The sequence below is a fragment of the Macaca mulatta genome, chromosome 3 (assembly GCF_049350105.2).
Source record: "Macaca mulatta isolate MMU2019108-1 chromosome 3, T2T-MMU8v2.0, whole genome shotgun sequence".
NCBI lineage: Eukaryota > Metazoa > Chordata > Mammalia > Primates > Cercopithecidae > Macaca > Macaca mulatta.
The window spans coordinates 43,374,116-43,435,063 of NC_133408.1; the positions used below are offsets into that span (position 1 = coordinate 43,374,116).

Consider the following 60,948-nt stretch of genomic DNA (forward strand, 5'->3'; position numbering starts at 1 on the left):
TCCCAGCTACTCAGGAGGCTGAGGCAGGAGAATCGTTTGAACCTGGGAGGTGGAAGTTGCGGTAAGCCGAGGTCACACCACTGTACTCCATCCTGGGCAACAAGAGTGAAACAACGTCTCAAAAAAAAAAAAAGAAAGAAAGAAAGAAAAGAAAGTATGAAAGTACATTGCCAGGGAGCAACGGATCGAATCGGCAGAAGAGGAGGTGACCATAAGGAAATGAAGGCTTGCTGGAGATTTTTTTTTTCTTTCTTTCTTTTATTTGAGACGGAGTCTCGCTCTGTCGCCCAGGCTAGAGTGCAGTAGCACGATCTCAGCTCGCTGCAACCTCCACCTCCAGAGTTCAAGTGATTCTCCTGCCTCAGCCTCCCGAGTAGTTGGGACTACAGGCACGTGCCACCATGCCCAGCTAATTTTTGTATTTTTAGTAGAGACGGGGTTTCACCATGTTGGCCAGGATGGTCTTGATCTCTTGACATTGTGATCCACCCGCCTCGGTCTCCCAAAGTGCTGGGATTACAGGCTTGAGCCACCACGCCCGGCCTGGCTGACTTTTTTCACTCAGTATTATGTCAGTGCGATTCATCCAGATCATGTATGTCCTTTCCATTGCTGTATTCTTTTGGATGAATAGACCATCATCTATTTACTTATTCCACTTGAGGTGGATGTTCGGTTATTTCTGGTTTTGAATTATTATGAATACAGTAGCTATGAACATTCTTATTTATGTCTTTTGGTGAAAATATGCACTAATTCTACCATATATGCACCTATAAATGCATATACAGTGCATTTGGCTGAGTCATAAGGTATATATATGTTTAATTTTAGTAGATAGGCCGTGCGCAGTGGTCTGAGGTCAGGAATTCGAGACCAGCCTGGCCAACAAGGTGAAACCCCGTCTCTACTAAAAATACCAAAATTAGCTGGGCGTGGTGGTGGGTGCCTATAATCCCAGCTACTCGGGCAGCTGAGACAGGAGAATCGCTGGAACCTGGGAGGTGGAGGCTGAGGTTGCAGTGAGCCGAGATCATGCCACTGCACCCCAGCCTGGGCGACAAGAGCAAAACTCTATTTAAAAAAAAAAAAAAAAAAAAAAAAAACCTTTAGTAGATAGTGCCCAAGTTTTCCAAAGCAGTTGAAACAATTTAGACTTTCATCTTGCAGTGAGCGGAGATCACGCCACTGCACTCCAGCCTGGGCAAGAGCGAGACGCCGTGTCAAATAAATAAATAAATAAATAGACATTCATCCCCAGTGTATGAGAGTTCCAATTGCACTCTATGGTCATCCACACTCGGGATTGTCAGTTGCTTTAATTTTAGCCAATTTGGTGGATGCTTAGTAATATCTCATTTGCTCTTAATTTGCATTTTCTTTTTCTTTCTTTTTTTTTTTTGAGATGGAGTCTCGCTCTGTCACCCAAGCTGGAGTGCAGTGGCACCATTGCGGCTAACTATAACCTCCACCTCCCAGGTTCAAGCAATTCTCCTGCCTCAGCCTCCCGAGTAGCTAGGACTACAGGTGCCCACCACCACACCCGGCTAATTTTTGCATTTTTAGTAGAGGCGGGGTTTCACCTTGTTGGCCAGGATAGTCTCGAACTCCTGACCTCAGGTGATCCACCCACCTCGGCCTCCCAAAGTGCTGGGATTACAAGCGTGAGCCACCACACCCAGGCTTAATTTGCATCTTCTTAATGAGTATTAATGATCACCACCTTTTCAGATGCTCATTAACCATTCTGATATCCTCTTTTGTGACGTGCCTGTGTTCAAGTATTCTACCTCGTTAAAAAAAAAAAAAAGAGAGAGAGCTCTCTATATGTTTCCTATTGATGTGCAGAAGTTCTAGGTGTAATTCCTTTGTCAAAAATATATATTGCAGGCTGGGCGTGGTGGCTCACGCCTGTAATCCCAGCACTTTGGGAGGCCGAGGCCGGCGGATCATGAGATTAGGAGATCGAGACCATCCTGACCAACATGGTGAAACTGTGTCTCTACTAAAATACAAAAAATTAGCCTGGTGTGGTGGCACATGCCTGTAGTCCCAGCTACCAGGGAGGCTGAGGCAGGGGAATTGCTTGAACCCAGGAGGTAGAGGTTGCAGTGAGCCAAGATTGTGCCACTGCACTCCAGCCTGGCGACAGAGCAAGACTCCGTCTCAAAAAAATATATATATATGTATATATATATGACAAATATATGTATCCCTAAGGCTTGCCTTTTCTTCCTCTCTTAATGGTCTCTTGAAAACAGCCCATTCTTCTCAATGTTGATGAAGGCCAATCACTCATTTTGTGATTACTACTACTTTTTTTTTTTTTTTGAGACAGTCTCGCTCTGTCACCCAGGCTGGAGTGCAGTGGCGCGATCTCAGCTCACTACAACCTTCACCTCCTGAGTTCATGCCATTCTCCTGCCTCAACCTCTCGAGTAGTTGGGACCACAGGCGCCTGCCACCACGCCCGGCTAATGTTTTGTATTTTTAGCAGAGACGGGGTTTCACGGTGTCAGCCAGGATGGTCTTGATCTCCTGACCTCGTGATCCGCCCGCCTCTGCCTCCCAGCATGCTGGGATTATAGGGGTGACCCACGGCGCCGGGCCTGTGGTTACTACTTTTTAAAGAACTTGTTTTGGTTTGAGACAGGATCTTGCTCTGTCACCTAGGCTGGAGTGTACTGGCGTGGTCATAGCTCACTGCGGGCTTAAACTCCCAGGCTCAAGCCATCCTCCTGCCTTAGCCTCTGAAGGAGCTGGGACTACACACACACACCACCACGCCCGGCTAATTTTTGTGTTTTTGTACAGACCAGGTTTCCCCACGTTGCCTAGTCTGGTTTCAAACTCCTGGACTCAAGCAATCTGCTTGCCTCAGCCTCCCAAACTGTTGGGATTAAAGGCATGAGCCAACACACCCGCCTTAAAGTACCTGTTTAGACCACTTTGTTTATCCCAAAATCATGAAGGCATTCTCTTGTTTCCTTCTAGAAATTCTATTGTTTTTACCTCTCACATCTGGGACTATAATCCATCTCAAATTAATTTTTGAATGTGGTGTGAGGTAGGGGTATTTATTCCCTTTATTGAAAAGACCGTCCTTTCCTCAATGATTTCCAATGCGTTCTTGACCCTATAATTAGAGTTAACTTCCGTAAGCACTCATTAGATCGTTGCATTTTCCTACCTGTCTTCAGCGGCAGACCATTGCTCTTATGGACAATAATCAGATAATGATCAGTTCCTTGCTTAACAATACCCAACTTGATCTGGTCACCTGCTGTCTCTCCTGCCAAATCTCGCCTTGTGTCTGCCTTTCCACTCTGAATATAGAGTTCTTTGGACAGGTCACACCCTCATCCCCAAGCCCTTCCCATATACAGCATTTTCATTCCCTTAGACTAGTTACTCAAACTTCAGGTCTCATCTCTTCCAGGAGCCTTCTCAATAGCACAGTCCCTGTCCCTTACATCCAGGTTGTGTGACTTACAGATATGCATTCACGGCCGGGCACAGTGGCTCATGCCTGTAATCCCAGCACTTTGGGAGGCCGAGGCAGGCGGATCACCTGAGGTCAGGAGTTCGAGACCAGACTGACCAACATGGAGAAACCCCGTCTCTACTAAAAATACAAAAATTAGCTGGGCGTGGTGGTGTACGCTTATAATCCCAGCTACTCAGGAGGCTGAGGCAGGAGAATCACTTGAACTCGGAAGGTGGAGCTTGCGCTGAGCCAAGATTGCGCCATCGCACTCTAGCCTGGGCAACAAGAGTGAAACTCCATCTCAAAAAGAAAAAAAAAAAAGAACATATATGCGTACCTTGTACCCCCGTTTCTTTCTCTTTTTTTTTTTTTTTAGACAGAGTCTTGCTCTGTCACCCAGGCTGGAGTGCAGTGGTATGATCTTGGCTCACTGCAAGCTCCGCCTCCCAGGTTCACACCATTTTCCTGCCTCAGCCTCCCTAGTAGCTGGGACTACTGGTGCCCACCACCACGCCCAGCTAATTTTTTGTCTTTTGTTTAGTAGAAATGGGGTTTCACGGTGTTGGCCAGAATGGTCTCAATCTCCACCCGCCTCGGCCTCCCAAAGTGCTGGGATTACAGGCATAAGCCACCGCGCCCGGCTGTACCCCCGTTTCTAATTACATTTTTTTATTTTATTTTTTGAGACAGAGTCTCACTCTGTTGCCCAGGCTGGAGTGTGGTGGTGCAGTCTCGGCTCACTGCAGCCCCCACCTCCCGGGTTCAAGCAATTCTTCCACCTCAGTCTCCTGAGTAGCTGGGATTACAGGGCTGCGCCACCACACCTGGCTAATTTTTACATTTTTCATACAGACAGGGTTTCACCATGTTGGGCAGGCTAGTCTCGAACTCACGAACTCTGGTAATCCACCTGTCTCAGCCTCCCAAAGTGCTGGGGTTACAGACGTGAGTCACCATGCCCAGCCTATTTTATTTTATTTTATTTTAGATGGAGTCTCACTCTTTCGTCCTTCTAGGCTGGAGTGCAGTGGTGCAGTCTTGGCTCACTGCAACCTCTACCTGTTGGACTCAAGCAATTCTCCCACCTCAGCCTCCCTAGTAGCTGAGATTACAGGTGCCCACCACCACACTCAGCTAATTTCTGTATTTTTAGTAGAGACAGGGTTTCACCATGTTGGCCAGGCTGGTCTGGAACTTCCGACCTCAAGTGATCCACCTGCCTCAGCCTTCCAAAGTGCTGGGATTACAGGTAAGAGCCATCGCACCCGGCCTTCTAATTATATTTAACTATCTCCCCATTATAACTTCTCTGAGGGAAAGGAGGAGGCCTATTTAGTTCACATGAGAGGTTCGTCCTAAATACTGTTGAATGAATGAATAAATTTAAGGGAAGATTCTGTCCCAGGAACCCAGACAGTATGGACCTCAGAGAAACAAGGACGTTTCCAGTCTCAGATCTAGTGCTTGGCAAATAATTATTTCTGAGCCTCAATTTTCAAATCTGTAAAATAAAGATGTACTATTCTCTACATAGGATTGTAATGGGCATCAAATAAGATAATGTGGCCGGGCACAGTGGCTCACATTTGTAATCCCAGGGCTTTGGTAAGCCAAGGTGGGAGCATCACTTGAGGCCAGGAATTCGAGACCAGCCTAGGCAACATAGTAAGACCCCCCCCCGCCCCTCCCCCTATCTCTACAAAAAATTTAAAAGTTATCAGGGTGTGGTGGCATGTGCTTGTGGTCCCAGCTACTTGGGAGGCTGAGGTGGGAGGCTCGCTTGAGCCTGTGAGTTTGAGGCTGCAGTGAGTTGTGATTGAGCCTCTGCACTCCAGGCTGGGCAACAGCGCGAGACCTTGTCTTTAAAAATAATAAAATGATAAGGTAATCCGCAGAAGCATTCAGCACAGTGATTGGCACATGGAGGGGCCATTGAGGTTTTTTTTTTTTTTTTTTAGAGACAGAGTCTCGCTGTATCGCCCAGGTTGGATGGAGTGCAGTGGCACGAACTCGGCTCACTGCAATCTCCGCCTCCTGGGTTCAAGCGATTATCTTTCCTCAGCCTCCCGAGTAGCTGGGATTACAGGCGTGCACCACCAAGCCCGGCTAATTTTTCTTGCATTTTTAGTAGAGACGGGGTTTCACCATTTTGGCCAGGCTGCTCTCGAACTTCTGATCTTAGGTGATCCGCCCGCCGCGGCCTCCCGAAATGCTGGGATTACAGGCGTGAGCCACCGTGCCAGGCCATTGAGTATTATTAAGAGGAGGGTACGAAGAAAACACTCCCGCCCGCTCTGCCCCATGCGCATGCGCGGCCGCGGCGCGCCCTCAGTCGGACCCCGCGGGCCCCAACGCGTCCCCACGCGTGCGTGATCCACCGGAACCCAAGCCTAGGCAGGAGGTGAGGGGGCGGGGCCTCCGCAGTGCGACTGCGCCGCGCGAGGCCGTGCGTCGCGGGGGCGGGGCGCGCAGGCGCAGCGGGCGCCCCGGCTCCGGAGCATAAACAAGAGCGGGGACGTGATGAGGCGGCGGTTGATCTTAGGGCGGCTAGTGGCGGCGACCCAGGCGGCTAGCGGGGCCCGGCGCCGACCCTGAGTGCAGCCTGACCCGCCCTCGCGCGCGCGCCCTCCCCGGCCGGGCCCACTCGCCGCGCGCCCAGCCATGAACCTGGCGAGCCAGAGCGGGGAGGCCGGCGCCGGCCAGCTGCTCTTCGCCAACTTTAACCAGGACATCACGTAAGGCCGGGGTCGGGGGTCTGGGTCGGGGTGAGGCCACGGTCGGACCCGGGCTAGGGGGAGGGCCTCGCTGCCAAGCTCGGCGGGGTCGCAGGCTTGGCCTGCCTGCGGGCCAAGGCGGGCAGAGGCGTCCCAGGGGGCGGGCCCGGGGCGCGCAGGGAGGGGCGCCCTCCAGGGAGACCCTCGGGCCCTGGCCTGGAGCTGCGGCCCCGGAGCGGGAGAGGTGGTGGATAGGGGACCTGCTTTCACCATCTTGCGGGGAGGCCCCCTGGCTTCAGACCTCACTACTTCTCGCAAAGTTGGGGCCGAACTTTGGGGCTTGACTTGTCTTGGCCGCCTGTGGAGCGCTGGGAGTGGGTCGCTTCCTCTCCTCTCCTCTCTGCCCGCTTCTTGCTCAGCGTCTCCCACTCACTCTCCTTTGAATCAGGCCCTTCTCCTTGTCTCTTCATCGTCTTAAGGTCCCTTCTCTCTCTCTCTTGATTTTCTTTTCTTCGTTTCTGTTTTTTTTTTTTTCTTTGTTTTTGTTTTTTGGGATTTGTTTTGTTTTGAGACGGAGTCTTGCTCTGTTGCCCAGGCTGGAGTGCAGTGGTGCGATCACAGCTCACTGCAAGCTCCGTCTCCTGGGTTCAGGCGATTCTCCTGCCTCAGCCTCCCAAGTAGCTGAGACTACAGGCACGCGACCCTGGGCCCAGCTAACTTTTTTGTATTTGTAGTAGAGACAGGGTTTCACCATGTTGGTCAGGCTGGTCTGGAATTCCTGACCTCAAGTGATCCGCCCACCTCAGCCTCCCGAAGTGCTGGGATTGCAGGTGTGAGCCACCGTGCCCGGCCCACACTGTTCTTTTTGGGAGGTAACTTTGATGTCTTCTGCAGCAAGTAACAAACTTAGCAATAACCTTGGTGTCTGACCTAGCTAGGGAGAAACCGAGCCAAGAGAGGCGTTACAGACCAGTGCCCCAGGAGTCTCAGAGCTCCACGGGGCGGGTCATCCTCTGGGCAAGAGAATGCCTTAAGGCCAGCCCATACAGCCCGTGCATTCGGAACGCTGTTTGTCCACACTGATACGGGTTGGATGCTGCCTGGGAGGAGGGCTTGTGGGGATGGTTAATAGATGAGCGAGCTTTCTGGAGAGAGAAGGATGAGTTATGGGGTTGGCAGGGAGGAGAGCCATCTTGGAAGTGAGTAACAGGAAGTGAGGAAAGAGGAGGAGGAGTGGGTCATTTGGCATCTTACTAAGTCATTGGTTGAGTTGTTACTAGCTGAGTGGAATTAAGAAAGCAGAAAATGAGACTCTTTAGGAAATTAAAAGTGAACTGTATAATGGCCAACACCCAGTGAGTGGTGTACAGGAGGCGCTCAATAGCAGCTTACCAAAGCTGTGAAGACAGTCGCACAGTGGGACTGCATTGATAATCGGAAGGGGCAAATCACCTCATCCAACTAGAGATGAGGAAATCCTTCCGAAAGGCTCCAAGCTGGCCTGGGTCTTCGAATTGGTTAATAGTGGAGTGGGGGCAGGAGTAGAATCTAGCCTCCTGAGTTCTCTTCCAGTGTTCTTTCTGCTCTGCCGTGCTGTTTTTTTTTTCTATTTACAGAGTAGAATTCTGAAGACAGTGAATTTAGAAATAATAGCATAACAACGTATAAAGATTAAAACTCCCAAGTACTGTAGTGTTCTGTGTGACCAAAAGCCAGAACAACAAACAATTCAGACAACCTGTTGCAGTTGAAGTGGAATAGACTATCTTAATCCAGATAGGGAAAAGGACATCACAACCCAATTCTAATTTCGCTTTTAAGCCCAAGCCCACAGTATTTGGAGACTAGTAAGAAATGGTAGTAGTAAAGGGGTTTATGCCATGTATAAATTAGAGAGTTTCCAAAACATTGTCGGCCACTCTTTCAGTTTTTCATTAATTATTTCTGTCAGAATGAAATCAAATATAGAAAAGCATTCTCTTTTGCTGTTACTTCAGCTGGACTGCCATGTTCCCTGTGTCACAGGAGAGTGTCACTCTGGCCTGAACTAGGACATTTTCACACTTACCCACTTCTCTATGCTCCCTGAAGTTATTACAGTTCAAGAAATTTCTGTTACTTTGAGATTTCATAACTTTGACTTGCCAGAGAGACCTTGATGTAGTGTAAACCTAAATTGGAATGAATAGTAAGCTAGGATTATACTAGAAGTTGACTGGGCTAAAATGACTGTAATTTGTTTTAAATCTACACTTGGAAGAAATAGAAGTTCCCGGAGAGAGCTTTTATGGCTTATACCTTTTCCTTCTTAATCTCCAGAATTTATTGAGGAGCACAATTTTTAGCAAGAGAAAGAACGTCCGTCTAGAACTCACATTTACTGTATTGAGTGAGAAACTGGAAGCCAGTTCACTTACTGGAATATATATATGTTATAGGATCATTTCCCTTTTTTTTGTCTTTTAAATTCTTTTTGTATTCGTTACATGCCAAACTATAACTGTCCTGCCTTTCTCCTTGTACTGGTAATATGATTTCCAATGTCGTACTTTTTCATGATTCTTGTCCTAAAAGTGTGCATACATTTTATTTGTTTTTTACCATCTGTTTTTTGTTTTGTTTTGTTTTTTTTACCTAGAGAAGTGAAAAGGGCATCAAGAGCAGCTGGTCTTGGCCGTCGCGCTGTTGTCTGGTTAGTTCCAACCCTGGTTTCTAAAAGTATCACCTCGGAAGGCTTATGTTAGAGGACTTTTTGGCTTTTTGAAATTGAAGTGAACCAGTTAATAAGTGGCAGAGGATCACTTGAATATGAAATGGAAATACCAAGGACTGCATTTTTCCAGTGGACACCACAGCTTGTGGGAAGTTAGTGATGTAGCAATGTCTGTTTTAAACACCATGTCTAAAAGGGATGGAATGAAGAAAGGGACTTGACTTTCCAAGTCTTGTGTTTGTAGAATGGATGTTATGAAGTGTCTGGAGACAGTAGGAGAAACCTGTTGTGTTCTTCCACCATGTCTCTTCTAGGTTATGCTCATTGTCCTGGGAAGGTACTGCTCTGTTCTCTTGGTTCATCTGTAAATCAAGGGTTTTTGTTTTTGAGATGGAGTCTCGCTGTTGCACAGTTGGAAGTGCAGTGGCACAATTATAATGATCATAGCTCACTGCAACTTTGAATTCCTGGGCTCAAGCAGTCCTCCTGCCTCAGCCTCCCAAGAAACCGGGACTACAGGCATGAGCCCCACACCTGGCTAATTCTTTTTTTTTTTTTTATAGTTTTTGTAGGCACAAGGTCTTGCTGTGTTGACCAGGCTGGTCTTGAACTCCTGGCCTCAAGCGATCTTCCTGCCTCGGCCTCCGAAGTATTGGGATTACAGGCATGAGCCATTGTTCCCGGCTTAAAGATGGTTTTTAAGATCCTTCACCCTTAAAGTTTTAAGTCATTCTGCCTGCTTTGCAAAGGATATGTTTGAGGAGGGCAGAGGGTGACTTAGGAAGATATTGTCCAACAGCAGTGACCAGTGAGAAGGAGACTGACTCGCCGTCAGGACTTGTGTGACCCACAGGGCGTGCGTCCTGCAGCCAAGGGAGAACTTAGATGTCACCCAGTTTCTGGCTTGGGTTCCGAGTGAATGTGATAACATCGTGGTGAAGAAGCCAAGGAGGAGAGAGCTCTACTTGGGATACTGATGAGTTGGAAAGGCTGCAGGGATGTGGAGGTGGAGGATGTGAGGTGGAGCGGGGATAGGGGTGGCCTGTCCATAGCCCTAAAAGAGACGGCACCAGGGCCTACCAGGGCCTACCAGGCCTTACCAGGTCTGGGCTGGCAACTACAGTTGAGGTTGCTTTTGGTTTACAGTGTCGGGCTGTATCCACCTAAGCTCGCAATCAAGTATGGCTTCTCCGCAAAGAGGATGAAGAAGGAGAATCTTTATGGACTGACAATTAGGGATGGGGGAGAAAAGGAAGAAAAGCAAAAAATCTGACTCACATCTTCATTTTTGAGTGGCAGTCACTGTCTTTTTGATGTTGAATGTTCAAGTTTCAATTCATTGACAGAGACTTTCAGTTAAAAATGATGGATCAAACATAAGCATTTATTTTGGTTCCATCCCCAGACCCTAATAAAATGTTAATCAGTAAAATGCGAAAAAAATATATTTTCTAATTTTAAACATTTCTTAATTTTTTATTTTAGTAGAGACGGGGTTTCACTTTGTTGCCCCGACTGGTCTCAAACTCCTGGCTTCAAGTGATCCTCCTACCTGGGTAGCTGAGATTGCAGACGCAAGCTACCACCCTTGGCCTCAAAAAGATATTTTAAAAGGCTTAAATTCATAGGATAGAAAGAATGAGAAAGGCGATATTAGCCAATTTGGAAGCTAGCAAGTGGTAAAGGAAGTGGGATCTAAAATTGCTAGTGAAGAAAGCAGAGAACCAACGTAGTTTAAACTGCAGAATCCCCGACAGGCTCGGGAATGGGCAGTCCAGGGCTCCAGAGGCGGAGTTGTGCAGGTGTGAAATGAGGAGGATGGGTTTCAAGTGTGTTTAAAATGCAGTGACTCTGTCCTTCCCTGGCAAATGACAGGCCTGGTCTCTGGGTTTGGGCACCAGGCACAGTTGAAGGTGAGGAATAGTGGCAAAATGGGGGATTGAACCAATACATATTTGGTTATGATTTGCTAGTTTTCCCCTTTGTCAATGAAAGAGCCCACTGATGGGGACAGGCACAGTGACTCACGCCTGTAATCCTGGCACTTTGCAAGGCCAAGGTGGGAAGATCCCTTGAGTTCAGGAGTTAAAGACCAGGTTGGGCAACATGGGGAGACCTCAACTCTACACAAAACACAAAAATTAGCCAGGTGTGGTGGCACGCGCCTGTGGTCCCAGCTACTCGGGAGGCTGAGATGGGAAGATCCCTTGAGCCCAGGAGGTTGGGGCTGCAGTAAGGCGAGATCACACCACTGCGCTGCAGCCTGGGTGGCAGTGTGAGACCCTGCCTCAAAAAAAAAAAAAAAAAAAAAAAAAACCCCACTCTGTTGACTTAACAATAAATAAATAAACACTTTTTGGCAATAAAACTGTGTATTAGGGAAAAATCTCATACTTACCTGTTGCTCTGCCTCTCCCGTTAATATGTCTGCCATTTTATGGTCAGGTCAATTTTGAAATTGTTTAAGGCAAAATCTCCAAAGGGTTGTAGAACTTGATTGTTGATGTTGAGACAAAAATATCAATCACATTTATATTTAATACCATTCTTTAAACATACTCATCTAGGCCGGGTGCGGTGGTCATGCCTGTAATCCCAGCACCTTGGAAAGGCAAGGCAGGTGGATCACGAGGTCAGGAGTTTGAGACCAGCCTGGCCAAGATGGTGAAACCCCATCTCTACTGCAAATACAAAAATTAGCCAGGTGCAATGGTGGGTGCCTATAATCCCAGCTGCTCAGGAGGCTGAAGCAGGAGAATCATTTGAACCAGGAGGCGGAGGTTGCAGTGAGTTGAGATAGCGCCACTGCACTCTAGCCTGGGCGACAGAGCAAGACTCCGTCTCAAAAAAAAAAACAAAAAAAACTTTTGCCGGGCATGGTGGCTTACATTTGTAATCCCAGCACTTTGGGAGGCTGAGGCAGGTGGATCACCTGAGGTCAGGAGTTCGAGACCAGCCTGACCAACATAGTGAAACCCCATCTCTACTAAATACAAAAAATTAGCTGGGCATGGTGGTGCATACCTCTAATCCAAGCTACCTGGGAGGCTGAGGCAGGAGAATCGCTTGAACCCAGGAGGTGGAGGTTCCAGTGAGCCGAGATTGTGCCACTGCACTCCAGCCTGGATGACAGAGCGACACTCCATCTAAAAAAAAAAAAAAAAACTTATCTTTACAATAAAGTGTCCTCATACTATGGTATATATACATCTCAAAAAATATTTGGAATATTTTTGTTTCCCTTTCTTAACTGACTGGAATGCACAGTTTTATAAACCATGGGGTTAAACTTCTAGCTGAGGTATTTAATATCCTACATCAGCTTCCAAATATCTGAACTAGATTGGCAGAGTCCAGTTTTAACAAATTCCGTGTGTAGGGAGCACAGCAGAGACCTGGGATGTCTAACCCAAGGATCAGGGACGAAGGCTCGTTAATTTTGCCCGTGGGAGAAGTCCCCCCGCCCCACAAGCTCATTTTATACATAATGCTAATAAGCTTGGTGATTTACTTTCCAAGTCACCAAGAAATTAGAAAGGACAGGGGCTGCTAATGATGGTAGGATGGTCACAAGGAAAAGTGATAACTGTCGGCAAAACGAGAAATAGAAAAATAGTTTTATAAACTCAGCGCTACAGGCCGGGCGCGGTGGCTCATGCCTATAATCCCAGCACTTTGGGAGGCCAAGGCAGGTGGATCACCTGAGGTCAGGAGTTCAAGACCAGCTGGCCAATATGGTGAAACCCCATCTCTACTAAAAATATAAAAATAAGCCGAGCGTGGTGGTGGCAGGTGCCTGTAATCCCAGCTACTTAGGAGACCGAGGCAGGAGAATTGACTGAACCCAGGAGGCAGAAGTTTCAGTGAGCTGAGATCGTACCACTGCACTCCAGCCTGGGTGACAGAGCAAGACTCCATCTCAAAAAATAAAATAAAATAAACTCAGCACTACAGTCTGGCTGTTTGATACCAAACCCTCAACTCAAAAGAACTTGTCTTCCCTTGTTTTAAGGACGCGGGAAGGTATACAATTTAAGAACAGTTTGTTTTTTTAATCAGAAATTGGGAGTGCGGGAGTCATGCTTAAAATAGCAACCCTTAGTTATCTGGAAAATATTTTCCTGAACATCAGTTTCCCAAAAGTTCTGGGTTGCTGAGATTTTGTTTTATTTTTAGCCTGGGGATATTACTGTATTCTTCTGGGTTCTTTTATTAATTTTCAAAATATTTACAGGTAATACCTAATTATTTCATTAATAAAACAATTGATACAACTAATTCAGTATAGTAAAGCAAAAAAATTTTGCGAGGAAAAATTATATGAGCTGGTAGAGTTTTGTTTCTGTTCTTTTTATACTTCTAAGATGAATCAGTGTGATTTTACAGATTAATACTGATTACAGTAACTCCCTTCTTGGAATACATTTCTTCCACATATATGTGAAAGAGTAGTTGTAAATCTCAAGTTTGTAATAAATGACATGATCATTAAAATAGCCCTGATCCTGTCTTGGGGTACAAATACTCAGTGTGAAACATCCCCTTTCCCTGTTTCAGCCTTCTGTTTTACCTACTCGTTTTCGTGTTCTCCCAGATGTTAAAAGTGATCCTGGTATCTGATTCCTCCATACCCCAGTGCTTCCTGCTCATTCGCTCATCTTTCTTTTGCTTGCTGGACTTGCTTCTTGTTTTGCTTTCTTTGGTCAGCTGGGTTCTGGAGAGGCACTTTTTTGATGAGGAAACCCCTTCTGTGGTGTCCCTGAGGCCCCTGCTGGGAGGGACTGCTGAACTGTGGGTTCCTTGAGCCTCCTTGCAGAAGCAGTGGTGTTGGGTGATGAATATGGAATCATAAACGCAAGGCCATCAAACCAGTCCTCTGCTTTTTCCTTGTAAGCCAACAATGGGGCCTTTGATTCCAGACTCTAAGGTAGCTTTTGAGTCTGTTTCATTTCCAACCCACTGCTCAGCCATGGCACAGCATAGGGGATGGAGTCACGGGTGTTAAAGGCCTGCAGAAGCACAGAGAGATGCCTGCGTCCACCTCCATTGTAAATACCTTTGTTTAAAATTTAGAAAATTAGGCCGGGCACGGTGGCTCACACCTGTAATCCCAGCACTTTGGGAGGCCAAGGCGGGCGGATCACAAGGTCAGGAGATCTAGACCATCCTGGCTAACACGGTGAAACCCCGTCTCTACTAAAAATACAAAAAAAAATTAGCTGGGCATGGTGGTGGGCGCCTGTAGTCCCAGCTACTCAGGAGGCTGAGGCAGGAGAATGGCGTGAACCCGGGAGGCAGAGCTTGCTGTGAGCCGAGATGGCGTCACTGCACTCCTGCCTGGGCGACAGAGCGAGACTCCGTCTCAAAAAAAAAAAAAAAAAAAAATTTAGAAAATTGGCTTACTTAACTTTTTTTTTTTTTTTTATGGAGTCTCGCTCTGTCACTCAGACTGGAGTGCAGTGGCGCAATCTCTACTTACTGCAGCCACCTCCTCCCAGGTTCAAGCAATTCTCCTGCCTCAGCCTCCCAAGTAGCTGGGATTACAGGTGCCTACCACCATGCCTGACTGATTTTTGTGTTTTTAGTAGAGACAGGGTTTTGCCATGCTGGCCAGGCTGGTCTCGAATTCCTGACCTCAAGTAGTCTGCCCCCTTGACCTCCCAAAGTGCTGGGATTACAGGCGTGAGCCACTGCACCTGACCAGCTTGCTTAACTCTCATACTCTGACGTATACTGTATGTATATATCAGACCACTTGAGAAACCCCAGTATGTTTCGAGGGAAACAATAAGGCTGATTACTTGTGCTTATATCCCAAACTTATATTTAAAATTGTATAGAGTTTGTTTTTTGGTATTTTTATTTTAATTTTCCCTCCACTTTATTGAGGTATAATTAAAATTGTATCTGTTTAAGGTATACAGTGTGATGTTTATATACACATGCCTTTTGAAGTCATCACCACAGTCAAGTTAATTAACATATGTATCACCTCAAATAGTTACGTTTTTGTGATAAGCACACTTAAGATCTGCTGTCTCAGCACATTTCAAGTACATGATACGGTATTATCAACTACAGTTACTATGCTGTATGTTAGAGCTCCAGAAAAAGTTTCTTGGTTTCTTTTCTTGAGACAGTCTCTCGCTCCGTCTCCCATGCTGGAGTGCAGTAGCAGGATCGATCTTAGCTCACTGCAGCCTCAGCCTCCAGTCCTGGGCTCATGCAGTCCTCCCACCTCAGCCTCCCAAGTAGCTCCCTGGGACTACAAGGGCACCACCATGCCTAGCTAATTGTTTTATTTTTATTGTTATTTTTGTAGAGATGGAGTCTCAGTATTTTGCCCAGGCTAATCTTGAACTCCTGGGCTCAAGCAGTCCTCCTGCCTTGGCCTCCCAAAGTGTTGGGATTACAGGCGTGAGCCACCACATCCAGCCTCAGAAAAGTTTTATAGGATTTAAGTAATAATATTGTCTGTATTTTATTGACCTTGTGGCATCTTCCTGTGCCAAGCACTTGATACAAACAGTATGAAATGATTTGCTCTGTGCTGACTTGTGGTGAGCATGAGGGGAACTTGCTGGGAAATCACTGGGAATGTGGGAGCTAGTTATCTACATTGTCACTGTCTGCACGTATCAGCTCTTATTTCTGAATTTGGCTTTTTTGCAGGTCCCTAGCTGTTGGTAGTAAGTCCGGTTATAAATTTTTCTCCCTTTCTTCTGTGGATAAGCTGGAACAGATCTATGAATGCAGTAAGTGTTTGCTTTATTTTTCCCCTTCTCTAAAAAAAAAAAAAGTTGAATTGGAATGCGGTCTAAAATTCAGACACTGTGGTTGAAGTCCAGACACCCTCTGACCAGTCCTCTGCTTCTGCCTTCATCTCTCCAAGAGGTGGCAACTGGTGATACCTGTAGCTGTCTGCCCCAATCTGTGCATTTGTCTACATAGGAGTGCAGATACCGAGGGAGCTGTGTTCACGAGGGTCTTCAGTACGTGAGCTCATACCATATGTACTGGTCTCTAACTTCTCCCCCCACGGTTTTTTGTTTTTTTTTTTTTTTTTAAGACGGAGTCTGGCTCTGTCACTCAGGCTGGAGTGCAGTGGCGCGATCTCGGCTCACTGCAAGCTCTGCCTCCCAGGTTCACGCCATTCTCCTGCCTCAGCCTCCCGAGTAGCTGGGACTACAGGCGCCCACCACACCCGGCTAATTTTTTTGTATTTTTAGTAGAGATGGGGTTTCAGCGTGTTAGCCAGGATGGTCTCAATCTCCTGACATCATGATCTGCCCGCCTCAGCCTCCCAAAGTGCTGGGATTACAGGCGTGAGCCACCGTGCCCAGCTGACTTCTCTCTGTTTTTAATGCCATTTAAACCATCTAGATTACTATCATAAAGGGCTTCCAGAAAATTGAAAATTTTACAGCCCCTGTAGGAACAATTTGTTTTCTCGCATTGGCATTTTACAGCCTTGAAGTGGCCCACATGTTGGAGAGGCGCATGGAACAGCGGGAGGCCATGCGCTTTGGCCTCTTGCTCAGTCATATTTTGTGTGGTTCTAGATGGATTCCTTCATCTCTGGGCCTCAGTTTCTTTTATTTTTTGCAAAACAGAAATAATGCACATCTATAAGATTATTGCGGGGGTTAGAGATTATGTATATGTGTACTTAACAGTGTGCAAAAATGGTATTTGCTGAGTAAACCCCATGATGGAGACTGTGACGGGAAGCTTTGGACTCTTTCCACATGTGTAATTTTTAATTAAGATAATTATGGATTCACATGTAGTTGTAGGAAATAATACAGGTCTCTTGCATCCTTTATCCTGTTCTTCCCAATGGTAACATCTCGCAAAGCCCCAGTGTAATATCACAGCCAGGATGTTGACATCCACCCCTCCTGGGCACACTCTCCAGTCCTCCTTGTGCTTATTTGTGTGTGCGTAGGTTCTGTGCAGTCTTTTTTGTTTTTTTTTGAAACGGAGTTTCGCTCTTACTGCCCAGGCTGGAGTGCAGTGGTGCCATCTTGGCTCACCACACCCTCTGTCTCCCCTGGGTTCCAGCAATTCTGAACTTGTGCTGGTGACTTGAAATTATGGCGTTCTCCTGGCCCGCCAGCAGGTGGGGCCTTTCAGACTCCCTCCTGGGCCCTGGCCTCTCTGTAGGTGAGCCTGCAGGTGCCCCTCACCTCCATGAGGGGATGTGTCTGATTCTCCCCAGCAGTGTCTTTCTTGTTGCTGCCCCCAAGAGCGAGTACCCAGGCCCTTTGCAGGGAGAGAGTGGGGCAGCAGAATTTACATGATCCACGTCCCTGACTCATGGCTCCTGCTGGCTGGCTTAGGTTTTACTCCTTTCTTTGTCCTTAGACTTGCCTACTGGTGCTTACTAAATCTTCCAAAAAAGCCTTTCTTCTGCCATGGAGGCTGGGAGATGTGATCTGGGTGATAACATAGGTGTGAACCAGGACTGTTTATCCCAGGTGCCACCCGCCTTCCTGAAGCCCTGCCACCTGGCTGCCTTCACGTGAGGCACACAGGATTGCTCCCCATGGGGGGTTTCTGCAGTGGAGGGCAGCCCTGTCTCCAGGCTTTTATGAATGACTAAAACATATATTCAGTCCAGATCCAGATGAAGTACTTGAATTGTGCTATTAAATTGTTGCTGGAGTCACTATAGTCATCTGTTTTCAAACACACAGAATATTTTTTCCCCTATGGGGGGCCAGTGCTTAGAAAGAGTGGAAGAATGCCAAAACCTGGTCTTTCCTTTTCCTCAAATTGAAGTTTAGTTACTGACTTCTAGTGCCTTATTTCCCAGAGATTTTTAGTGGAACAAAATGGGATGTCTTGATAGTATCTTTTAGAGTGGATATTGGCCGGGCGCAGTGGCTCAGGCCTGTAATCCCAGCACTTTGTGAGGTCAGGGCAGGCGGATCACATGAGGCCAGGAGTTCAAGACAAGCCTGGCCAATGTGGCAAAACCCTGTCTCTACTGAAAATACACAAAAATTAGCCAGGCATGGTGGCTCACACCTGTGATCCCAGCTACTAGGGAGGCTGAGGCACGAGAATCACTTGAACCCAGGAGGCAGAGGTTGCAGTGAGCCAAGATTGTGCCACTGCACTCCATCCTCAGTGACTGTGAGACTCTGTCTCAATAAATAAATAAAAAGGCCGGGCGCGGTGGCTCAAGCCTGTAATCCCAGCACTTTGGGAGGCCAAGACGGGCAGATCGCGAGGTCAGGAGATCGAGACCATCCTGGCTAACACGTTGAAACCCTGTCTCTACTAAAAAATACGAAAAACTAGCCGGGCGAGGTGGCGGGCGCCTGTAGTCCCAGCTACTCGGGAGGCTGAGGCAGGAGAATGGCGTGAACCTGGGAGGCGGAGCTTGTAGTGAGCTGAGATCCGGCCACTGCACTCCAGCCTGGGTGACAGAGCAAGACTCCGTCTCAAAAAAAAAAATAAATAAAAATAAATAAATAAATAAAAAATAAAGAGTGGATGTTTACTGACCAACATGGTACGACGGTAGGTGCATGAATTTCTGTGTTCTTCTTAGTGAACCTTGGCCCTTAAAAATAGATGATGAAATGGACAAAGAATGTTTTGAGGGTTAATACTTTTTTTTTTTTGCGATGGAGTCTTGCTCTGTCACCCAGGCTGGAGTGCAATGGCGCGATCTCGGCTCACTGCAAGCTCTGCCTCCCAGGTTCATGCCATTCTCCTGCCTCAGCCTCCCAAGTAGCTGGGACTACAGGCGCCCACCACTACACCCAGCTAATTTTTTGTATTTTTAGTAGAGACAGGGTTTCACCGCGTTAGGATGGTCTCAATCTCCTGACCTTGTGATCCACCCGCCTCGGCCTCCCAAAGTGCTGGGATTACAGGCGTGAGCCCCCGCGCCCGGCAAGGGTTAATACTATAAACTGAAGCTATCATGTTGCTCTGTTCCTAGAATGTTATCTGTCTTTCCTCTTTCGCATCCTTTTTTTTTTTTTTTTTTTAGTAGATAAGATAATGTCTCTTAGAAAACAGGTCGGCTACTAAATGAAATGTCAAGATTGTTTTCCAGCATTTTTCTGTAGGTAGACTCACAAGAAAGAATATTTCTTCATGTCTCAGTGTTTAGTTCAGACTCAGTATTGACTTCTACTCTCAAAACTCTTTAACAGTCCATCATAAAATCAGATCTTTGCTGTCACTCACTGTGGCTGTTACAGAAAGAATGAGCCAGAGCTGGTCTTAGAGAAAAACATGATGGACAACTACTTGTTCTTCTTTTATTTACTTAGAAAAGAAAATTCACACACACACAAAAGCTTGGTCAAGCAGTACTGGAAGATAGATTTTCTACTATTAGTGTTATCATTTCGGACTTGAAAGTTGCAGGAGCTGCCAGATAGGCTTTGCTCATTGTTTATGGACACCTCATATACATATATATATGGGGACAGAGTCTCGCTCTGTCACCCAGGCTGGAGTACAGTGGCATAATCATAGCTCACTGTACCCTTGACCTCCTGAGCTCAAGTGATCCTCCCCCCTCAGCCTCCTATCTGGGACCAGAGGCACGCACCACTACACATGGCTAATTTTTTTGTAATTTTTGTAGAAACGGGGTCTTACTATGTTGCGTAGGCTGGTCTTGAACTCCTGGTCTCAAGCAGTCCTCCCACCTCAGCTTCCCAAAGCGCTGGGATTACAGGCGTGAGCCTCCGCGCCCGGCCTCTCGTGATCATTGCTGGGATTACAGGCGTGAGCCTCCGCGCCCGGCCTCTCATATGATCGGCACTGGGATTACAGGTGTGAGCCACCGCGCCCAGCCTCTCATGTGATCATTTTCTCTCTCCATGTGCATTTTTGTTGTCGTCCTCGTTTTTTGAATATACATAATGCACAAAATGTGGTCTCTTTTCTCTAAAATATTCTACAACAATATCCTACACTGTTAGGCAAAATAAATGAAGGATATCGGTTTATTATTTGTAAAAGATCACAAAAGTTTAGAAGTTGGCTTTTTTCAAAAGCTGCACTGTGTGTTTTCTTTGCATTTGCTAAGCTGGTTTCTGAGCTAGGAAAACAGATCTCGTAAACATTCAGTTCTGAAACCCAGCACAAGCAGATTGCTCCTTAGCTCAGCAAAAGTGATTAGAGCCTGCGTTGATTATGGAAGCGAAGCCGTTGACATATAACACCTTTTATCAAACCTTCCTGCTTTGCCAAGAAACTAATCATTTACTTTACGGGCCATCATCTACGTCTTAAGGTTTGAGAAATGGTGCTTTCTGATGTTAGTCCTATTTGACAGGCGGTGCATTGGTTGGAATATTAATTTCAGTGAGATTTATAGTAATGGATCCTACAGAGGAGAAACCACGAGCGTCTCTTGGCGTAAATCTGTGGTGATGGAATGCTACCTTGCATCCTGGCGGAGCCGCAGGCACACGTGGAAGTGGATTCAAGCAATTATCTCATGGCCTCGTTCTTCCCTTCCCACTCCAGGAGGTTCATCGTTGTCAGCTATAAACCACGCCAGCAGAAGCAAAAAGCAACATTCTTTTTTAAATCAAGTGATTAATTTCTTAACTTTTAGTCAGGCAATCTCTAGGAGGGAAGTTTGGCAGAAACGGTGGCTAAGGCCACCTAGAATGAGTGCTAAAAGCAAGGCCTTTGACCCTGGAGATCACTGGAGTTTGCGTTCAACCTTTGTCTTTTTTTTTTTTTTTTTTTTTGAGTTGGAGTCTCGCTCTGTCACCCAGGCTGGAGTGCAGTGGCACAGTCTCGGCTCACTGCAAGCTCCGCCTCCCGGGTTCACGCCATTCTCCTGCCTCAGCCTCCCGAGTAGCTGGGACTACAGTAGCGCCATCACACCCAGCTAATTTTTGTGTGTGTGTATTTTTAGTAGAGACGGGGTTTCACCATGTTAGCCAGGATGATCTCGATCTCCTGACCTCATGGCCCGCCTGCCTCGGCCTCCCAAAGTGCTGGGATTATAGGCGTGAGCTACCACACCCTGCCATATTCAGCCTTTCTTAGTGTCAGCCTGAATGCCTCTTGGCACCGGTTTCCTGGGACGTGTCATCTTGAGTCAGTACATCTGTGCAGTCTGGTTTCTTTGCTTTCATTTGATTTTTTTTTTTTTGAGACGGAGTCTCACTCTGTCACCCGAGCTGGAGTGCAGTGGCCGGATCTCAGCTCACTGCAAGCTCCGCCTCCCGGGTTTACGCCATTCTCCTGCCTCAGCCTCCCAAGTAGCTGGGACTACAGGCGCCTGCCTCCTCGCCCGGCTAGTTTTTTGTATTTTTTAGTAGAGACGGGGTTTCACCGTGTTAGCCAGGATGGTCTCGATCTCCTGACCTCGTGATCCGCCCGTCTCGGCCTCCCAAAGTGCTGGGATTACAGGCTTGAGCCACCGTGCCCGGCCTTTCATTTGATTTTTATGGTGTCTTTCACCTAGCAGCCTGATCCACTGTCCACCGTTATTTCATGGGAGGGCTGAGCCAGGTTTGTACTTCAGTTTAGTGGAAAGTGATTGTTCTGGGTATGCGGGTTCCATGTATATTTATGTGTTTAAAAGCTCATCTGGGCCGGGTGCGGTGGCTCACACCTGTAATCCCAACGCTTTGGGAGGCTGAGGCGGGTGGATCACCTGAGGTAAGGAGTTCGAGAACAGCCTGGCCAACATGGTGTAACCCTGCCTCTACTAAAAATGCAAAAATTTAGCCAGACATGGTGGCGCGCTCTTGTAATCCCAGCTACTCGGGAGGCTGAGGCAGGAGAATCACTTGGACCTGGGAGTCAAAGGTTGCAGTGAGCCAAGATTGTGCCACTGCGCTCCAGCCTGGGCAACAGAAAAGACTCTGTCTCAAAAATAATAAAAAATAAGAAAGTTCATCTGTATGTGAAGTGTAATAGAAAAATATTAGAGCATCTTAAAATAATATGGTAGAAAAATGGCAGCAAACCTAAACTACTAGCAATATATAAAAGTAGGTTGCTTTCTGAAAGGTGTATTCCTGAAAAGATCTAGTCAGATTGGTCTGTAGAACTCAGTGTCACTGCGAAGTGCATCCTTTTGTGTTATGGCTGTTACCACCACCACCACTACTACTACTGCGTTTTTAAAACACAGGGTCTCGCTCTGTCACTCATGCTGGAGTGCAGTGGTGTCAACATGGCTCACTGTAGCCTCAACCTCCCGGGCTCAAGTGATCTTCCCCCTTCCCATATAGCTGGGCCTATAGGTACACCACGCCCAGCTAATTTTTTTTTTTTTTTTTAAGAGTTGGGGTCTCACTGTGTTGCCGAGGCTGGTCTTGAACTTGTGGGCTCAGGCCATCTTCCTGCCTCAGCCTCCTAAAGTGCTGGGCTTACAGGTATGAGCCAATGTGCCTGGCCTATTAGTTGTTTTTTTTTTTCTTTTTTTTTTTTTTGAGACATAGTCTCATTGTATCACCCAGGCTGGAGTGCAATGGCAAGATCTCAGCTCGCTGCCTCCTGGGTTCAAGCAGTTCTCCTGCCTCAGCCTCCCGAGTAGCTGGGATTAGAGGCATGCACCACCACGCCTGGCTACATTTTGTATTTTTAGTAGAGATGGGGTTTCACCATGTTGGCCAGGCTGGTTTCGAACTCCTGACCTCAGGTAATCCACCCGCCTCAGCTTCCCAAAGTGCTGGGATTACAGGCAGGAGCCACTGCTCCTGGCCCTGGCCTATTAGTCTTAAGTAATGACAAAAATGTGTTCACTCCAGAATGATTGGTGGTTCATCTCTGCCCTTTGCAGAGCCACCTCTCCTACTTTTGGTTACTGACTCGTGTAAATGTGATGAGAGTTATAGATCTATTTCCCCCAGAACACTCAGTGTTTATCATATGGTTTTAGCGGTGTTAGAGACTCCTGAAGCCCATCCACTTATCCATGGAGACCTGGTCTTTGCGGTTGGCCCTGACACTTAGTTTCTGGCCTGCCTCTGCTGCTGCCCATGTCCGCACAGGAGGAGGTGGCTCACTGCGTGCAACCTCCACTTCCCGAGTTCAAGCAGTTCTCCTGCCTCAGCCTCCTTAGTAACTGGGGCCACAGGCATATGCCACCACGCTCATCCAATTTTTGTATTTTTTTTTTAGTAGAGATGGGATTTCACCATGTTGGCCAGGCTGGTGTCAAACTCCTGACCTCAAGTGATCCACCTGCCTCAGCCTCCCAAAGTGCTGAGATTATAGGCCTGAACCACCGTGCCAGGCTTTATTCATAATTCTTAAATCAACTCAAACTGAGTTCTTTTTTTTTTTTTCCATGCAGTCATGTGCTGCTGCTGTTGTTTTCTTAACTACCTGTTTCTGCCCTTTGCCTGTTTTTCTGTTGAGTTATTTATCTCCTAATGACTTAAAGCAAATTAGCCATTTGTTAGGGGTTGCAAATATTTTTCTTCTGGACTGTCATTTGCCTTTTGACCTTGTTTATGATTCTTTTCACCATTCTGAAGTCTTGAATTTCTATATACTTAAATGCATTGGTCTTTTTTTGTAAGGCTTCTAAATGCTAGAAAGGGTTTTTCCTACTCCCGGCATGTACATAAAACGTTTCCCAAGGTGGTCCTCTAATACTTTGGGGTCGTGTTTTACCTTCAGTACTTGGAGTGTATTGGATGTAAGGAATCCCTCCCTTGCATTCAGGGGCTGGGAAGGATCCTTGCCTGTGACCTTTCTTATGTAGAGGAGCTTACTCTGAAGCATTTAGGGTGAGTGTCGGAAGGAGCTTCTCTTCCAAACTTCAATAAAGAAAAAATCGTTGAAGCAAAATGGTGGAAAGTTAATATTTGTTGGATTAGGTGGTGAGTATATGGAGGTTCATTTTACTGTTCTCTTTTGTGAATATTTGCAGTTAAAAAAGAGCTTTTCTGCCTTCATCCTCCCATCCCTGTTTAAAACATTCTGAAAGCTCTGCTTTTTCCCATTAACATTTTAGGAAAACCATTTCCAAATGATGGTTGGTGGTATTACCTTCTTAGCACCTGCACGTAAGCAACTGAAGACATCATTTTTCTTTCTAACATTTTGTTAAAGGAAATTTTCAAACTGAAAAGTTGAAAGTATTTTACAGCTAACACCTGTGTATCCACCACTTAGATTCTTCCCTTAACTTTTTTTTTTTTTTGAGACGAGTCTCACTCTGTCACCCAGGCTGGAGTGCAGTGGCGCAACCTCAGCTCACTGCAAGCTCTGCCTCTTGGGTTCACGCCATTCTCCTGCCTCAGCCTCCCGAGTAGCTGGGACTACAGGCACCCACTATCACACCCGGCTACTTTTTTGTATTTTTAGTAGAGACGGGGTTTCACCGTGTTAGCTAGGATGGTCTCGATCTCCTGACCTTGTGATCCACCCATCTCGGCCTCCCAAAGTGCTGGGATTACAGGCGTGAGCCATCGTGCCTGGCCCTTCCCTTAACATTTTACTATCTTGTCCTAACACACACACACACACACACACACACACACACACACACACACACACCCTCATACCCCCATCCATTTTTTTTTTTTTACTTTTATTTCTTTTTTTGAGACAGCTTCTAGCTCTGTCACCCAGGCTGCCAGCCTGGGAGTGCGGTGGTGCAATCATAGCTTGCTACAGCCTTGACCTCCGGGGCTCAAGCGATTCTCCTGCCTCTGCCTCCAGAGTTGCTGAGACTACAGGAGTGCACCGCCATGCTCAGCTAAATTTTCGATTTTTTTTATAGGGACAAGATCTGGCTGTGTTGTCCAGGCTGATCTCAAACTCCTGGGCTCAAATGATCCTCCCACCTCAGCCTCCCGGAGTGCTGAGATTACAGACAAGCCACCATACCTGGCTATATTTTTTGTGTGGGCGTTTCCAGGTAGATGATGGGCATCAGTACATTTCTCCTCAATACTGAGTAGAGTTCAATGTTTGTTTTTTTCTTGTAAGGTAAAATGTACTTGCAGTGGAATGCATGTATCTTGAGTGAACACTATGTGAGCTTTAGCAAATGCCTGCATCTCTGTGAACTGAAACCCTATCAAGGTTTACCATCACTCCAGAAAGTTCTCTCATACTTCCTTCCAGTCTCAGCTCCCTTCTGCCAACATTCCCCAAGAGGCAACGAGTGTTCTGGTTTTTTCTACTATAGATTAGTTTTGTCTTTTCTAGAACTTGATATGAACGGAGCATCTACTCTTTTGATGATGTTTCTTTCGCTCTGCATTTTTTTTAGATTTATCCACATCTTGTCTCATTTGCCCAGTATGTGAATATATGATAGTCGTTGATGCATTCTCTTCATGACAGATATCTGGGCTCTTTGTAGTTTAGCTATTATGAACAAAGCTACTGTGAACATTCTCATACAAGTCTTTTAGTGGACACATATTTTCACTTATCTTAGATAAATATTGTAGTGGAATTGTTGGGTAGGTATGTGTTTAGTTTTGTAAGAAACCCCCATAACCTTCTCCTAAGTGACTATACCATTTGTGGTTCCGTCAGTGCTGTATGAGAGTTCTGATTGCTCTACGTCCTCACTAACTTTTTTTTTTTTTTTTTTTTTTTTGAGATAGAGTCTCTGTCGCCCAGGCTGGAGTGCAGTGCACAATCTCTGCTCACTGCAACCACCTCCACCTCCGGGGTTCAAGTGTTTCTCCTCCCTCAGCCTCCCAGGTAGCTGGGATTACAATGCTCACCACCACACCTGGCTAATTTTTGTATTTTTAGTAGAGACAGGGTTTCACCGTGTTGGCCAGGCAGGCCTGGAACTCCTGACCTCAAGCGATCTGGCCATCTCGACCTCCTAAAGTGCTGGGATTACAGGCGTGAGCCACAGCACCCAGCCTCCTCACCAACTTTTGATGTTATTAGTTTTTTTCTTTTTAGCCCTTCTGATGTATGTGTAATGATATCTTCGTGGTTTTAATTTGAATTTCTCAGGTAACTAATGATGCTGAACATTTTCATGTGCTTGTTGGCCATCTGTATATCTTTTTCTGTGACATGTCTGTTCCAGTCTTTTGTTGCTTTTTAGGTTTGGTTGTTTATGTTTTTATTATAGAGTTGTTAGAGCTCTTTACATATTCTGGATAGTAGTCCTTTGTCAGATATGTTTTGTGACTATTTTCTCCTCGTCTGTGGCTTGCCTGTTTTCTTTCTTTGAGCAAATGGTTTAAATTTTGATGCAGTCCTATTTATTTATGGGTTTTTGTTTTGTTTTGTTTTTTTCCGTTTATGGTTTTTGCTTTCTAGGCTGTGTCCAAGAAACTTTTGCCTACCCTAGAGTCAGGAAGGTGTTTTCCTGTGTGTTCTGTGAAAGCTTTATATAGTTAACACTATGCATAAAAGCTGAAGTTTTTATATTTAAGCCAGTAATCCATCTCATTAATTGTCATGTATGTTGTGAGGTGTAAATCAAGGTTATTTTTTTCCTAATGGATTCCTATTCCATCATCATTTGTTGAGAAGATTTTCCTTCCCCCCTGGGATTGCTTTGGTGCTTTACAGTCCTATACCTGAGAGTCTGTTTCTGGGCTGTGTATTCTCTTCTAATGGTCTGTGTGTCAGTCTTCAACTTTGTTCTTTTTCAGGATAGCTTTGCATTTTCTAGTTTCTTTTTCTTTCCATATAAAATTTAAAATCCACTTCGTCTGCAAAAAAGCCTGTTGGGATTATGATTGGGATGGGATTGGACCTAGAGATCAATTTGAGAGTTGATAAGTTAATAATATTGAATACCCAGTCCATGAACATGGTAATCTCTTCATTTTTTTACCTCTTTTTAATTTTGTTTTGGTAATATTCTATGATTTTTTTTTTTTTTTGATATGGAGGTCTTACATCTTCAGTAAAATTTATTTCTAACACTTTGGATTTTGACAGTATCGTAAAAGAAAATTAATTCATTTACCTTTCCAGTTTGCTGGCCTAAACGTATAATTGATTTTTTATATTTTAATATTGTATCCTATGACTTTGCTAAATTCATGTATTAGATAGTTGCCTATAGATTCCTTAAGGTGGCAGTAGAGACTGTTTGGCATCTTGTTTTCTAATGTTTGTGCCTTTCTTTCTTTTTCTTGCTTCACTGCAGTGTGTAAGACTCGCCAGCACAAAGTAGGGAGAGGGAGTATCCTTGCCTTGTTTCTGGTCGTAATGGGAAGAGTTTAGATGTCTTCACCATTAAGTACAGTGTCAGCTGTAGATTTTCTTAACTGTTGTTCATCAGCGAAAGAAGGTTCTTCCTCATTCTAGGTTTCTTAAATTTCTACCATAAATGAGCATTGCATTTTCTCATGCTTTTTCTGCATCTGTTGGGTTGGTACAATCTTTCTCTGTCTAGTTGAATTGGAATTTATCACCACCTCTAATGGAGACCTGCCAGTGCCTGCTGGTGGTCCTGCATTTTTCTTATAACTGTGTTGCTTGCTCTTTGAGATGATCGTCTCATACTGTCCTCACTCTGAAATCTCCCATCTCCATCCCATCACAATTAACACCTGTTGCTGCTTCAAGAGAGGTTGGTGCTGTCGGCCTGGGGCTCCCTTCTCTTTCCTTCTTCACCTGACCAGCCTCCTAAGTGGTTTGTTCCTCCAGGCATGCAGTCTCAACCATAAATCCATCTCAGTGTATCTAGTAGCTCCTGTATTTGAAGACAGAAACTTCCCTTGCCCGTGCATATCCCCCAGCCCCTCCCACATTTCTGCTTCTCCAGAGCATAACTTCTTTTTTTGGTTTTGGTTTTTGTTTTTGTTTTTTTGGTAGAGTCTCGCTCTGCTGCCCAGGCTGGAGTGTGGTGGTGCCATCTTGGCTGACTGCAACCTCCGTCTCTCAGGTTCAAGTGATGCTCCTGCCTCAGCCTCCCAAAGAGCTGGGATTACAGGTGCCCACCACGATGCCCGGCTCATTTTTTGTATTTTTAGTAGAGACAGGGTTTCACCATGTTGGCCAGGCTGGCCTCAAACTCCTGACCTCAGGTATCTGCTTGCCTCGGCCTCCCAAAGTGCTGGAACTCCGGGCATGAGCCCCTGTGCCCGGCTTGTAGCATAACTCCTGTAGATAGTTGCCTAAGTTTTTTTCCACTTCTCACTCTCTTTCATGTTTCAGCCATTCTTCCTTTCAGCCATCTCCATCAAAATATGTCAAGGTCTCCGTGTAAGCTGCTCGTTCCCAGACTCAGGGGACGCGTATTCATTTCCTCTTCCCTCCTCTGCAATGCTGGGCACAGTTGCCCGCTTGCTGTTCTTCAGATACCCTCTTCTGTTGGCTTCCATCTCATGCACGGTCCTGGCTTTTCTCTTACTCAGTCTCCTTTGCTGACCCTTGACAGTTTCGGTGCCACACAGGGCCCTGGGCGCACATCTCTTTGGCCCCCTCTCCGTGATGGCAGGCACCGCCCTGTTTACCACTGTATACTTGGGATGGTCTCTCCTGGTAGGATCTGCTGTTTGTGTTGAATGGGTGAAGTAAATAAGTTTTACCAAGCAAAGCAGTAAGAACCTATTCTTTGAAAAAAAACTAAAAATACAGTTGATTCTTGTTATTCGCAGTTCTAGTCTGTAAATCTCTGGGATGCTGGATTAGCGAATCATGAAGTGTTGCTCCCAGGGGAAGGATTGTTAGGTAGCCTCTGGTCGCAGTGTTTGCATCAGCTGATCAAAAGACAACCTCATTTTGTGTGTGCTTCCCTGCCTCCAGACATGCTGACGGAATGCGGATTGTTGGTTCGCTAACATTGAACTCGCAGCTCATATAGAACTCAGCCCACATGTATGTTTTCTCTGTGGGGCGCATCACAGGCTGCTTGTGCTTAGGGACACTGGACGACGCTCAGCACTGTGCCGGAGCCAACAGTGAAATCAACAAAAACGCAAAAGTGCAAAAAGCAGACACTCGGTAGCCCTAAATAGACCACGAAAAGGACGGTTGTTTTCAGAATCAACACGAGAAGACAGGACGTTGCCCTGTGTGATCTCAGCCAGGAACATGTGCGTCATGTGACTCAAATCTTTTCCCGAGGCTGGGCGCAGTGACGCACTTTGGAAGGTCAAGGTGGGCAGATCAGCTGAGGTCAGGAGTTGAAGACCAGCCTGGCCAACATGGTGAAACCCTGTCTCTATTAAAAATACAAAAATTAGCCAGGCGTGGTGGCGGACGTTTGTAGTCCCAGCTACTCAGGAGGCTGAGGTAGGAGAATGGCATGAACCCGGGAGGCGGAGGTTGCAGTGAGTCGAGATTGCGCCACTGCACTCCAGCCTGGGCGACAGAGTGAGACTCCATCTCAAAAACAAACAAACAAACAAACAAAAAACAGAAAAAACTTCCCGCTCTGCACGTGTCCACAGAGGGCTGTAAACCACTGTGCGTGTTCGTGTGGGGTCACAAATAAACCTTCCCAGGCAGGCGAGTTCACGGATGCAGAGCCTGTGCGTGTGCAGGAGCAGCCCTATTTGGAAGTCAGTTCTTTTTACCACTGATTGGATTTAGGAGGCCAGTGGATTTAAATAAAATTTTACTTAATAAAAAACCAGTTTTGTGTATACCAGGTTTTCCTATGTGTCCCAGCCCTGGAGTTGAAGCCGAGAGTCCAACTCTTCTATCACCATTCGGGAAATAGGTACCAGGCCTTACAGCTAATTAGAAGAGAGCTGAGACTGGAATGTGATTGTTAAATTCGTGTTCCTGCATGGTCGCCGTTGCACCCAGTACTCGCCAAGGTTGCGGTGCTGCACGCACGCCCAGCGCGTGTGTTAGGACGCATGCCGCTGAGCTTCACCAAGAGCACTTCTGCCTCTTGGTGTGGTACTGGGGGTAACAGCATTTCACCACTGAAACTGAATGGCACAGAGATTGAGTTTTTTTGTTTGTTTGGTTTTGTTTTTAATGGTGTTTTTAAAACAACACCATTTGGGGGAGTTTGAGAAATATCCAAAATCTGGTCATAAGGTCCATTCCATCCGTTCAGCCAGTGTGGAAGGAGCTCCTCCTCCATGACAGGTGACATTAGACCTGGGGGTGCAGCCGTGAATGGGCCAAACACGGCACCTGTCCTCAGACCATCGGTCCAGCTGGGAACTTTGTCACTCAGCCATTGCCTAGATTCTCAGTGGTAAGCGTGGTGACTGCTAGAGGCGACAGGTACAGGATGCAACTGGGCCAGTGCGTGCAGCCCCAAATACTACCAAGTACTACCTGAGAACAGGGTGCCTGGAGAGTGAGAGGCTGGACAGTGGCGGAGGAAGGGCCTTGTGCCACTGGATTTGCACATCTGGCTGCTGGATTCGAGAAGTGAGGGTAGCAGCCTCAGGACACCAGCCACGATCGTCATTCAGTCCCACCCTCCTTTTGGGGGCAGGGCTGGTATTACAGACAGGGTCTCACTCTTTTGCCTGGGCTGGCGTGCAGGAGCACGATCACAGCTCATTGCAGCCTCAGCCTCCTGGGATCAGGCATTCTTCCTACCTCAGCTACCACAGGCATGCACCACCACACCCAACTAATTTTTGTATTTTTTTGTAGAGATGGGACCTCACTGTGTTGCCCAGGCTGGTGTCGAATTCCTGGCCTCAAGCAGTCCTCCTACCTTGGCCTCCCAAAGTGCGGGGATTACAGGTGTGAAGCACCGCATCTGGCCCCAACCCTCTTTGTCGCCCACCGCCTAGCAAGCAGGGCTGCCATAACCTGGTATCCATGTCGATCTCCTGAGGGAAAGAGAGGACTGGTCGGAGAACCAGGGTCTGATCTTTAGGGAAATTATTTTTACTGCAAATAATTGACATTCCGTGTTATGCACTGTCTCTGAGTTGGGTTGGCCTCGTGTCTGAGTGGTGCTGCGTGCCAGGTGCTAGAGGTGCATCTGCTGACAAAGACTCCTGTGTCCACGCACTGGCGTGATCCCTCCTGATTGTGCCTTTCGTTGATAGATCCTGGAAGACGGTGGCCCCTAGTCTGAGATGCTCCTGAGCAGAGAAGCTGCGGACAGAGCCTGTCCTCCCTGGCCCTGCAACCACGCCACCGTCTCCCTATTTGTGGCAGACGCTTGCATGTGTTCCTTTTGAATGAAGGTCACTTGCTGTTGTCAGAAAGAAGGTTTTATGGCAGCTTTCTGGTAAAAGCAACTGAGAAGACACTGAATGGACGCTGTGAAGAGCCTAGGATGATGCACTTGTGTTTATGGCCTGTTCCATTTGAAGTGGTGTCACGCTGCACGATGGCGTGTGGGGCAGCGAGGGGCTGCGGGTGCGACGGTGGTCCTGTGAGAGGAGCAGGCCATGTTTTTGCTGCAGTTTTCCCATGTTTCATTTAGACACACGAGTACTTGTCACTGTGCTGCCGCTGGCCACAGTATCCAGTTAGTCACATGCTGTGCAAATCTGGAGCCAGGAGCCACAGGCCACAGCATACAGCCTAGGGGCGTAGTAGGCCTACCATCTAGATTTGTGTTTGCACGGCAGAATTGCTTACAGGGTGTTTCTTAGTGTGTGTTTGTTTGTTTTTTTCCCCCCCGAGACGGAGTCTCACTCTGTCGCCCAAGCTGGAGTGCAGTGGCGCGATCTCGGCTAACTGCAAGCTCCACCTCCCGGGTTCACACCATTCTCCTGCCTCAGCCTCCCGAGTAGCTGGGACTACAGGCACCCGCCAACATGCCCGGCTAATTTTTTTTATTTTTAGTAGAGATGGCGTTTCGCCATATTAGCCAAGATGGTCTCCCTCTCCTGACCTCTGATCCGCCCGCATCAGCCCCCCAAAGTGCTGGGATTACAGGCGTGAGCCATCACACCCGGCCCCTTCAGGGCATTTCTTAGAATGTATGTCAGCGTTTTGTGACACATGAGTGTAAGAGCAACATCTTTTTAATAAGTAAATATGTGTCAGGCCACTTGGGACGTGTGGTTCTTTGGCCAGCCGCGGTATGCGAGCACGTAAGCCAGCGCTCAGCACATGAGTCTGTGGAACCCAGGGGAAGCAACTGCAGTTTCCTAGTAGTTTGTGTCTTAATGAAGGGAGCCCCTAGACCTTACTCTTTCACTTTACCTGGTAGTTTGGTTCCTGAACTCGTGTGTTTTTAGGTTACACCATTCAAATCCAGCAACAGAACTGATTGAAAGGAACCTTTGTCTTTCGTGTGAATGCTCATGAGGGGCCATCCTTACAGTGGAAACGCTCCTGAGGCTGCAGCCAGTCAAGACCCTCAGACCCCCAGGGCTGTCCCCACTGCATGACCACATGTTCTGCAGGCACCCCCAGCGCTGTGCCCTGCGTGTCACCCAGGCAGGTGTTTGTTTTTGAGCGCAGACTCTACCTATGGCCATAGCCATGTGGAGATGTTCACGCATATACTTACCTTTGTGATTTCAGCTGACACGGAAGATGTGTGCATCGTAGAGAGATTGTTCTCCAGCAGCCTAGTGGCCATCGTGAGCCTTAAAGCACCAAGGAAGCTAAAGGTTTGCCACTTTAAGAAGGGAACTGAGATCTGCAACTACAGCTACTCCAACACGATTCTGGCTGTGAAGCTCAACAGGCAGGTGAGCGCAGCCCCACCTGGGTGTGGGCTTGTCTGTTGCTCCCTCCAGCACTCTGGGACAAGCCCACCCAACCGGCATGCCCCTCCATCATTCCCTTGCTGCCTGGCCCCACGTTGCCGGCCACAGATCCTTGCCTACAGCGACCAGCTCTGTTTCCTCACCCACCAGCTTTGCTCAGCCTGTTCCATTCACAACAGATGCCCAGGCCTCTGCCACACTGTTCCCATACAGGCATCCCCGGCCCCACCCAGAGGGTGGATGTCAGAGTTTCTTTCACTTATTACCTGGTTTTGCTTTTATAAATGTTACTTAAAAACAAAAAATATTGGCCGGGCGCGGTGGCTCAAGCCTGTAATCCCAGCACTTTGGGAGGCCGAGACGGGCGGATCACGAGGTCAGGAGATCAAGACCATCCTGGCTAACACGGTGAAACCCCGTCTCTACTAAAAAAATACAAAAAACTAGCCGGGCGAGGTGGCAGGCGCCTGTGGTCCCAGCTACTTGGGAGGCTGAGGCAGGAGAATGGCGTGAACCCGGGAGGCGGAGCTTGCAGTGAGCTGAGATCTGGCCACTGCACTCCAGCCTGGGCGAAACAGCGAGACTCTGTCTCAAAAAAAAAAAAAAAAAAAAAAAATTTGGCCAGGCACAGTGGCTCATACCTGTAATCCCAGCACTTTGGGAGACCGAGGTGGGCAGATTGCCTGAGGTCAGGAGTTTGAGACCAGCCTGGCCAACATGATGAAACCCCATCTCTACTAAAAATACAAAAATTAGCCAGGTGTGGTGGCAGGCACCTGTAATCCCAGCTACTCAGGAGTCTAAGGCAGGAGAATTGCTTGAACCCAGGAGTTGGAAGTTGCAATAAGCCGAGGTCATGTCATTGCACTCCAGCTTGGGCAGCAAGAGCGAGACTTTGTCTCAAAAAGAAAAAAAAAGTTTTAGACTTTTTTTTCCTTTTGTAAATTGTTAATTTAACTTTGAATTCAAAATGAAGGATTTATTACTTTATCTCCCCCTAAACTAATAAGACTGGCACGGAGGAAGGACATGGTGGGTGGCACGTGTGCGTGTTTCACGAGGCCGTCTCCCAGCTTGTGCTCACGCCCAGGGTAACAGCGCCACCCGGGGGACCCCTCACAATCTGATTCTGCCCACATTCCCCGCGGGGAAAGCTGATGAGGCTGCTGGCTGTAGAGTGGACACGTTGACAGCCAGTAGCTGCACTCTGAGATACGGTGACTAGGTGAAGTCACAGTAAAGACGCTCTTACCTTATACACTTGAAACTGGGAACTGGTCTGTTAACTGACAGAGTTGGTTAGAATGGGAAATTATAAGGCATAATATCTTCAGCATTTAAAAATTGTAAAGCATACAAATTGTGTTCACATCCAACTAATGTAGAGCTGGGTGCATGCCCGTCATCTTTCTTGCATAAATCGTCGCAGCGATGCATTGTCCGCATGTCCACATTCATTTTCTTCCAAATGGAGCAGGAACTTGCAAAATAATCTGAGTGCACAATAAAGTGTTAGACCTTTTAAAACCCCCTTATTTTCATTTTACCTGTGCCGCACTCAGCATCAGTTTTAAAAAGCAAATCTTTCCAAGTCTATTGACAGCACACTTGTCTTAGCTGTAGGTTAGCATTTGCCTAACACTGAACTAAAATGATCTCGTTAGAATTCCCAGTGGAGCTGGGGTGAGTATGAGAGAGAAGTGTACCCGGGCCGGCTCCTTCTTGATTATTGGTAGAAAACAGCTGTATCCTCGGCGCTTCCAACATTGGTCTGCATGGTGTTCTAGAAGGAACTAAGATTGTGAGGCCAAGGCAGGAGTGGATCACCTGAGGTCAGGAGTTCGAGACCAGCCTGGCCAACATGGCGAAACCCCATCTCTACTAAAAATACAAAAATTAGCCAGGCATGGTGGCAGGCACCTGTAATCCCAGCTACTTGGGAGGCTGAGGCAGGAGAATCACTTGAACCCGGGAGGCAGAGGTTGCAGTGAGCCAAGATCACGCCATTGCACTCCAGCCTGGGTGACACAGTGAGACGTTGACTCCAAAAAAATAAAATACAATAGCAATAGAAGAAACAAGAGTGTCTAGTCCAGGAGTCAGTCAAGTGGAGGTTGGGGCAGATGTTGCACTGGCTTTGCTTCACATTTGGTTTCGTTTCCTCTCTCGCCTAGAGGCTGATAGTGTGCCTGGAGGAGTCCCTGTACATCCACAACATTCGGGACATGAAGGTGCTGCATACAATCAGGGAGACGCCTCCAAACCCTGCAGGTGAGCTAACTTGTGAGGAAAGAATCCTTTTTCTGATTTTGCCCTTGAAAGATAGCTATAGGTGAGAGAGATTTTTTCTTTTTATAGGTTCCGCAGATGAGACAGATTTTAAAAGTATTGATCCCAAACCAAGCTGCCTGCCTACTGATGCTGGTCATGTGACCACATAAACTCATTGGTTTGATCAACTTTCAAGTTTGAGGTTACTGATCAGTTCAAACCAAAGGCGTTTAATCTCTTTACAATACTGGTATCACCTAAGGTGGGGATTTGGGGTTGCTTTGCAGAACTTTCTTAACACAGCAAACAAGATTGTATCCAAGCTATTATTTGTTCCTAATGCTCTGTTAAATAAATGCTGAATTATGTCTGACATCCAAGAAGGAGCTCTCAGGTGAAGTTTGCATCTCGTCCTCCGTGTGTCATTTGCAGGCCTGTGTGCACTGTCAATCAACAACGACAACTGCTACTTGGCGTACCCAGGGAGCGCAACCATCGGAGAGGTGCAGGTCTTCGATACCATTAATTTGGTGAGATGCCTTTCCTACTCGAATAGCTCTCTAAAGTGTGGCTTTTTCCTGAAGAGGAGCACTGCGGTGTCCCTGACATCCTGATTTTCTTGGCTCAGCAATACAACCACTGCATTTTTTTTCTTTTTTTTTTTTTTTTTTTTTTGAGACAGGGTCTCGCTCTATCGCTCAGGCTGGAGTGTGGTGATGCAGTCCGAGTTCGCTGCAGCCTCAACCTCCCGGGCTCAAGTGATCCTCCTGCCTCAGCCTCCCAAGGAGTTACAGTCATGCAACACCACACCCAGCTAATTTTTTATTTTTGTAGAGATGGAGTCTTGCTGGGTTGCCCAGGCTGGCCTCAAACCATCCTCCCACCTTGGCCCCCTAAAGTGCTGGGATTACAGGTGGGTGCCCCACGCCCAGCCCCGCTACTCTCTGTCAGTAGCAGAGCAGGTCTGGCTCATTCTGCTTCTGGATCTGCTGCAGCGTTCAGACCAGTGCTGAGCTCCTCACCACGGGAATGTTTGAAGGAACATAGAAAACCTTCGGGATAAACTGCTTTGCTTTTTCTAAAGTTGGAGCAACATTTCCTTGAATGCCCAGCCCCAGAAAATCAAGTGGGTTTGGCATTTGTATGGACTGCAATGGTGTTTTAGGAACAGCTAATTGGCGTTTTCAGACTGCAGACCGAGTGCCAGCCCTGGGGCGTGGCCTGTCACTGCGTGGCGGCCACACTTTATTGGTGTCCCTTTTTCAGAGAGCTGCAAACATGATTCCGGCTCATGACAGTCCTTTAGCGGCATTGGCCTTTGATGCAAGCGGAACTAAACTTGCCACGGCTTCAGAGAAGGTGAGTCTGCTTTTCCCTGGGGGAGTACTGGTGCCCCGGCGTCCACAGACTTTTTCATTTCTGTTCACACAGCCAACTTAGAGGCAAGGTCCTATGCTTACCAGCTTCGGGAGAAGCAAAGACAGCCACCTGCTTGTCAGGCCGTGGGCGTGTGCTGCCCGAGAGTGAGCGGCGCTTGCGGTGTGCCACTGGGACGGGAGAACTGGTCCATGTTTGTAGTAAAAAATTACAGAAATGTCCAGAGACAGAAGTGCCGTGTGTAACCACACTGCTCACCCAGTGTGTTTCTAAATGATAAAACTAACACATAACAGTAAAGAACCCAGACAGTGATGAAACGTGAAAAAGCAAGGACAGAATTCTATCCAGCCAATCTGAACACATTTCAATGTATTTCCTTTCATTTTCTCTTTAGTCAACAAAATTGGGATCCTACTATGGGTGTAATTTATCCTTTTTCACTCTGCATGACATTTCTCTAAGTTCAAAAACACTTGTAATGGCCGTGCAGTATTCAGTTGTGATTTATGTCCACATCACCCTTTTGGGACTTTACGTTTCTAATATGTTGCTGCCATAGGTAGTAGTGTATTTAAGTCTTGTCTCAATCTTTCATGTGTATTTCTAACTACGAATTTAAGAGATTCCAGTAAGAAGAATGTCTGGCTTTAAAGGAGATGGATGGCCTCTAAATGTCCCTGTGTACCTGTGACCGTGTGGCGAGGCTCCCTCAGCCTCCAGGAGACTGAAGGTTCCTCGTTCTCTTCCTCACTTGAACTGTGCCTCTCTTTTCTTGAAAGTTCCGTCTTCTCTTCTTCTGTCTTGAGGTCGCGTCTGCTCTCCCACCTCCGTTGTCCCCTCTGGATGCCAGTCTGCTCTCCATTGCCCACCGATGACCTTTACTTTGATTTGGATATGATTTTGCTTCTCATTGAAATCCTAAAATAGCCTCCCCTTTCAAGTCATCTCTCCCCTCAAACTATGGACTAGATAAGATACAATAAAAAGTCGGCTCACTTCCTTAGCTTTCCCGCCTGGATCTTTGTTCTTCAGTCTCACACCTGAGTTCTGTAATAATCATGTCACCGCTTATGGGTCACTTCTGGGTCGTGAATTATCCTGGATCTTTTATCTTCATTACCTCCTTTGTTCCCCCTCAGCAAGGTAAGTATTTCTCTTTCATAGCAAGGGCTCAGAGAGGTTAAGCAGTGTGCCCGGGGCTGCCCAGTCGGGCAGCAACAGAGGGGTCAGACTCCAAGCCTGACTTTGATTCTGATTAGGCTGGACTGTCCCAATATCACCTTGTCCTTTTCTTTTCCCTTTGAAATGGCCCTGAAATTCTGTTACCCTTTGACTAATCAAAGTCTCACTGTTAAGTTTTTTAGTAGCTCTTACAAAGGCCCAAAAGTACTTGATGGAATTTTATGGCCCATAAAAATAGAATAATTTTTTTCTGGACTATAAAGAGGAAACTTGATTTCTTTTACATGGAATCCTCTTACCTGTTGAGTGAGAGCGGCAAGGCCTTCCTAGCCCTGCTCTGTGCCAGGTGCTGAGGCCCCACTGAAGCCTGTGACTTAATCCTACTTTCAAGAATCTTGCAGTCATGTGGCAACAAAACAACTCTTAATTAATGAGTATTGCATGGTAGATGTGCACCAAAAAATTATGTCTCCATCGGCCGGGCGCGGTGGCTCACGCCTGTAATCCCAGCACTTTGGGAGGCCGAGGCGGGCGGATCACAAGGTCAGGAGATCGAGACCACGGTGAAACCCCGTCTCTACTAAAAATACAAAAAATTAGCCGGGCGCGGTTGTGGGCGCCTGTAGTCCCAGCTACTCGGGAGGCTGAGGCAGGAGAATGGCGTGAACCCGGGAGGCGGAGCTTGCAGTGAGCCGAGATCGCGCCACTGCACTCCAGCCTGGGCGACAGAGCAAGACTCCGTCTCAAAAAAAAAAAAAAAAAAAAAAAAATTATGTCTCCATCTAAAAGTGTAGGCTGCAGAGGACAAAACCTTTGCCATGGTTATTTTTATATATGGATGCAGAAAATATTTCATTCTCTAATTCTCAATGTTGTAAACTCAGTTTGTGTCCCTCCATCCAGAGAGAACCAACTATCCTCAAGTACCAATTTTTTTTTTTTTGAGACAGGTCTTGCTTGCTCTGTCGCCCAGGCTGGAGTACTGTGGCACAATCTCTGCTCTCTGCAACCTCCACTTCCCAGGCTCAAGTGATCCTTCTACCTCAGCCTCCCAAGTAGCCAAGACTACAGGCACCCACCACCACACCCGGCTGATTTTTGTATTTTTTGTAGAGATGGGGTTTCTCCATGTTGGCCAGGGTGGTTTCTAACTCCTGAGCTCAAGCAATCTACTCACCTCAGCCTCCCAAAGTGCTAGAATTACAGGAGGGAGCCTCTGTGCCTGGCCTGTATCCTGATTTCTAATGGCTGTATACTCTCCCATTGTATAAGTTTACCATAATTTATCTAAACAATTCTTTGGTGTTCTACACTGTAGGTCATCTGCTGCTTTTTTTTTTTTTTTTTTTTTTTTTTTTTTGGAAACAGAGTCTTGCTCTGTCACGCAGGCTAGAGTACAGTGTGGTGTGATCTCAGCTCACCACAACCTCCGCCTCCTGGGTTCAAGCCATTCTCCTGCCTCAGCCTCCTAAATAGCTGGGATTACAAGCGCACACCACTACACCCAGCTAATTTTTGTATTTTGAGTAGATGAGGTTTAACCATGTTAGTCAGGCTGGTCTTGAACTCCTGACCTCGTCACCACCCACCTTGGCCTCCCAAAGTGCTGGGATTACAGGAGTGAGCCACCGCGCCCGGCCTCCCAAAGTGCTGGGATTACAGGAGTGAGCCACCACGCCCGGCCGCTTTGTACTATTTATAAACACAGAGATAGTGCAGTGGCGTGATCATGGCTCACTGCAGCCTCCACTCCTGGGACAACAGGAGTGAACCATCAGGCTTGGCTTTTTTTGTTTGTTTTTTGTAGAGATGGGGTCTCGCTATGTTGCCCAGGCTGGTCTTCAACTCCTGGGCTCTAGTGTTTGTTTCTCCTGTCTTGGCCTCCCCAACTGCTGGGATTACAGGCATGAGGTACTGTATTTGGCCTAGGTATTCTTTTCTTTACTTTTTTTTTTTTTTCTTTTGAGACGGAGTCTCTCTGTAGCCCAAGTTGGAGTACATTGGCACGATCTCAGCTCACTGCAACCTCCACCTCTGGTGCTCAAGCGATTCTCATGCCTCAGCATCCCAAGTAGCTGGGACTACAGGTGCGTGCCACCACACCCAGCTAATTTTTTTTTTTTTTTTTTTTTTTTTGTTGAGATGGAGTTTTGCTCTGTCGCCTAGGCTCAAGTGCAGTGGTGTGATCTCGGCTCACTGCAACCTCTGCCTCCCGGGTTCTAGCGATTCTCCTGCCTCAGTCTCCTGAGTAGCTCGGATTACAGGCATGCACCCTGACGCCCAACTAATTTTGTATTTTTAGTAGAGCTCCTGCCTCCTCGTGTCCCTTGGTCTTCCTCACACCACACTTTTCTGTGTTTTTCCTGTGTTGCTGCTTCTGCTCAGTTCCCCTCCTGTGCCTGTTTCTGCCCTGGAGCCGCTCCTCACCCAGCCCCCTTCCTCACCCCTTTGGCCTGTGTGTGTGCCGATCCTGGGGCTAGACGTGTAGCCTGGCTTCCTTGAGGTGCCCATATTCATCCTGCCTACTGGGCACCTGTTGGGATTACAGGCATGAGCCACTGCACCCGGCCCACACCCGGCTAATTTTTTTGTATTTTAGTAGAGACAGGGTTTCACCATGTTGCCCAGGGTGGTCTCGAACTCCTGACCTCAGGAGATCTGCCCACCTCGGCCTTCCGTCAGTCTAAATATTCTGAACAGTTTTCATATTTAACAGTTTGAAGGCCGGGCGCGGTGGCTCAAGCCTGTAATCCCAGCACTTTGGGAGGCCGAGACGGGCGGATCATGAGGTCAGGAGATCGAGACCATCCTGGCTAACACGGTGAAACCCCATCTCTACTAAAAAAAACACAAAAAACTAGCCGGGCGAGGTGGCGGGCGCCTGTAGTCCCAGCTACTTGGGAGGCTGAGGCAGGAGAATGGCGTGAACCCGGGAGGCAGAGCTTGCAGTGAGCTGAGATCCGGCCACTGCACTCCAGCCTGGGCGACAGAGCGAGACTCTGTCTCAAAAAAAAAAAAAAAAAACAGTTTGAACCTCCTGAAATTTGTATAGTAGGGGTGTGAATGTTGAATAATTCTTCCTGCCCTGCAAAGTTGGAATGCTACCCATTTTAAGGCCTTGCTTTCCATCAGTCTGTTTCTTTTTGTGCTGATTTAATACCATTATATCACTTGATTAGTATTCTTTTAATATTCAAGCATTGAAAGTCCTGCTCACTATTTTCTTGGTGCTTCTCTATTCCCCCGGATGTTCATATCTGTTTCATTATCCGCACATCTGATACTAACTTACTGGGGGAAGTTGGCATCTTCAGGACACTTCCCATTAAAGCAGGCACATGTTTGTATTCCTAGTTCTTTGTCTTAGTAAGATTTTCTTCATGTGCATCTTCCCATTTCGTGAGTTGGGATTGACTGCTTATAAGGTAGTTGAGATTTCCAGCTAATCGACTCTTGGTCAGTAACTGAATTTAAAGTGGCAGAAAAGACCTTGGTGGGGTCTGAAGCCTCGTCAGACCACAAGGTCTTGCCTGTGTGCCACACACAAGTCCAGGCTTTTATTTATTTTTTATTTATTTATTTTTTTTTTTTCCAAGACGGAGTCTTGCTCTGTCGCCCAGAGCTGGAGTGCAATGGCGCGATCTCGGCTCACTACAACCTCCGCCTCCCAGGTGCAAGCAATTCTCCTGCCTCAGCCTCCTGAGTAGCTGGGACTACAGGCATGCGCCACCACTTCCGGCTAATTTTGTATTTTTAGTAGAGACAAGGTTTCTCCGTGTTGGTCAGGCTGGTCTCAAACTCCTGACCTCTGGTGATCTGCCCGCCTCAGCCTCCCAAAGTGCTGGAATTACAGGCGTGAGCCACTGCGCCTGGTCCAGGCTTTTATTTTTAATAGTTTAAACTTCAAACGACTCAGAACAATAGAATGATATGCCACTTTTGCCCTCAAGACTGTTAGTGTCGAGGGTAAGTAGTCAATTAAAATAGGTTTAAAGAAAAGATTGAAGCCGGGCGCGGTGGCTCAAGCCTGTAATCCCAGCACTTTGGGAGGCTGAGACGGGCGGATCACAAGGTCAGGAGATCGAGACCATCCTGGCTAACACGGTGAAACCCCGTCTCTACTAAAAAATACAAAAAGCTAGCCGGGCGAGGTGGCGGGCGCCTGTAGTCCCAGCTACTCGGGAGGCTGAGGCAGGAGAATGGCGTGAACCCGGGAGGCGGAGCTTGCAGTGAGCTGAGATCCGGCCACTGCACTCCAGCCCGGGTGACAGAGCGAGACTCCGTCTCAAAAAAAAAAAAAAAAGAAAAGATTGAACATTAAGTCAGCAATAGAACAGGGAGGTGTTTTTCTATGCTCGGGGCAAAAAGTGTGGAGGTGACACTCAAGGGGGGCCCTGGGGGACCCCAAACTGCCTGGTGGCCCAGGGCAGAGGTGTCCTGGAGATAGCCCTGTGGCGCATTTGCAGTCTGCTGTGGAAGATCGGAAATTCCTGTTCTAACTCAGCTCCAATTCTTCTTTTCTCTTTTCCTTCCACAGGGGACCGTGATTAGGGTATTTTCCATTCCAGAAGGACAAAAACTCTTTGAGTTTCGGAGAGGAGTGAAGAGGTAAAGTCTATGAATGTCCGGAATGGATTCTGGAGAACTTGTATTTGGATTTCAGTTATATGTTATCTACAAACAAGTAGAAACCCCAGGAGAATTCCACACGAGCATTTCTATCCCAGCTGGGTCACCGGGTGAGATCTAGGGAGTCGGTCTTGTCACGGGAGTTCACGAGCACTTTCAGAAAAGCAAACTGGGTGTGTGTTTGCGATTCCATTAGCTAGCGTGAGAGTTGCGAAGAACTCACATAACCAGCTGGGCCCTCCTGTGCCCTGTGCTCCCAGCTGGCACTAAGGGACGGGGCAGCGACCTCATGGGAAGCACACCCTCCCCTTTAAAGGCTGCGCTCTGAGAACCTGTTCGCAGCTCTCCAGCTCTGCTTTTACCCTCAGCAAGTGGCGTCGGCCCCTTCTTTTAACCCAGAAGTCGCAGCTTGGAGTTCCCTTGTCTTCCTCACTCCAGGCTGCAAAGCTTCCCTCATCTGTGCTTAGCATGCCCCCTGTGGCGCCTGCTTTGGAGGCAGGACTCTCCCTCCCTCATCGGACAGCATAGCAGGGGAGGCCTCAGGCTCTGGAGCCAGTGCCTCAGATGGGAGCCCTAGGGACCACTTGCAATAGCATGGCGGTGGTCAGCGGGACCCGACCTCAAGTCTCTGGCTCCTCGTCTCAGATCAGTACCTCCCTCCCTGAGGGTGGCCGTTGAAAGAGGGAGGGGCTGTGTTTCGGGGACTCTCCCGCCATCTGGTCCTCCTTCCTCATGGGATCCCCACAGGTGCAGCAGGTGCACCTCGGTATCCCCAAACATCACCGCTCCTCCAGCTCCTGCCTCCTCGTGTCCCTTGGTCCTCCTCACACCACACCTTTCTGTATTTTTCCTGTGTTGCTGCTTCTGCTCAGTTCCCCTCCTGTGCCTGTTTCTGCCCTGGAGCCGCTCCTCACCTGACCCCCTTCCTCACCCCCGTGGCCTGCGTGTGTGCCGATCCCGGGGTAGACGTGTAGCCTGGCTTCCTTGAGGTGCCTGTATTCCTCCTGCCTACTGGGCACCTCAAGCCACCCAGGCCAGTTTGCCCCTGCCCCTCATCCCTCACACCCCCATCCTGGTAAATAGCGCCACTCGCCACCCCCGCCAGCACCCTGGCACCCAAGCCAGAAGGACTGGGCCCTGCAGCCTTCTGCCTGAACAGTGCCTCTAGGGAGCTCCCGGCTGTGGGCCTGGCCTGTGCCCCACTCGCCACGCCGCCTGATCCAGGCTTTGCCTGGTTTCTGCTGTTGCCCTGGATTCCCATCAGGCCATTCTTCAGACTCTCACCCAGGCTGTTCTTTGAAAATGTAAATATAATCCAATCACACCCCACCTGACATCTCCCATCACCCCTCTGTCTTGCAGGTTGAGTCCCCAGCTCCCTGCCTTGGTTTACCAGGCCTCCCGGCACCAGCCCTTCCACCCAGCCTGATTCTGTTTCACTGTCCCTGTCCTGGCTCCAGCAGTACCACACTTTCAGATCCTCGGAAGAGCTGATCTCTTTTACCCACCAGGGTCTTGCATGGGCTGGCGGATCTGGTGGCCTGGCCGGGTTCCGTAACGCTGGGAGTCCAAGTCAGGTGTCACTCTCAAGGAGGCCTTTTTTTGATCCTTGGGTTAAATCCCTTTCTCCAAGATTTCTAGTGCCTTCCACGTGTATTTTTCTCACATTCCTTTGCCTGTAGCAAATGGAATATTTGGGTGACCACCCAAGGGGTTCACCTTGCCCGCTGCCTAGACAGAGCCGATTCATTAAGACGGGAATTGCAGTAGAGAAAGTAATTCATGCAGAGCCGGCTGTGCAGGAGGCTGGAGTTTTATTACTACTCAAATCAGTCTCTCTGAGCATTCGGGGAGCAAAGGTTTTAAGGATAACTTGGGTGGGGAGAAGCCAGTGGGCCAGGAGGGCTGATTGTCAGAGATGAAATCTTAGGGAGTCGGAGCTGTCTTCTTGCACTCGGCAGTTGCCGGGTGGGGGCCACAAGATCAGATGAGCCAGTTGATTGATCTGTGTGGGGCCAGCGGATCCATCAGGTGCAGGGTCTGCAAAATATCGTAAGCAAAGTTCCTCCCAAAGTTAAAACAGCCTATGCCCAGGAATGAACAAGGATAGCTTGGAGATTAGAAGCAAGATGGAGTCAGTGAACAGATCTCTTACCCCATTTCAGGCATCATTTTTCAAAGGCGGTTTCATTCGCACCTGCCTGACCCCACTCCCATCGTTGGATGCTGCATTAAGGCGGGAACCATTCCTAATTCATACCCATACCTAATTAATACACATGGTCAACACTGACGCCAGGAAAACCCCTTGCTATTAGGGCCAGGGCTGAAAGTATCTTGTATTTCTAGTGTTATGAAGAAATTCACATGAATTTAGTGGCTTTGGAATGCCAGTTAATTTTTAAGATACACTTGAACCACTTTGCCTGTTGAAAGTTTTGCTCTGTTCTTTTTTTTTTTTTTTTTTTTTTTTGAGACGGAGTCTTGCTCTGTCGCCCAGGCTGGAGTGCAGTGGCATGATCTCGGCTCACTGCAACTCCGCCTCCCAGGTTCATGCCATTCTCCTGCCTCAGCCTCCAGAGTAGCTGGGGCTATAGGTGCCCGCCACCACGCCCGGCTAATTTTTTTGTATTTTTAGTAGAGACAGGGTTTCACCGTGTTAACCAGGATGGTCTCGATCTCCTGACCTTGTGATCCACCCGCCTCAGCCTCCCAAAGTGCTGGGATTACAGGCGTGAGCCACTGCACCCGGCCCTTTTTTTTTTCTTTTTAATTGAGACAGTCTCATTCTGTCACCCAGGCTGGAGTGCAGTGGTGCGATCTCAGCTCACTGCAACCTCTGCCTCCAAGGTTCAAGCGATTCTTCTGCCTCAGCCTCCTGAGTAGCTGGGACTACAGGCACCCACCACCACAGCCAGCTAATTTTTGTAATTTCAGTAGAGACAGGGTTTCACTGTGTTGGCCAGGATGGTCTCAATATCTTGACCTCGTGATCCTTCCACCTCAGCCTCCCAAAGTGCTGGGATTATAGGTGTAAGCCACCATGCCCAGCCCTTTGCTCTGTTCTTTTTTTTTTTTTTTTTTTTGAGACGCAGTCTTGCTCTGTTGCCCAGGCTGAAGCGCAGTGGCCAGATCTCAGCTCACTGCAAGCTCCGCCTCCTGGGTTTACGCCATTCTCCTGCCTCAGCCTCCGAGTAGCTGGGACTATAGGCGCCCGCCACCTCGCCCGGCTAGTTTTTTGTATTTTTTAGTAGAGATGGCGTTTCACTGTGTTAGCCAGGATGGTCTCGATCTTCTGACCTCGTGATCTGCCCGTCTTGGCCTCCCAAAGTGCTGGGATTACAGGCTTTAGCCACCGCGCCCGGCCTGCTCTGTTCTTAAACTTCACCAAGGTTGCCTATTTACCCTCTGGTGTGGAAAGAATGGCTATAACTTAAATTATTGAGTTTTCTTTTACTCACCTTAGGACTATAAATCCATCCTAATTCAGCTAAAAGTGGTTTAGTGAATTCCTATTTCTTTTGTCATCTGGAAGGTTGCAGCTCTGTTAACGAATTGTTCTTAGTATTTCCTTTTGAGAAGGTGGTTGGAGGGGAATAAAACTTACCAGCAGGCCCAAGTGTGCCCGTGACAGGAACTCTTCTCCTCCACTTGAGTTGAACCCCTGGGGCAGCTGCTGGCTCCGGTGGCCCGCCCCGACCTGCGCATCTCCCCAGGTGTGTGAGCATCTGCTCCCTGGCCTTCAGCATGGACGGCATGTTCCTCTCCGCCTCCAGCAACACGGAGACCGTGCACATCTTCAAACTCGAGACTGTGAAAGAAAAGTGAGTTGCAAATATACGTTCCTTTAAAAATGATGCAAAACCCTTTGTCCCCTCTTGCTGCCGGGATGGGAAGTAAGCACGGGTCCGCTCACCCTCTGACATTGTTAACCAGTGAAGACCTTGAAGCTGGCCATGGAACGAGCACCTCCGCATCCAGGCTTGGCAGTGAGGAGGACGGGCCCCAGCAGATGAGCTTCTCCCGCGGGCAGCATGCAGAATAGACAGAGGCCTTGCGTAGGGCACGGAGGGCCCAGGTGGACATCCTCTAGTCAGTGCGGATGGCCCCTCCTCAGGTTCCCCTCACTACGAAAGCGTTCGTGATCAGACAGCCCATGAATGGCTTGTCTCTTACCTGCCCACGGGTAAGCAGAGAGAGACATGGATGGCTTCCACAGTATTTATTATTGCCATGAATATGTAGCGTGACTGGGGTCTTATCTTTTAAGAGGGTCTTACTCTGTTGTCCAGGCTGCAGTGCAGTGCAGTGGTACAGTCATTACTCATTGTAGCCTCCAGCTGCTGGGCTCAAGCCATCCTCCTGCCTCAGCCTCCTGAGTACCTGGGACTAAGGCATGCACCATGCCTGGCAAATTTTTAAATTTTTTGTAGACACAGAATTTCGCTATGTTGCCCAGGCTGGTCTGGAACTCCTGGGCTCAAGTGATCTGCTTGTGAGCCACCGTGCCCAGCCTCTCTTTAAAAAATTTAAAAAGAACATCCCACTCCGATCAGCATTACAATAACATACTTTAGATGGTCAGAATAAATTTTGTTATGTATATTTCATCACAATTTTTAAAAAGACAAATGGAACATGCCCCTCCCTCCCCCCCCAAAAAAGATGAATAACAACACAAATAGGCTATGGGAAAATAACGTTTTGGGGTCTATACTCAAGGTTTTTGGAGACTTCTGTTACAGAGACCTAGCAGGGGTCATCAGTTAGGCCCTAGACGTCCTCACACCCTTGTAAAGGGGATGTGTGATCACCTGCCACGTCTTGGCTGTGGCCACTCAAAGGCTGCGGCTGCTTCTCCCTGAAGCTGAGCGCCCCTCCTCTGACACCTCCCAGAGGAAGCCCCATGACGCCCCCGGGGCCCTGAGTGTCTGCTTATAACCAACCCTTCTTAAGTTTCCTGTGAAGAATGGAGACTTTTGCTGTTGGCTCCAGAGCTGTGCGTCTGTGTGAGTAGGGGGTGGCCATCCCCCCAGGGAGGGTACAGCTTCATGTGTCTAGTGGCCTTTCCTTCCAGACCCCCAGAGGAGCCCACCACCTGGACCGGGTACTTCGGGAAAGTGCTCATGGCCTCCACCAGCTACCTGCCTTCCCAAGTGACAGAAATGTTCAACCAGGGCAGAGCCTTCGCCACGGTCCGCCTGCCATTCTGCGGCCACAAAAACATCTGCTCGCTAGCCACGTGAGTAGAGCCGGCGCCTGCATCCCCCACCCCGTGTGCCTCAGGCCGAGGGGCCCAGTCCTGGTAGCTTGTGACCCCTTCCGTGTTTCTCCTGAACAGGAGCAGCTCCTTAGAGCCGACACTCCGTCGAGAGTTGTCAGGGATGGGAGGCGCCCTGGCAGGCACTAGGCTTGCCGCTCTGTGTGGGGTCCATTTCCACACGGTCTCCCGTTCTGTTTTGTGGACAGTCTGTGGTTTTAATGAAAGACGTTAAGTCAAACCTTGTGAGTGTGCCATAGTTAACCCTTTGGGGCCACAGAAACCACACTTGCTGAGTCTCAGGCGTCTGGCCGGCCCCAGGGTCCAGCTTCAGAACACACATGGGGCCTGTGAACGTTCTGGGATCGTCTAAGGTTCTGTGCTGAGTGCAGGAAAGATTGTCATTACATCCAGTGACAGCAGGGCTTTGGGCTTCCATGCGTCTTTAAACATCGTTTTCCAGTTTTGTTATCTGACTAGCGTCCTCGAAAACTTCTCTGACAACGACTACCCATAATAATCCCAGAAGCCACGAAAACAGCTTCGTCCCACTCTCATCTCCTGTGGGCTTCAGGGCCACATAATAAATCCCAGAAGCCACGAAACTGGTTTTGTCCCGCTTTCTTCTCCTGTGGGCTTCAGGGCCCCATAATGATCCCAGAAGCCACGAAACCAGTTTTGTCCCGCTCTCGTCTCCCATGGGCGTCAGGGCTCAGCCACAAGTGCAGCCTTGGCCCTGTGAGCTGAGGTCAGTGGGCACCAGGCGCCTGCAGCTGCTCTTGTGCTCATTCTGCTGGGGTCTCCTCCCTGGCCTGCCAAAAGTGAGGCTGCCGTGTAATGAGACCGTTTTGTGACAGTTGGCTAGAATGTGGCTGCTCTTTGTCCTCCCTAGAATTCAGAAGATCCCGCGGTTGTTGGTGGGTGCCTCCGATGGGTACCTGTACATGTACAACCTGGACCCCCAGGAGGGCGGCGAGTGCGCCCTGATGAAGCAGCACCGGTGAGTCTGCTCCGGCCGCTTCACGGAGCTGCTCCGCGCTTTTGGGGCACCTGGCGTATGTTTGTTTATTTCCTTGCAAACCAGTGACATAAAGGGGCAGATGCCAGCATGGCGGCCCATGCCGCGCAGGTCGGGAGCTTTGCTTTCCCAGGTGAAATCGATGCCACTGCAGGACAGGGAGCCCCGAGCCCCGGGCTGTGGCTGGCGGCATCAGGGCTCCCTCAGGGACTGGGCACAGAGACAACGCAGGGGTGGCGGGGGAGCCGCATTTGTTCTTAGCTGGGGGAGAGGCACGGGGAGGCCAGGCCTTCGTCCGCAGAGTGGAGTTTCGCATTCGGAAAGGAAGGGTGCAGCGTGGTGGCCGCCACAAGTCAGTGCGCGTGGTTGAGAGCCTCTTGTCTCACTGTGAGGTACAGGTTTGTCCTTGGAAAACAGGGAGTTAACAGTTGTTCATCGAGAAGTAATGCATTTTCATTCTGTCTCACACATTTTTTGTGATCAATAAGTTCCAGCAGCAATATAATTATTTATTTTAGAGACAGGGTGTCACCCTCGCCAGGCTGGAGTGCAGTGGTACATTCACAGCTCACTGCAGCCTTAAGCTCCCGGGTTCAAGGGATTCTTCCACCTCAGCCTCCCTAGTAGGTGGGACTGCAGGCACGCAGCACATCCAGCTAATTATTTTTTTGTGCAGGGTCTTGCTAGGTTGTCCAGGCTGGTCTGGAACTCCTAGGCTCAAGTGAGCCTCCTGCCTTGGCCTCCCCAAGTGTTGGGGTAACAGGAGTGAGCCGCTGCACCTAGCCTTTTATTTTTTTGTGTGAAACGGAGTCTCCCCGTCACCCAGGCTGGAGTACAGTGGCGCGATCTCGGCTCACTGCAAGCTCCACCCTCCCGGGTTCAAGCGATTGTCCTGCCTCAGCCTCCCGAGTAGCTGGGACCACAGGCTCCTGCCACCGCGCCCAGCTAATTTTTTGTGTTTTTAGTAGAGACGGGGTTTCACTGTGTTAGCCAGGTCTCGATCTCCTGAACTCGTGATCCGCCCGCCTTGGCCTCCCAAAGTGCTGGGATTACAGGCGTGAGCCATTGCGCCTGGCCTAGCCTGACTTTTTCTTAAAATAATGAATCCTAGTTTTTATGTTCTTCCATCGTAAAAGAGAAACACTGCCTTGTTAGGTATAACTCCCTCTTTAGACTTTCCATGTAAAACTCTTCATGTAAAAATGTGTACAGATACACAAGGAGATGAAAGTTTCGTGATGAATGCCTGGCATCCTGTGTGGTGTGTAGCACGTCGGCTCTGTTGCGGCAAGGCAGCCAGTGTGTGCTGCCCGCGAGGGCGCCCTGTGTGGAGACACTGAGCTGTGTCGCTTTCTCCCCTCCAGGCTAGATGGCAGCCTGGAGACGGCCAATGAGATCTTGGACTCTGCCTCTCACGACTGCCCCTTAGTCACTCAGACATACGGCGCAGCCACAGCAAAAGGTACTTACGTGCCTTCATCCCCAACGAGACTTGGTAAGGGGCGTGATGCAAACCTGGAAGGTAATTAGCCCCACCCACTGCCCCGGAGTGCTCCTGCCTCCTGCTGGCTCCGGAGCTACCCTACCGGCTCCTCATTGGGAAAGTGGGGGACTGGTTCTGAGGACATAGGCGAGGTTGGTAAATGGGTCTGCCAAGGCCTCTCAAGGCTGAATTCAGTTTCCTTTCCTTTTTTTTTTTTTTTTTTTTTTTTTTTTAAGTAGAGATGGGGTCTTCCTATGTTGCCCAGGGTGGTCTCAAACTCCTCCTGGGCTCAAGTGATTCTCCCACCTCGGCCTCCCAAAGTGCTGGGATTATAGGCCTGAGCCACCGTACCAGGCCCATCTTCTCCATTTTTGAAGAAAATGTGGTCATCCTAGCTCAGGTGACTCTGGGGGCATGTGACTTGCACCCAGACTGGCCACCTCTCAGCTAAGATACCACCCTGAAAAGTACTGCCAAGAGTTTGGCCTCGGTCTTTCCCTCCCACCTTTTTTTCGTCCTTCAGCAAATCTGCATCGAGTACCGCCTTCGTGCTGGGCCTGTGAAGTGCAGAAGCCGTAGGGGAACGAGGCCAACGGGCTCCCCTCCAGCAGCAGCACTAAGACCCATGTGCGAGATCCTCCAGCCACAGCCTTGGCTGTGTGAGGCACCTTCTTAAAAAAACCAACTTGCACTCCAGCGGGAGAGCCTGTGGTTTTGCATCCACGTGGGGCTGTCCCACTGCTCTCCGCCACTCCCATCCGTGAACCGGCGCTTCCGGTTCGTGAGGCCCGCCCTGAAAGTCTCTTAGTATCGTTATTTTTTCCTGGTGTTATTTTTGAGCTCTGTGTAACCAGCTTGAGGGAGTTTGTGGCCTGTCCATTAGGGAGCCCCTGTTTACTGGGCAGGTGTCATTTTGACATTTATGAATGTCAGAGAACAAATGACTTCATCGCAAGCTGCCAAAGGCCGCAAAGATTTCATTAGAAAGCAATCAGAATTCAGAACATCTTAATACAGGCTGCAGTTTATAAACATACACCAGTGTTTCCAAAACACAGTCCTCAGTTTGTGTCATGGGGTCTGTGGTGTGTCCCCAGCCTTTGAAGGGTGACTTCATCGTCTCTTTGCAGCCTACACAGACGACCTGGGTGCTGTGGGTGGCGCCTGCCTGGAGGACGAGGCCAGTGCCCTGCGCCTGGATGAGGACAGCGAGCACCCGCCCATGATTCTTCGGACTGACTGAACTTGACCTGTGACCTCTGACCCGGGGAGCAGAGAACACTGGCTTCACAGAGGACTTTGTGCATTGCTGCTATGAACTTTGACCTGAGTCGGGGGAGAGGATGGCAGAGACTTTATTAAAAAAAAAAAAAAAAAAAAAAAAAAGATTGTAGTGGTAGTCTAACTCCATAACGCTGAGGACATACATCGTTTTCACTTCAGTGGCTTTTAAATCCTGCTTATGAATTTTAGCTTTTTGTTTGTTTGTTTTCTCTTTTTGCCAAAATTAACTGTTTGGTGAAGCCCGCAAAACCTCCTCGCTTTGCATGCATGAACGTGCCAAGCCAGCATAGGGGAGCTAGAAGCCACTTTCCAGCCACCTGCCGTTGGGTTTTTTAATATCTGTACATAATGCTGAGTGCATAAGGAAGCCGTGGCGTTGTGCACAGTGGGTCTGGTTGTCAAGGCCAGTTCTGCAGTGACAGGCCCAGGGGCTGCCCACCAGGTGTGCTGGGCGGACTTCGGCTGGGGCAGGAGCCCTCTCTCCCTGGGGCCCCACCTGGACCATTTTCCCTCCGTTTTATTTTGTTAATTAAATTCTTTCCAAATTGGATCACTCTGGGATTTCTTCCATGGTGGACTTTTGTTTCTGATCTTGTTTTCCATGTGAATATTGGAGGAGAGCGAGGTTCTTTCTGATACTAAAAACCTTTCTTTCAGGCAGCAAATGAACTTAAAAGGTTGCCTGGACTCCCTGGAGCAAAGGAAAGCGATTTTGTTTGTATAATTAAATGATCTGTTCTTCTACTTTACTCTTCCTGTTGAAAAACTGTGTGTGTTTTTTTTTTTTTTTTAAGGAAAGTTTGTAGCTACTCCTATGCCCAGGAAAGCACAGAATTCAAGTGTGGTGGCCGTCCGAGCTGTCCTTTCTCTGGCCCTGCTGTCTGCAGGGGCTTCCTACCTGTGTGAGAGGTCGTAGCGGGAGACAGCGACAGACAGAAGGCGGCTGGGCCACGTCCTTCACAGGGCGACATGTGCCTTTCTATTTTCATCTTAGAAAATTTCCTCAGCAAACCGATGAGAGATTGTGGTTGCAAGCTTCAGTATTTGCCTCACTTCCCTTTTCCTATTTACGGAATTAAAACAACCTCAAGTACCTCAGACTCTGCATTCCAAACCAAGACACCTAGCAGCCAAAGTGTTGAGGGCATTTAAGTGGAGTTAATGGCAGGAGAGATGGTTTTAGAATCTTTGGAGTGGTGTAAGTTACGGATAGAAGGGAAAAGGCAAAAACTGTATTTACCCTGCCTTTGCAGGCTCGGATTTTTGAACCGAGGAAGGCTGGGACGCCTGTTTCCAGATGGTTGTCATGGTCACACTGGGTGAAGAGCTGGAGGGGAGTTGCCACCTCCGCTGAGCGGCTGCAGTGAAATGCCCCAGTGTTCCTGGGTTGGCTTTACGGCAAACTCCTAAATGCAGGGGACGCTGGAGTCGGACTCAACTACACCGGCTTCCTCACAGCCGCTGGTGTGCGGCACACAGCACATCTGCATTAGGCAGAGGTGCAGGTGGGCTGATTGAACTTTTCCTTCAAACCCTGCGTGTCTGTCCTGGACCTTTGATGAAATGGGATCCCGGTCACGCAGGCTGAGGCGGTGGGGACCACTGAGGCCAGAGCGGGCTATGCTTGAGCAGGGATGAGAAGGGCCGCGGCAGCACGCAGCCTTGACCCACGCCCGCAGCTTGTGGTGCAAGGCCAGAGGGCTCTCTAGAACCTGAGCGTGCACTCCATCTCCTGGGAGGCACGTTTGGCTAGAGTGTGTTCGTGGGGGGAAAAAAGTGCACAAGAGATACGGAACCCTGAGCTAGGGTTCCCCATCACCAAAGAGAGCTGCATTTCCAGTTCTGTGTTAAAGTGCCGTTGGTTCTGGTGCCTGCCTGTCGTGAGGATTTGGAGACTCGAATCTCCTTTGCCAGGTCCCTTTTGTCTGTCTTTGGGATTGGTAGTACTAGAAGATGCGGGGAATTCTCTTCCTCGCGCAGCCTCGGCTTCCCACACTGTAAGATGAGGCAGTTGCAGAGGAGGCCTCGGATGTCCTGTGACCCTCGGCCCACACTCCCCCTCGGGTGGCCCAGGCAGGGCTGGCTGGGTGCTTGCCATGCAGACCACAGGAAGCCCTGTGCTTGCCTGGGTCAGAGCTAAGCCGTGCGCTCTAAAGAAGGGAGGAGGACTGCAGATTCTTGGTCAAGAAGAATGAAGAGGATGTCTATGTTTGCTGAGCAGCCATTGTGGAGGGTTACCCGCCTCCACTTTGCTGTTGCCCGTTTCACTCCCACCAGCTCCTCTTCCTCTGCTGGAACCCATGAGTCCCAGCCTCACTGGCGGCCTCAGACGTGCTTGGGAGTGACGGGGACAGAGAGAGGCCGCTGAGATGCCCTTTAGAACTCTCTGCTGCGCCAGAGACCCAGATGGAGAGGGACCCTGAACCAAACAGAACGTGTACTAATTTGCCGAACTCCAAACTGTACACTCATATTCATTTTTAAATTATATTTTTCCAGACTTCAAAAAGGACAATGAGGGTGGGGGATAGGAAACAAAACCTGTAAACGTTGTGAATGGGCTCAGTGGACTCTGGGACCAAACCTGTAATCTCCAAAACAATGGGACCAAGAGCTGCATAGAACCTGGAGTCAAAAAGAACTGCTTCAGTCCCCGCTGTACCGCCTGCCTAGCTGTGGGAGTGGGCAGGGTGCCTGGGAGCCCACATTTTCTGGACTGTTCGCGGGACTCATCCCTACCTCACAGGGCTGTTGTGAGGTGTTGTGTGACTGCGTGTCCTGCAAACGCCCAACTCAGTGCCCAGCCGGCGGTGGGCACCCAATAAACGCTACAACATAAATGTGTCTTCTGCAATTAAACACGATTTTTATTCGGTTCTGGTGTTTGAATAAAGAGCCAGGAGGGAGGGAGGTGACAATACGGGTTAAGAAGTGTAATTCAGAGGCCGGGCATGGTGGCTCACACATCTAATCCCAGTACTTTGGGAGGCCAAGGTGGGCGGATCACTTGAGGTCGGGAGTTCGAGACCAGCCTGGCCAACATGGCGAAACCCCGTTTCTACTAAAAATACAAAAATTAGCTGGGGGTGGTGGCGCATGCCTGTAATCCCAGCTACTCGGGAGGCTGAAGCAGGAGAATCACTTGAACCTGGGAGGCAGAGGTTGCCATGAGCTGAGATTGCATCACTGCACTGCAGCCTGGAGGACAGAGCAAGACTCTCTGAAAAAAAAAGTGTAATTCACATGGAGATTACACGTGGGTCTCTTTCATCCCTGCCTTTTCTCTTAACACCAAGCTTAACAGGCAGGTGGTGCAAGCTGGTCTGGGAGGTGGCGGGCACCCTGGAACAGCAGGCCCTGCCCCTGTCAGGAGACCCAGGAGCTCCATGGCTGCCGCTCCCTGCCACAGAGAGAATTGGGTGACTCTTCCCACGCACGGTTTCATTTGGAGAGGAGAGTCTTCCTGCCTCCACAGCCAGCAGCAGGTCCCACGTGTAAAAGGCCGGGAGTGCTTTGGCCACAGCTTAGCCAAGGAAATGGGACGAGGGGTGGCAGAAAACACATTCCTGACTCATCCCTGTTGCTCATCCGGTTTTTCTGGTTTAGTTTTTCATTTTTGGGTTTTTGTTTTTTTGAGACGGAGTCTTGTTCTGTCGCCCAGGCTGGAGTGCAGTGGCACAATCTCAGCTCACTGCAACTTGCATTTCCTGGGTTCAAGCAATTCTCCCTCAGCCTCTTAAGCACCTGGGACTACAGGCATGCACCACCACGTCCGGCTAATTTTTGTATTTTTAGTAGACACCGGATTTCACCATGTTGTCCAGGCTGGTCTCAAACTCCTGACCTCAAGTGATCCACCCAACTCGGCCTCCCAAAGTGCTGGGATTACAGCCGTGAGCCACCTCGCCTGGCTGCTCTTGGTTTTCATAACCACATTGGCAAAGGGTGAGGATGGGCCAGGCTTCCTGTTTCGTGTGTCCCCTGCCCTACATCTTTGTATACCAGACCTTTGCATGCAGGGAATGACCGAGTCACTTGTTTGAAATGTACGTGAGGTTGCTCATGCCTGTAATCCCAACAATTTGGGAGGCAGAAGCGGGCAGATCACCTGAGGTCAGGCGTTCGAGACCAGCCTGACCAACATGGTGAAACCCCGTCTCTACTAAAAATACAAAAATTAGCTGAGTGTGGTGACGCATGCCTGTAGTCCCAGATACTCAGGAGGCTGAGGCAGGAGAATCGCTTGAATCCAGGAGGCAGAGTTTGCAGTGAACGGAGATCATTCCACTGCACTCTAGCCTGGGGGACAGAGCATGGCTCTGTCTCAAAAAAAAAAAAGAGGCCCGGCGCGGTGGCTTAAGCCTGTAATCCCAGCACTTTGGGAGGCCGACACGGGCGGATCACGAGGTCAGGAGATCGAGACCACCCTGGCTAACACGGTGAAACCCCATCTCTACTAAAAAATACAAAAAAAAAAACTAGCCGGGCGTGGTGGCACCGCCTGTAGTCCCAGCTACTCGGGAGGCTGAGGCAGGAGAATGGCAGGAACCCGGGCAGCGGAGCTTGCAGTGAGCCGAGATCCGGCCACTGCACTCCAGCGTGGGCAACAGAGCGAGACTCCGTCTCGAAAAAATTTAAAAAATTTGGCCGGGCGCGGTGGCTCAAGCCTGTAATCCCAGCACTTTGGGAGGCCGAGACAGGCGGATCACGAGGTCGGGAGATCGAGACCATCCTGGCTAACACGGTGAAACCCCGTCTCTACAAAAAAAATACAAAAAACTAGCCGGGCGAGGTGGCGGGCGCCTGTAGTCCCAGCTACTCGGGAGGCTGAGGCAGGAGAATGGCGTAAACCCGGGAGGCGGAGCTTGCAGTGAGCTGAGATCCAGCCACTGCACTCCAGCCTGGGCGACAGAGCAAGACTCCGTCTCAAAAAAAAAAAAAAAAAAAGAAAAAATTTAAAAAATTTAAAAAAAAAAAAAAAAGAAAAATGAAATCTTTCTAAGGTTCAGAATGTGAAGAGACTGTCTTGATCCCTCACTTCCACATCGTTCCTATAGTTAGTTATAATGTAAATAGATTCCTCCTTTTTTTGAGACGGAGTCTCACTCTGTTGCCCGGGCTGGAGTACAGTGGTGCGATCTCAACTCACTGCAAGCTCTGCCTCCCGGGTTCACGCCATTCTCCTGCCTCAGCTTCCTGAGTAGCTGGGACTACAGGTGCCTGCCCTCATGCCTGGCTAATTTTTTGTATTTTTAGTAGAGACGGGATTTCACTGTGTTAGCCAGGATGGTCTCGATCTCCTGACTTCGTGATCCGGCCGCCTCGGCCTCCCAAAGTGCTGGGATTACAGGCGTGAGCCACCACGCCCGGCCTGATTCCTCTTAACACTTCATTTTAGGTGAAGCTGTTGTTGGTGCTGCCAGTGTGCGTGCATGTGTGTGTCTGTGAGTGTGTGTGTGTGCGCGCCTGCCTGAGCTTCAGGTAAACATACTGATTACATTCCCCCACCAAATCTGACTGAAAGCCCATTGCTATCAGCATTTTATAACACGTTAAAGAATTGGACATGGTGGCTCACACCTATAATCCCAGCTTCTTGGGAGGCCGAGGCAGGAGGATCGCTTGAGGCCAGCAATTTGAGGTCAGTCTGAACCACACAGCAAGACCCCCTCTCTTAAAACCGGTATTCTGGGTTATTTTTGTTGTTGTTGTTGTTCATTGCCTACTCACAGGCTGAACATCTCATTTGTTTTTGTTTGTTCGGTTTGTTTTGTTTCTGAGACAGAGTCTCACTCTATCGCCCAGGCTGGAGTGCAGTGGCGCCATCTCGGCTCACTGCAACCTCTGCCTCCCGGGTTCAAGCGATTCTCCTGCCTCAGCCTCCCGAGTAGCTGGGATTACAGGCACCGCCACCACGCCCGACTAATTTTTGTACTTTTAGTAGAGAGGGGATTTCACCACGTTGGTCAGGCTGGTCTCGAATTCCTGACCTCATGATCCACCCGCCGCGGCCTCCCGAAGTGCTGGGATTACAGCGTGAGCCACCACGCCCAGCCTTAAACATCTAATTTGTACCAAATTGCCCTATAATTCTACCTAGAATATTACAGCAAAATGCCAGAGGCCTGACTCAAATCTTTTAAAGAAACCCGACCCTCCCAGGATGGGTGGCATCACACAGGCGAGCCCGTCCAGGTGTCCCCGCAGCTGAGTAATGGTGTCGGTGGAACAGCTGGCCTGCTTGTGCACGGGCCGGGACATGGTGGACTTGTTCCGCCTGCGTTCTTGCCGGACCATGTTTGGATTAGCATATGAGTTTAAACACAGTGCTGACGTGGCAGTTCTTTCAGAAGCACATCCTTCTCTGAGCCGAACTGCTTCACCACGCACTTCCTTCTGGCTTGGGGAGTTTTTGTTTTGTTTTGTTTTGTTTTTTGAGACGGAGTCTCGCTCTATCCCCCGGGCTGGAGTGCAGTGGCCGGATCGCAGCTCACTGCAAGCTCCGCCTCCTGGGTTTACACCATTCTCCTGCCTCAGCCTCCCGAGTAGCTGGGACTACAGGCCCCGCCACCTCACCCGGCTAGTTTTTTGTATTTTTTAGTATATACGGGGTTTCACCGTGTTAGCCAGGATGGTCTCGATCTCCTGACCTCGTGATCTGCCCGTCTCGGCCTCCCAAAGTGCTGGGATTACAGGCTTGAGCCACCGCGCCCGGCAGCATGGGGAGTTCTTTTACATCAAAGGCCAAGCCTCATGTGTTTCAGTCTTGCCCATCTCCGTGGGGCCTGTGGGGCGTTGGTCGGCGTGGAGTCTTCACAGCGGACTGTCCGGGTTGGCGGTTCTCGCATCGGGGCTTCTCACAGCCACCGTCTGTCTGAGCAGACGCTGAGCATCATGTCATCCCTCGGACACACACAAGACTCCACTATTCCATGTGCTGATTTCTGTTTCTGTTCCTCCTTCTGCTTCTAATTTTATTTATTTTATTTATTTATTTTTTTTGAGATGGAGTCTCGCTGTCGCCCAGGCTGGAGTGCAACGACGTGATCTCGGTTCACTGCAACCTCCGCCTCTCAGGTTCAAGCAGTTCTCCTGCCTCAGCCTCGGGAGTAGCTGGGATTACAGGCGCACACCACCAAGCCTGGCTAATTTTGCATGTTTACATAGAGATGAGGTTCCACCATGTTTCCGAGGCTGTTCTCAAACTCCTGGCGTTGGCCAGGTGAAGTGACTCATGCCTGTAATCCCAGCACTTTGGGAGGCCGAGGTGGGCAGATCACCTGAGGTCAGGAGGTCAAGACCAACCTGGCCAATATGGTGAAACCCCGTCTCTACTAAAAATACAAAAATACAAAAAAAAAAAAATTAGTCGGACGTGGTGGTGTGCGCCTGTAGTCCCAGCTACTCGGGAGGGTGAGGCAGAAGAATCACTTGAACCTGGGAGACGGAGGTTGTAGTGAGTCGAGATGGTGCCACTGCACTCCAGCCTGGGCGACAGAGCAAGACTCTGTCTCAAAAAAAAAAAAAAAAAAAAAAAAAAACCTCCTGACTCAGGTGATCCACCCGACTTGACCTCCCGAAGTGTTAAGATGACAGGCCTGAGCCACCGCGCCCAGCCCCGTTGCTGCTTTCAGAAGTGGCTTTTTCTTCCTATGTGGCATTACTTTTTAGTGGGTCAGGGTAGAAATGCGCTTGGGCTCCCCGCAATAGCAAAGCACCTTTCCTCAGGGGAATCTGAAGACCGGGGGACGCGGGGAGCAGAACGTGGCTTTTCCCTGCCTTTCCTCTCCCTCGGGGAGGTTCCCTCAGCGCTCTCCTCTTGACCTTCCTTGGTGCGTTTAGTGCTGAGCCTGTGCCTGAGCCTGGGGACCTGCCTGGGAGAGTTCAGACCGAAGTCCACCGAGGGCCAGCCGCAGAATGGTAGGGCCGGGGAACCGGCTTCCTTGCGCACACAACTCTGTCTGCAGGGCGCGGATCTGCAGGGATGAAGGAGCTCGGTATGAGGAGGCAGGGTGCATGTGAAGTCGAGAACCTTCTGAACTCCGCCACCAGCTTTGGAAATAACGGCTGGGATTTCCTGCTTAAACCTGCATTCCAGAGCACACGGGTACTAGCCGAAGCTCTGAGTAAAATGAAACAGGCTCTGAAGGAAGCCCTGGAGCCTCCTGCCGCCTGCCCTCTCCATTCAGTCCTGCAGTGACTCAGGAATGGCGTGGGTGGGAGGACAAGTAACTTTTCTTTTTTTTTTTTTTTTTTTTTTTGAGACGGAGTCTCGCTCTGTCGCCCAGGCTGGAGTGCAGTGGCCAGATCTCAGCTCACTGCAAGCTCTGCCTCCCGGGTTCACGCCATTCTCCTGCCTCAGCCTCCCGAGTAGCTGGGACCACAGGCGCCGCCACCTCGCCCGGCTAATTTTTTGTGTTTTTAGTAGAGACGGGGTTTCGCCGTGTTAGCCAGGATGGTCTCGATCTCCTGACCTTGTGATCCGCCCGTCTTGGCCTCCCAAAGTGCTGGGATTACAGGCTTGAGCCACCGCGCCCGGCCAGGACAAGTAACTTTTCAAGCCAAGCACCCGGCGGGCGCAGTGGCTCAGGCCTGTAATCCCAGCACTTCGGGAAGCCGAGGCAGGCAGATCACGAGGTCAGGGGTTTGACACCATCCTGGCTAACACGGTGAAACCCCGTATCTACTAAAAATGCAAGAAACTGGCTGAGCGTGGTGGCGCGCGCCTGTAATCCCAGCTACTCGGGAGGCTGAGGCAGGACAATGGCGTGAACCCGGGAGGCGGAGGTTGCAGTGAGCCAAGATCGTGCCACTGCGCTCCAGCCTGGGCGACAGAGACTCCATCTCAAAAAAAATTAAAAAAAAAAAAAAAAAAAAAAAGCCGAGCATCCACCTCCCGTTTATATTCATCCAGCTGCTGCCGCCGGCTTCCTGAGCTTGTCCTTGTTCATCCCAGGCATGTGGGGAGGATTCTCCTTGGTGGAAATGTCGGGGCACCTCCATTGTCACTCCATGTGCCCCTGAGGAAGGACGGAACCGAAAGTGGCTGCGGGGTGGTGCTTGGCTGGGGCAAGGCCGCTGGAGGTCTCTGTCGCTGTGTCACCCTGGGCCACCTTCTTCTAAGGGACCCTTTCCTCATGTCTGTCCTGTCGGGAGGCTGGGCAGGGTCGGGAAATGGAAGCCTGATGGTTCACCTGCCCGGTCTGATGCCCAGGACGTCTGTCCCGCTGCCCTCGGGCAGGCCTCCAGCTCCTCCCGCATGTGGTGGCAAGATGCCATGCTCTTCTCTTCTGCAGCAGCTGTGTACCTTTCCAAATTAAAAAATGCCGGTATCTAGCCTGGCGCAGTGGTGGCTGAGGCCTGTAATCTCAGCACTTTGGGAGGCCGAGGTGGGAGGATCACCTGAGGTCAGAAGTTCGAGGCCAGCCTGGCCAACATGGTGAAACCCCGTCTCTACAAAAAATACAAAAGTTAGCCGGGGGTGGTGGCACATGCCTGTAGTCGAAGCCACTGGAGAGGCTGAGGCAGGAGAATCAGTTAAACTCGGGAGGTAGAGGTTACAGTGTGCCGAGATGGTGCCACCGCACTCCAGCCTGGATGACAGAGTGAGACTGTCTCAAAAAAAAGTAAATAGCCGCCTGTAATCCCAGCACTTTGGGAGGCCGAGGCAGGCAGATCACGAGGTCAGGAGATCGAGACCATCCTGGCTAACATGCTGAAACCCCATATATACTAAAAAAAGACAAAAAAATTAGCCGGGTGTGGTGGCGGGCGCCTGTAGTCCCAGCTGCTCAGGAGGCTGAGGCAGGAGAATGGCGTGAACCCGGGAGGCGGAGCTTGCAGTGAGCCAAGATCACGCCACTGCACTCCAGCCCTGGGTGACAGAGGGAGACTCCATCTCAAAAAAAAAAAAAAAAAAAAAAAAAAAAAATTAGCCAGTTGTGCTGATATGCCCAGCTACTCAGGAGGCTGAGACAG

At 49.0% G+C, this 60,948-nt stretch overlaps 1 protein-coding gene and 1 long non-coding RNA gene across 11 annotated transcripts; one reads left to right on the forward strand and one right to left on the reverse strand.

Moving 5' to 3' along the window:
* Positions 1-5,961: 5,961 nt before the first annotated feature.
* Positions 5,962-51,736, forward strand: WIPI2 (WD repeat domain, phosphoinositide interacting 2). Of its 10 annotated transcripts, none has more exons than XM_077996105.1 (14): positions 5,962-6,222; positions 8,840-8,893; positions 15,587-15,669; positions 30,437-30,529; positions 32,276-32,445; positions 34,638-34,734; positions 35,167-35,264; positions 36,001-36,093; positions 41,834-41,904; positions 45,642-45,749; positions 47,003-47,167; positions 48,078-48,185; positions 49,568-49,698; positions 50,817-51,736. In XM_077996105.1, exons 1-14 carry the CDS (start codon positions 6,149-6,151, stop codon positions 50,927-50,929), a joined length of 1,458 nt encoding a protein of 485 aa, XP_077852231.1. In that variant the 5' UTR covers positions 5,962-6,148; the 3' UTR covers positions 50,930-51,736. The 10 variants fall into 10 exon arrangements, with proteins under 10 accessions (XP_077852231.1, XP_077852232.1, XP_077852235.1 ...); XM_077996106.1 differs by having other exon boundaries at positions 49,568-49,665; XM_077996109.1 differs by lacking the exon at positions 30,437-30,529 and adding an exon at positions 31,987-32,188.
* Positions 43,723-48,135, reverse strand: LOC144339695 (uncharacterized). The gene is made up of 2 exons (XR_013415014.1): positions 45,533-48,135; positions 43,723-43,965 (listed from the first exon to the last, which is right to left on the reverse strand). It is a non-coding gene; the product is annotated as an uncharacterized LOC144339695 (long non-coding RNA).
* Positions 51,737-60,948: the final 9,212 nt, after the last annotated feature.

Excerpts from the sequence above, each read along its gene's own strand:
- WIPI2 (XM_077996105.1), top strand. The coding sequence starts at position 6,149 with ATGAACCTGGCGAGCCAGAGCGGGGAGGCCGGCGCCGGCCAGCTGCTC. Across the intron at positions 6,223-8,839 it reads AACTTTAACCAGGACATCAC|AGAAGTGAAAAGGGCATCAA; the intron begins GTAAGGCCGGGG and ends TTTTTTACCTAG. Across the intron at positions 8,894-15,586 it reads GGCCGTCGCGCTGTTGTCTG|GTCCCTAGCTGTTGGTAGTA; the intron begins GTTAGTTCCAAC and ends GCTTTTTTGCAG.